Below are 72,089 nucleotides of genomic sequence, written 5' to 3'. Positions count from 1 at the left end.
TGTTCTAATTACCTGTGAGAAGAGACCAACACCAGCTAAGACAAGCCAGGATGCCATTGGCTTTCTTGGGCACCTGGGCACACTGCTTGCTCATATTCATCTGCTTGTCAATTAGAACCCCTCAGGACCCTTTCTGCTAGACAGCTTTCCAGCCACACTGCCCCAAGCCTGTAGTGTTGCTTGGGGTTGTTGTGACCCAAGTGCAGGACCTGGTATTTGGTCTTGTTGAGTTCTCCCCATCTAGATGGACATAAGATTACCTATGCTGTTTTCCCCTTAGAGTGTGCACTATATATATCTGTAATGCATTTAACTACCTTTGTGAGTGTGGGTATGGTATGCTAAAATGAAGTATCACAGTATATCAGAGGCTGGGAGGGACCTCAAGAGATGATCGGGTCCAATCCCCCTGCCAAAGCAGGATCACTTAGGGTAGTCACACAGGAATGCATCCAGGTGGGTTTTGAAAGTCTCCAGAGAAGGGGACAATCTAAAGTTAGGAGATGCGGTTACTCTTTTTTTCTTCTTTTTTTTTCCCCTATACATAAAGAATTTTAATAAAGCAGCAAGCTTTTTTATTTGAGCTAAGTACAGTCATACTAGAATAAATTTTACTTAACATCACAAATTTTGAAGAATGTGCTGAGCTATCTCTTTGACAGCAGAAAGTGCTTCTAAGCAAGTTGGTTTAATTTCTTGAGGAGGAAGCAAAAATCCGTAAGTTCCTGTGTCCCGAAGCTCAATGGTGAAAGAATATTTAATGCCAAGATCATAAGCCCAGTCGTCTGAACCTCCAGGAGCTAAATCTGTGTGAGGAAGAAAAAGAAGCTGTCTTCTGATGGTAGCAAAGTTATGTTGTCATGACTGTTGTAGGAAAGTCATACTTACAGATTGTTTGTGCACCAGCACCAGGTCTGTAAATTTTCTTCGTTGTCCTCTTTATAGCTATAGCTGCTTTCTTTGCCAAACTTTCCTGAAATTAAACGAAACATTACTAACTTTATAGCCTGGTGATAATAACTAATGTATATTCAGTTAGAATTTACTTAATACTGGTCTCACATTAGTTAAATACTTTTAAAAGGCCCTAGAAAACCCAGAAAATGAGGTTAAAATTTTCAGCATATGCTCATGCTACAGATTACAGATCTGTACAATCTGTACAAATCATGCTACAGATTTTGATCAAGGGCATTCTACTCTTGAAACATGAATTAAATTCCCAGAATTAGTGCATGTGTTTCTGTTTTACAGGAAAGTAGTGAAACAAATTATTGTGGTCCATTCACAACTGCATTTTTCTTTTTTTAATTAGAGTATAGAAAACAGAGTATAGAAAACAGAGAAATAAAGAGTAATGAAGACAACATTGAAATATATGTTATTTGGAGCTACTTTATTCTGTATTTACATTACTGGATTTTTTTTTTTTCATTTATTCTTGTGAATCACTGGTGTTAGTTACCAGTGGAAATGATATATTGGTCTGTCCAACACAGTTTTGGTTTTGTCTAACAAAGAAGGATACTTCCAATACGTTAATTGTGTACTTTTTACAGTCATCTTACCTATACAATATTTGTTTTTTTAAAATAAAATTATTTTTAAAATATTGTTTAAGGAAAAAAAAAAGTGATGTGGGAGAATGCATGGGATTGAAAAGCAGTAAGAATGACAGCAGTGTGTGTAAATGTCAGTCCTGTATCTGTATAAACTCTTTTGCTGACTGTCCTTATGTCATACTGTGTATCAAATGACCTGGCCATGCACTATCTTCTTCTATGGCAAATCCCAAAGCCTGCAAACCTACTTCCTGGCACATGATTTGTGCTCCTTTCTTACTGCTAGGCAGGAGCCCTTGCTGCAAGTCAAAGAATTTATTACCTCAGCTCTTAGAGCTTAGCAAACACCAAAAATGGCTTTTCTCCCCCAACACGGTAGTGTTGTTGCTGCTTCCACCCCACCCACCACCCCTGCCCTACCTGCTTTGATGTCTTCTGTCTGCTTCTTGAGCTACACACTGCTAGACAAGCCCAGACTTCCTTTAAGTGTTTAAGAACATCAAGACAAATCCCATTTCTTAATTCTTGATCTTCAGAGCCCTAGACTGCTCTGTGACTCTCTCATTACAAGCCTAACCAAGCAGGGTAAATATGAAACTTCAGGAGATGGGAAGACTTACCAGCTCATCATGGTCTTTGCTTTTGTCCATAGTGTAAGAATATGGAAACAATACCATCTGGGAGTAAGAGTGCATGGTTATGTAGGCTTTAATGATGTCTTTGTGATCTCTGATAAAGCGAGCCACTGCTTTTACTTCAGGCTCAGATTCTGGGTATGGTCCACAGTATGTCTGGTGACATTCATTGGGAGATGCTCCTTTCCCTGTAACAAAAAAGCACATAGTGTTACTCTTCAACCTCTTCCCTTCTATATTTCTGTTCCCCTGATGGAAGAGCAGAGTATGATGCTAAATCACAAGAAATTGTGGACTCTACCATGGTATGGAAAGAACTCTTATGATTGTGAAAATCACTGCGAACTTACTAGGATTCCTCACATACTATAATCTTGAAAAAGATTGCAGAACGTGAAGGGGAAAAAAAGTTAAAAAGACTGAATAATAAGTCTTAAAAGGAGAGGAGAATGAATATGGTCCATTTAGATTCATCATGAACAAAATCATGAGATCCCTTCTTAAAATCTAGAAATAAAGGCAGTTTTAAGTGGTTATTTCATCCTAGGGGAAAACAAACTGCCAATTAGAAGTGGAAGAAACAAACCAAATTGGAGGTTTTTAAGAATGGAAAACTAGGCACTGGAGCAAGTTACCAAGAAGACAACTAGGATTCACCTTTGTTGCTGTCTTTAGAATAGGACCAAATAACTTTCTGGAGGCAGCCAAGATCTTTAGTATTAAATGTCTTCTCTTCATGTTTTTAATAATGTTTGTAAATTTTATCTTTTGCTACTATGTGTTGTTTAAATTGACATTTTCTCCTTAAATCTTGTGCATGAATAAAGCTCACTGAATACTTTTTAGCACCCACAAGAAACATCCCAGGGCACTGGGATGCTAACAGATGTTCTTCTTCTAGGAATCAATAATGCCAGTTACATCTGCAGAGTAGCAGCCCTATGGAAACAGCAGAAGCTCCTATCATGTGATACAGGAGAAAAGAAAATATCTTCTGGTGCCAGTGATAGTTAGGGAAAATCTATAGCATGCCACAAAATAGTGGGGAGTTTACCTGGACCCCAGAAACATTTTAATTTTTATATATATATGTTTTAATTAAATATTGTAAGACTGTACAGGTGTATTTGGGTGAAATGTATTTATGATAGACAGAAAGACTAGGTGATATGGTAGTACCTATCTATCAATGTTAAGAATAAATCTGGTTTTTCATTCGTTTAGCTGTTCCACAGATGCTATGAGCCTCTATCAGCAGCTGAAAATAACTCCTCAGAAGACCTACACCCTTGTATGACACAGCAGAAGCAGCAAAAATAATGTAAAGAAAAGCTCAGGCTGTGGGGGGAAATGTGTCACTGAGTCTGAGAGATGCAGGATGAGAGGTCAGAAACAAGAACTCTGTGGCAGAGAGGTGGTACATTTATGTTCTAGGTTCAGTGTATAAGCCATAATGTTTTTGAATTGAGGGGGCTTTCACAAACAGTCCATGAAAATGCATGCCCATAAAAATACAAAGACTTCCTAGCATCTGTGCAAAAACCATGCAAAAGTGGCAAAATGAGATTGTACATTTTACACTGTTCTGTTTTGCACAGAAGTGAGTACTGTCCAAGAAGAACTGTCCAAGGAAAAAGGCAATGAAGAATATGTTGGCTGGCAATCTTGGATAAATGTTCTGTTTGCTTTCCTATTTTCTTTGTCATACTGAGAACAGCCAGCTAAGAAACCAATACAGAAAATGTGGAGAAAAATTTAAGTCTCAATTACAGTCAAATGTAGTTTCACAGAGCAGATTCCAAATTAGTACATTTTTCTTAGTGGAGTAATTTTGCTTTTTATTGTTGAAAAGCATAAAGCATCAGTGCATTTAGTATTTTTTGCTCTTCATAAAAACCATGAGGGCCTTGTTCATAATGTTGTTATCTGAGCAGCTGAAGAGGAAGGGCAGATAAACACGACAGTACATTTCTAATTAAATGCATAGATCTTCCTCTCTGGAGATATTCAAGAATCGCCTGGATGCATTCCAGTGTTATCTGGTAGAGGCGATCCTGCTCTGGCAGGGGAGTTGGCCTAGATGTTCTTTCAAGGTCCCTTCCAAGCCCTAACATTCTGTGAATCTGTGATTTAAAACCTGTAATTTTGCTGTGGTACACAGTGTGTTCAGAAGCAAATCTGAAGCCAGTGGCAGTCTCAGCATTTGGCATCCCTGATTAGAACTCCTCTCTGTTTAAAAGTATGTGAGTAAAGATTAAATTGCAAGTTCCCATGAATTTTCAGTCATTTCCCATGAATACAATTGTGTTACTGTATTCAACTGACACAGCTAATAATAATTACAACAATACTATAAACTGGTAGAACTCCAGCTTGATTCTTCCGAGAATCCTCTTGAACTCCTGGTGTTTCACACAGCTGCAGCAATAATGGAGATTCTACACTTAAATACATTCTGTATGAAATCTGTTCAACCACTGTTATCAGTTGCTAATGCATCTGAATCAATATAAATAATATTTTAGGCTAATTAAACAAAAAACAACACAATTTTGTTTTTCAGAATTTTACTATATGTAACTATTTAAGAATTAGAGAGATTCCTATAATTATCTGTTTACGTTTTTTTTTTTCTCTCCAGTGACCCTGCAAGGAGCTAAGGCTTCTCTCTTCTGTATTTTTAACCATGTCTAAGAGAGAAGCATAGCATGGTTGAAAACAGTATGAATACTTCCCTAACTACTGAAGTGAGGTTCTCAGGTTTTGCCCTGTAAGAGGTGTACGTTTTGTACTTAGACAGGAAGAACTTTCTAACCTACCTGTATTCTTTTGCTCCTTGTAAAGTAGAATAATCTCTTTGCTTCAAAATTTATTCACTGCCAAAAGTGCTTGACAAGTTGAATGCACTACATTACATAACCTTTCCCTGAAACTAGTATCTGTATCACATAGTTTTTTTCCTATTTTTCTTTCAGACTTCTGCAAGTTCTGCTCTTATGAGTTATATTTATACTGAATATTGCTTTAAAATCTATGCATTTGGTTCTCTTATTCATAATTTCTTGCCTGGAAAAATACATGATTTTCTCCATATAATAGCCACAGATGGTAAATAAACATCTTTATTCCCAGTTTAGCAGTGGACTAAAATGACTGAATGTCATACAGGATATTAGTGTCAGTACTGAGTGAAGCCAGATCTGATCTGTAGAGTAATTTTGTAAGATAGGTTTTCTGCAGTCTATTAAAAATTGCCAAGTATTAAAGTGCCTGCAGATAAGTAAACACGATAAAGCCTTGACAACAAACACCAAGAGCCAACAAATCTTGGTCAGCTAGGTATTGCTGAAGGATGGCTGAGGTGATCAGTTCACACAGAATCAACCAGGTTGGAAGAGACCTCCAAGATCCTCAAGTCCAACCGTAACTAATCAACTAGACCGTGGCACTAAGTGCCTTATCCAGTCTTTTCTTAAACACCTTTAGGGACGCTGACCCCACCACCTCCCTGGGCAGCCCATTCCAATGGGCAATCACTCTTTCTTTGAAGAACATCCTTTTATGATCAAGCCTAAACTTCCCTCTGCACAGCTTGAGACTGTGGCCTCTTGTTCTATTGCTGGTTGCATGGGAGAAGAGACCAACCTCCCTTCAGGTAGTTGTAGACAGCAATGAGGTCTCCCCTGAGACATCCTCTTCTCCAGGCTAAACAACCCCACTCCTCATAGGGCTTGTGCTCTAGACATCTTGACAGCTTTGTTGCCCTTCTCTGGACACGTTTCAGCAACTCAACCTCTTTCTTGAATTGAGGGGCCCAGAACTGGACACAGTACTCAAGATGCAAGTTCATACAACAAGGCTGAGCATCTACTCAACAGGCCTTGGATAACACGGCAAGGGCCACCTTTTACCCATTTCCTCCTTACTACCAGCAGCCTGCACCAGGTGTGCCAAGTTGTGATACAGGGGGCAAGATCCAGAGTCGTGGTCCCCCACTTGTCATCATACTGGAAAGAGATTAGTTCCCTGTGTGGCATCTAGGGAGGAAAATCCTGAGTCTCAACAAAAAGAAAAGTGTCTCAAGCTGGGGCAGTGTTCACCAGTTCATAACAGATATTCAGCTCCATTTGTCTTCATACCAAATTTGTGAAATGGTAAGTGAAAATGTTTTCAAAATAGAGAATTTTATAGGCAGGGGCACAATGGGAAGAAAATGATGTCGTACCACACCAACCCGCATCGAAATTCCTGTTCATGTCGGTACCGACGCAATTGCTGTTACCGTGTGATGAGCGGCTCTTTCTCCACAGTCGATTCTATGGAATGAGATGGACATAGGAAAAAGCTGAGAAAAGTGATTAGTTCGATGTGACTTCCAACTTCTTCCTCTACAGGTCATGTGCCTGTGAAGAGACAAGATACCAAGGAACATTATGAAGCCACAGTCTGATTGCCAGTGAGGCTGGATGATTAAAGGAACTCTTGGGTAGGATAGGAAATGGTCACATCTGGTTTCATTTCAATGGATTTTGACTGTGGAGGGAGGGGAGAAGGTATACTGTCTGGCCAGATATGTGAGATTAGAAGATGAAGTCCAGCCTTTCTATAGGCATTGCTGATAGAATGTGTATGGTTGGAAATCTGATGTGCAGCTTTTCAGGTGTGTATGCACAGTTATCCAACGTGAGCCAAGCTGGATTGAAGACTGAATGAGAAGAGTGGAAGAGATTTTTTTTTTTTAACTTGAGTAAAGGATCTAAACATCAAAAAAGCATCTCAATGGCTTGGAATTTCCAACCAATAAATCACAGAATCACAGAAACATTCATGCTGGAAAAGACCCTCAGGATCACCAAGTCCAACCGATAACCCTACTCTACAAGGTTCACCCCTAAACCATATCCCCAAGCACCACATCCAGACAACCTTTAAACACATCCAGGGTTGGTGATTCAACCACGTCCCTGGGCAGCCCATTCCAAAATACCACCCTTGACAGAAGATACTTCATTTATCTGAAACAAAAAGTACTCAGAGAGCATGTCTACCTTGCAGGAGGAGGGAATGAGTTACTGGCTGTGCGCTCTGAGATGTAGCGCACTATCGAGCTTGTGCTGCCTTGTGCTTGTATGTCTGACTTCACTGCTGAAAGCTGATGCAGACATTCCCTGATATCTGGAAATATTGAAATCTCAGGATGAGATTCTCTTGTTTCCAAATGCATTTCCAGCAGCTTGGAAACCTCAATGGTACTGCGTGGCAGATGCCAATTAGCTGCAGTATTTGTTGTGTTTTAAGTAAGGAAGAGATGCAGAAAGTCCAAGCACAGATTAAGAGTTTGGGACATGCAGTTCCAGGATGGAAATAATGCCCTAAGTATGCACTCTAACGGTTCCCATATACTTCACAGCCTGTCCAAATGAGCTCTACCTACAGAGGGATGGCTCCACGTGTACTCATAGCCATCCACATTTATCACAGGCATGACGTAGAAATCAAAGTGCTCCAGAAGTGCTGTCATGGTCCGATCTCTCTCACGCACATGGATTGCCTGTGAAGCACAGGGGAAATTTAGTAAACACATTTGAAATAGTGGTTTTCTTGCCTTCCTAGAAAGGCACCTGATGGTATATGCAAAATAATTGTGCAACTGTGGGAACAGTCACATCACATCACAGAAATGCTAAATACTAAAGTAGCTCTCTGGTTAGAAGTGCCAGGGAGAGGGTAAGAACCAAACTGATACAGTCAATCCAATGTATTGCAGTCCTTTAATGTTAACAAATCGTCATGAGATAGAGTTGAAGCCTATAAACAGGAAAGTTTGAACTTGTGCTGCTTGTGTTAATGATGGGTACCCAAAATACCTCCCCCACAAAATACCATGAAAGTAGCATAAAATAAAGCAAGCCCCAAAATAACATTTCAAAAGGCTGCCTTATATAACATTATCACTTCTGGTTGAATTGTGAGTTCACTGCACTTGTATGCCAAGTTAGTAGGATCTACATTGCTCATTTTGCCTCACAGTCTATTTTGAAGGCTTTAGTCATGTGTAACCTGGTTGTTGGTCCATGGCACAGGGATAAATGCTGATGTAGATAAGTGGGTTTGTTACTATTAGAATAGACTCTGTCCTTAATCATACCTTATTTATTTATTTATTTATTACTTAAACCACCTTTTTCATTTTAAATCCTTACTAGATTTCCTCAGGCAATGGATTTCACTAACTAAATGGGAAATGCCAATCTTTCTACAATCTTAATGACAAAATTAAATGATAAAGGATGGACCCATTATAAAAAATGCCTAGGATTTGCTAGAGAGAACCAGTGATTTCTCCGTGTGTGTGCAAATGTGTATTAATGTCAGGTTCTAAAATGTTACTTCGTGAAGTGATATGGAAATAAAATTTGAATTTAAAACACATAAATTAGATCAAGGAGATGAAGAACCTCAATGTTCAGCTTGTTAGTTCTGAAAAATGCTGCAGGGACATGTCACTGGCAAAGTGACAGCACAGCTGGTAATTATTTGAAGCAGCATGAAAAGGGCAAATGCATTTCTCTTCAAGGGAATCTTGAAGGCTGGGATTATCAGTAGGTCACAAGATGCATTCAGCTGTATCTGTCCCTAACTGATGCAATCTCTTTTCGAATGTTGTAGCCATTGAGGTTGTACGGTTGTGACTGAGGATAGAAATAAACAGATTGTTTTCTAATCGTTATTATTATCATATCATTATTATTTAGTTCCTTCATGACCAAACCATAAATCTTGTTTCAGGGACACGTCTATGTTGTTTCTCTGGGTACAGCACTGGTGATTGTGAAGTCTTAATCTCATTTAGCTTATTTTCAGTCTGAACTTTGCTTTTGTGAAAAAGTAACAATAAATAATAACTCTGGACATTAGCTGAGCAACCTTGTCTAGTCCAGAAAGGACTTAGGAGCCTTTTCCTGGTCCATACTAGGCACTGGGCCAAAAGCTCAGCATAATGAGTTGAGCAGAGATGCCTTAAATTGGAAAGACCAAGGCAGCATACATTAAGATCTTGGTGCAAAACAGTGATGGTTTATCTTTCGGCATACCTTTGTTCACTGTCCTGATCAGTGTAGACATTAAAGATACTGAAGATTGGATGTGACCATTGGTCTGTGGCTACACATCAAGGCTGGTTGAGCTAAGCCCTTACCACAATCTCATCCCATCAGTGATTAACTGGTTTTCATAAACTAGTACTATGCATGTGGCTGGAAGCTATTGGTTGTGCTCTGGAGGTCTGACATGAGGATGTCTCTAGCATGGGTGGTACCTTCAGCAGAAGGTGGCTCATGTGGCCTCATTCTTTGAATGAAGCACATCCAGAAAAAAAGCAAGAGCACAAATGAAAATGCAGAGGAAGGAGGCAGAGATGCAGTAGCAGCAGACACAGCAGAAGGTGACACATCAGAAGAAGTGCTAAGTAGAAATTGTTGGTGTGTGGAGCAGGCAAGTGCTTCCTCTAGGACATGATGTAAGAAACAGCCAAGGGTACAGCTTGAGCTCACTAGGTGTCCTCTGATCTACTCCAGGCAGTGCCAGCTAGAGTAATACGGGCATAAACCACCATGTGCTGCATGACCCAGAAGCTAAGATCATTCCTTGGATCCATGTAGAAACATAGCCCTAGTAGCTGGCACACCCTCCCCATCACTGACCATTCATAGTTGTAAACTCTGCTGCTTATGCTTTGAAATTTCTTTCATACTTTGGGCTCTTTTGTATTCAATCCATAGGACTTTCTGTCTCTCTCTCACCACACACTCCTCCACCTACTGACACACACATACATGCACACACTTACATGCACACACACTGCTGTGTATGCAGCTTAGACACAGTTCTCGTGTTGAGGTTTTAGAAGCAAATGGATTAAGACTTTATGGAACTTAGACTGCAGATGAATAGAGAAGGTAAATGGCATCAAGATTTTTTGCTTTGCTTTGAAAATGGTAATCAGATATGATTATCTACTCACGTGGCCTATGAACCACAGGCAAAAAGCAGGAGAAATCCATTCTCTAGCATGGATACCACAGTCAATCCATATGGCACTTTTGGGATTTTCCTGGCTTTTAGAAAGCTGCCAAAAGAGAAATTGTATTAAAATGTCACTGTTGTAAAGTATAACACATTAAAGTGAAAGTGAAAAGGGTAACTAAGATGGAAGGGAGTGCTTAGACTGATCTGGGGCCAGGATACTGCTGTCCGTAATGTTCATATACAGTCAGCCGTATTGAGGCTACTTGTAGCAAGCTTCCAACCTAGACACCAAGACTACAGCAAGACCTGAGGTGAAGTGAATAGGTCACCAATTCTTTGGGACAACAAACTAGGCTGGTTTCATAGTGAACACAGGAGGGTATCCACCATGTCAGCATTTTATGCCTTTGGATGATGGCCTACATGTGATAACTTCTTTGTGGCCCAACAAGGAACCTAATGTGGTCAAATGCCTTTGCAAAGGTAATGGACCTTGCTAGAAGAACTTAGGAAGTGTATAACCCCACAAATATACACAGATAAGCATAGATTTAAGAAAGTGTTCTGGCAAACCCCATTGCTTGCTTGCATTAGTCCTTGGAAAGTGTTTGCAGTAAGTCACAGCTATACCTTCAGAACGTAAAGTGGTCGTTTTTCATATGATGATCCAATATATATTTTCTGGAGGAGGTCAGAATGGACTTTCACTATTTCTTCCATCCAATAATATATCTGCAAGGATAAAGTCAGTAAATAAATAGATCTTTTCCCTACTGTTTTCCTTCATCCCTGCAAGTGGCCTAGACTGAAGTTCACTCTTCCTACCAAAATCTTACCTCTTGAGCTGACAGGAAAGAGAAACTAGCAATTCATCCCACTTACCATTTGCCTGACTCCACTTTCTCTTTAAAAAAACAGTCCAAGTATAGCCCTGCAATTCTTTTTTATTTGTATTTGGTTAAATTGTTATTAATGTAATGCTTTAAATATTTATCTGTCACTTTGTGACTTCATTTTCCTTCTGTATTGACTGCAGTTAAGTGGTAGTTTGAGGCAATATATGTATAAGAGAGTGCATCTGATGCTTCTCTCTTTCCCTATAAAGATATTACAGTCAACACAACTCTCAGTAGCAATGCCATGGTAATTATTTACCTGTTGGTGATTTCTTTCCCTATCTCCATTCTCAACCGTGAGTCAAATGCTACCCCTTGAATCTGCAGAGGATTGCAACAAGAATATCTTACTTCTTTCATCGAGTGGTAGTTTTCGTAATATGATGAAGATCTACGTGGATTGACTGTGTCATTGATAGTCTGCTTTTCAATAAGTGCTTGAACATCTCCCAGTGAGACTCTGAATAACAAAGAAAGCACATGTTGGGGTTTGGTCCCAGCTGGGGGCCAGATGCCCACCAAAGCCACTCTATCACTCCCCTTCTTAGATGGACAAGGGAGAGGTAAACTATAACCCAAGGCCCATGAGTCAATATAAAAGCAGTTTAATAGGATGCAAAAGCAAAGGCCATGCACAGAAGCAAGAGTAAACAAAGATATTATTCTCTGCTTCCCACCAGCAGATGATATTCAGTCCCTTCCTGCGAAGAAGGGATCCAATACACATAGCGGTTGCTCCAGAGGACAGACACCATCAAAAAATGCCATCCCACACTTCCTTCTTTCTATTAGCTTTTATATCTGAGCTGATGTCATATGGCATGGAATACCCCTTCAGTCAGTTTGGGTCAGCTGGCCCAGCCATGTGCCCTCCTAAGGTCTTGCCCATCCTTCAGCCCACTGTTGTGGGGAAATGTTGGAAAAGCACATCCTGGGTGCTTGGCTCAGCAGTAGCCAAAACACTGGTGTGTTATGAAAACCCAACTACATCACTGCAAAACACAGCACTACGAAAGATATTCTGTGGAGAATTTACTCCAGTCTGTGGAGAATTTACTCCAGTTCAGCCAAACCAAATACAGAGCACAACCTCCTGTTAAATAAATGACAACTTTACAAAACATTCATGATAACAAATGAAAAAAATACATACCTGTACTGAATGGTCAATTTCCTTAACTGAGCTTTTATGCTATTTATGCTGGATGCCCTGACATAAAAATGGACTTCTCTGTCCTTCTTGATGTTTTCAACCACAACGGGTTGCCAGAGAATGACCTGCAAAGTTTCCAAAAACTATTATTCTTTTTTTGCCCTTTTACTGCAGAAAGAAAAACCATTCTTACTAACATCTAAAAAATATTTTGAAAATGATCAAAGCATCTGTTTTCAATTTAAGATACCACTCAAAACAAGCACTGTAATGTTCCCTGTGTTGTGTTACAGCATTTAGCTACTGCTGGAAATGAAATATGTGTATTTAAGAAATGTTTGTAATGACTTCTGCAGATAAATTCATAAATCAAGAGCAAAGACAGGAACATAACCTTTCCTGAGATGGTATTTCTAGTATAATAGATACATTTAGCTGGTTATTATGTTACATGTTTTCAAGTCTGCTGAGAGTTATTTTCCCTGAGGATATTTTGAGAATTAATGAAAATCAGACCAGTCTTTGTAGTTATTGTATTCGCTGATGACTTTGATCAGGGAGAAAATATAAATGCCAGAAGGAGTTTGAATATAAGTCAAGTTGAAGTAGCAATACAGAGATTAGAAATGGGAGGAGAATAAGAAAATGAGATTCTTCTTGGCAAAGTTAAATCTTTTAGAATAATAAAACCAGAAGCCAATATATCAATAAAAGACTGAAAATTTAGAACAGGTAATATAAAAAAATACAGAGAGGTCACAGTAAGCAGAGTATTAGGCATGAATTCATAACATGAAAAAAGGTCAATATAATTTGTGGATGCATTTTTTTAAGAGATACAATGTAGAGTCACCAGGCAATAGTTTTTTTGGGGGTTTGTTTGTTTTTTCTTTCCTGATTCACCAGGAATAATATTTAACTTAGGGCACCATGATTTCAGACATGTATTTACTGTAAGCTGTTTACCTCAATCATTTCTCAGAGAGAACATGTCTGCAAAATCATGCAGAAAATTCATCCATGCATTTAACAAAGCTTTTGGAACAATAAATAGTAAAATATCTGCCCCCTGGATATATTACTGCAATGTGCTATAAAAATTACAGAATCATAGAATCACAGAATTAACTATGTTGGAAAGGACCTCTGAGATCATCAAGTCCAACCCTTTACCCAACACCATCTAATCTACTAAACCATGGCACTAAGTGCCTCATCCAGTCTTTTTTTAAACACTTCCAGGGATGGTGACTCCACCACCTCCCTGGGCAGCCCATTCCAATGGGCAATCACTCTTTCTGTGAAGAATTTCTTCCCAACATTCAGCCTAAACTTCCCCTGGCACAGCTTGAGACTGTGTCCTCTCATTCTGTCACTGGTTGCCTGGGAGAAGAGACCAACCTCCACCTGGCTGCAACCTCCCTTCAAGTAGTTGTAGACAGCAATAAGGTCTGCAGGCTAAACACCCCCAGCTCCCTCAGCCTCTCCTCACAGGGCTTGTGCTCCAGATCCCTCACCAGCCTTGTTGCCCTTCTCTGGACATGTTTGAGCATCTCAACATCTTCTTTTTTAAGAGGCCCAGAAATGGCTCAGTTAGTCTCAGTGTAGCTATCTCAGATGTTATTGGCAGGGTGACAACAGCATTGCAGGGAAACAACATTGTTTGAAAAACCCATCCAGGAAGCAAGATGGGTGGTTAGCTTGCCAGCACTGATTTCCCTGTTGCTCTGGCTAGCCTGCTGTCTGAGCTGGTGTGCACCAGTTCAGATTTAATTTCTCTTTAGTCTATGCATTCTCTGAGTTTAGAGTGAGGGCAGCTAAGGAATGCTGAATTGACACAGCTGAGGTGGCAGAGGAGCAATGAATAGGGGTACATGGGAAACTTTGGTCATGCATATGATTATTTGGCTCTTTACCAGCAGCAGCAGTGATCAATACTGCCCCAAGGGCAGCTATAAAAGACTGTTGTAGTGTTCCTGCATCTGCATCTTTGGACAGATGCTACATGCAATGTGTGTACCTGGACTCATTCCTGTGTGACCTGCTCTGGCAGGGGGTTTGGACTAGATGATCTTTTGAGGTCCCTTCCAACCCCTAACGTTCTGTGATTCTGTAAGAAAAAAATGTTTTCTTTGCTTTAACTTTTTACATTCCAATTTTTGCAGGAGTAGCACCTATAATTAGCCAGATAATTCTTCTTGTTGCTGCGTTTTTGCTGATCATACCCATTAAAATTGGTTAGGTACTGATTGTGTCAGAGACTATGAGTTAACCTGTGGTGGTAGAAAAGAGCAAGGATAGTTATCGACGTTTGTGAGAACTGAATGGAAGAATCAGAAGAGGCTAACAGGAACAGCAGAAGCCTAGTAGGATTTTTGGTGTAGACATAAAATGAATAGGAGCCAAGAAGGATGGAGAAAGAGTGGGCATAGGCACCATTACAAGCTTTCAGCCACAGAGACACATCCTCAATCATCTGGTATAATATGTTGGTCAAGGGAGCGGTTATACCTTTGTTGCAGTGTTGCCTTCACACTGAGAGAGAGTGAATGGGCAAATGCTTTTGAAGAGGAAGAGATGCCTTATTTTAATTAAATATTCTTTAAAGAAAGAATGATTAAAAAAAGAAAAAAAATATTGCTTAAGAAAATTTTGTCTTCTATCTGTTACTTTAAGAAAAATATCATAGAAATCCAGTCCTGATCTTCAAAGCTGTGCAACTCAAATAAGTCAAGACTGCATTGCTCTAAAATGCTGAGGTTTCCTATCAAGTGTGTTGCCACTTACTGTGTGTTGGTGCTTTGCCAGTTTGAAAAATGTCTTAATACATAAAATCAACTGCAGAAATCTGAACTCAGATGTAATCCAGTACTGTAACATTATGAAAGAGGAGACTCCTCATCTAAATCAGAAGGTAGCAGAGTATTGAAAACCAAGCATTTTCTGAGTTGGTGTATTAGGAAAAAATTAATGAAAATGGGATAAATGTTTCTTCAGGGAGGGTGGAGGTGTGGGGTGGTGGTGAAACAGTATTAGAACTCTTCAGTGAAAAATTTGGGCTAGAGATACAGAGGGATCCATTTACCTCAGTGGTGTTCAGTAAGTCCTGAAGGGCTTCAGCCTGTGTGTCTGTTTGTGGGAGAGCCCACAGAACTTCATCCCTGAAAAACAAAGATATTTAGGGAAAGCACTGGTACTTGGAACACAAAAGTAGAGAAGGAGGCTCAGCCTTTCTCATCTTCCCTGGCTTGGCTGTCACGAACTCAAAGATTCAATAGTGAAGGTGTTGAATCCTAGTCCAGCCTCTGCTGAAACCACAATGAAAGAGGTGTTTCATGGCTTTGTGATAGCATCTACTACTGGACTCTCAGATTGCTCCTGGGAGCTGGCACTAGGACAACAGAAACCAGCCCCAGCTAATCCAGAGTACAGCAGCACCACCAAAAAACTAGTTTAGACCAGGAAGACAGCTCTCCAGTTCCCTCTAGAATTTCTCAGTCTCAGTCACTGTTGAGACATGAGCCCTCTCAGTCTGGCAAAAAGCAAACAGGATGTTCTGTAGATGTGCAGTGGCTACAATCATCATAATTCCTACTCCAATACAACTTTTCTGATCACATTTCTGTCCCTCTGCCACATATGGTTTCAGCTGGTCTATACCACTGTTCTCCTGCTCTTTGTCCAGTAACTTAGTCTCCTTCTACTTGAAACCTATGGTCCAGACACACTGTATATGAGGTGGTGCTTCCAGCACTTCATGCTTGACCCCGCAATTGGTGCCAGAAGTGAAATTCACTGCAGTGTAAATCCAGCCCTGCTCTTCAGTGCCCTGCAAGCCGTGTATTCAAAATTGCATGGGATAGATAACTAAAATAATTTGTGTGTGCAGAAGGAGGAGACTCAGCAGAATGTCAAATGCCTTTTTTCCAAATTCTGGTCTGGGATGGCTCTTCGCCCTCTAATTGTATACAGCTGGTGGCAGTGCATAAACCAGGTACTATGGAAGTCCCTGCCAGCCCTGCCTGCAAAAACTGTTCTGAAAAGACAACAGGCAGGGCTCTCAAAAGTAGTGCTTTCAAGCTGCATAACATGGTTGTCACAAGTCATTGTTGTGACTGATTTCAAGCAGAGACCTGACAACATCTGGCAACCAGGTGATTTATCTTTTCCATTTTTAGCCAGTCTCCAAGCAATCACCCTTGCTTCTCATGCAGAACCAACAATATGCCAGCCCTTTTTTTTGCTTCCACCATCATTTGACAAGACATCAAAAAGCAATCAGGGATGGGCAGGATTGGCAGTTTGCCTATTTCTTTAGGCAAATGCACCTTCAAAATGTGTGTTTGGGGCTACTTTAAAAATTAATTGATTTTCCTGTATATAGGAAACTCCTTTCACAGAAGAGACCAGAAAATGGTAGATGCCTCTCAGTCTTACCTATGATTCCCACAGCCTGAGAGTACCATAATGAAGTTGATATGGGCAAGAAACAGGAGGAGCTGGAAGCCATTGTGCGTCAGTAAAACTGTTATATAGTGGCTATCACAGAAACGTGGTTGGCTGTTTCACACAACTGGAGTGCTGCAGTCTTTGGCTACAAACTCTTCAGAAGGGATAGGCAAGGAAGGAGACGCAGTGGGGTAGCCCTCTTTGTTAGGGAGTGTTATGAATGTCTAGAACTTGTTTGGGTTTTGGTTAGGGTTTTTGTTTGTTTGTTTATTTGTTTGTTTTCAAGTCCAGATGCAGTAAGCACCTTGCCAAGGGAAGCTTTAATACCTGAGCATTAAATCTTCCAACACTAATCCTCCAATAAAAGTGAAAAGTCAGATATATCACCTTTAAAATCTCATTAGTTTAGCCATTTTAACAACTGGGGCTGGGAGGATTCCTGCTTCCCAGTAGGAAATGTCATGTTCTTCTGTAAGGGTCAGATATTCAGTGTTTTATTTAAACAGTAAATAAATGAAACTTCAGGTAGTATAGAGCAATATTCCTGCACTGAATTGACCCAAAAAGGTGTTTAGCTGTCCCCCCTACTGTAACCCTCACACCTCCACAGCAATCCACAACAAAATATGGTTGTAACGCAAATGGAAATGAAAAATCCTCTTTGTGGGACATGAACTCCATGGTGTTCATCTGTCACAGGTCAGCCACTGCTGTGTGGTGTAGAGCCACAGAAGGGCTGTGAGACATAACTCACTGTTATTTGTGTAGGTGTTTCAGTCCTGGCAGCAGGTTGTGTTTTAATCGTGATTCCTGTAAGCTGTTCAGCTTGTTTAATATCATCACATGAGGGACTTATCCTTTTACTTCCTACCTATTAAAACATTTCAGGTTTTCAAACCAGCTGTACATGTGGAAAATAAAAGCACTTTGCCTGTCTTCTTTTCTGACATATGTTCTCATGTTTTAAGAAAGCATTTGGTTGGAGGGCATTACTGAAGTTTATCAATAGGTAACAATAAAGCTGCTTCTGAAACATTGTACAAATACCAAATGGTTATTCAAAAATGATTTATGACTGGGAAAAAACAATCATAAAAGCTCCTTTAGAAAGAAAACAGATTGTTAGCACTCTCTGAAATGGTTTCTCTTTCTACCTCAAGAAGTAATTCATTTAAGATCTTGTTTTAAGGCAAATGAAGCAAATTATTTTTTCCCATTAAGTTTCAGAATGCCCTTTATTGGCACTCAAAAGCACTGAATGAACAGAATTGATTTGCACTTAGACCGAAAAGAATAGTTTTAATGTGATTAAAAGCATAGGATTTATGGATGCAAAGAAGACTTAGAATAATTTCATTTCTTCCCCTGTCTATATGTTAAATTGAACCACATATCCAATTACAAGAGCAATATATAAATGTCAACCTTTGCCAAATGTTTTCTTATGCAAGTTGGAGTTACTGCCTCTGTACTTTCTCTGTCCCACTCACGCACTAAAAGCCCAGTAACACCAGCAGCTCTTTACCTTGGAAGAGTGAAGACATGCTTCTCTTGAATCCAGATAAATAGGGTAAAAAAGAGCAGGTAAAACTTCATCTTCACCAAATGCAATTGGAAAGCTAAGGGTTCAGGACCCACATTATTGATTTCAAAAATGTTATTTAAAGAGTGGCTAATATTTAATACTGTCTCTCACCTCAACCCCAAGCACCTAGTGGCTAAGTCAATATGAGAGAGCTCCCTACAGAGGTCCTGCTCATATCAATGTCATCTATCTGCAAAAGGATAAAGTACATGTTGGGCATTTTCATGTTGACAAGTCACTTTGTCATCAAAGCTTTTGCGTCATTGCATTTTGGGTATGAATCAAAGACATAAAAAAGAACAACAAGCACAAAGTTTTTGTGATCCTTTAATATTTACAGAGATCCAGTGGCACATTCTGCATTCATCACTCCTAAAGCACATCACAGACAAGCATGAGGCAAGGTGGAAGGGAGTGGGAGTGAAGTTATTAAGTCCAAATGGAAATGTCCTGAGCAGGAAAGATTCTTTTGCTGACATTTGCTAGCAGAAAAAAACAAGAAGCAAATGGGCATGATGTCTACATGCTGTTGAGGCTGTTCCTCTAGTTCAGGATGGCATACAACAAATGGGTCTCCATCTTCTGCAGCTACCCTCTACCTCTGTGTTTAACACCCAGTTCATCCAATTATTTCAGATTGCTCATTCTGCTCCACGTCCTCTTATCTGTGATGAACTGACATTCCATGTGTACACTTGATTAACTCTTTAAGAAAAAGTACCAGTGACTCTTCATCTCATTATTATGAATTTTTGTATTCCCCAAGATTTGCCTCCCATATTTCTATTCACAATTGTCCAGACAAGACATGCTGAAAAACTGGATGAACTTGACAAGTCCAGAACAGATGATTTCCATCTGCATTCTGTGTCTGAACAGTAAAGCCAAGAGCTTATTATCATGGTTCAAGTCCTCTTCTTGCACGCACCAACAGTAACAGTTCCAGGCATGGCAAAGATTAGAGAACACCCCAGTGGCAGCCTTTTGCAGAGGAGAACTGCTCACTTAAATCTCCAGCATCAGGTCTAGCCTAATCACAGAATCAGAGAAACATTCATGTTAGGAAAGACCTTGGGATCATCAAGTCCAACTGACAACCCTCCTCTACAAAGCTCACCCCTAAACCATATCCCCAAACACCACATCCAAACGACCTTTAAACACATCCAGGGTTGGTGACTCAATCACCTCCCTGGGCAGCACATTCCAATGCCTGACCACTCTTTCTGTAAAAAAATTGTTCCTAATGTCCAGTCTAAACCTACCCAGTTATAACTTGAGGCTGTTCCCTCTTGTTCTATGGCTAATTACCTATGAGAAGGGACCAGCAGCAGCCTCTCCACAACGTCCTTTCAGGTAGTTGTAAAGAGCAATGAGGTCTCCCTCAGCCTCCTCTTTTCCAAACTGAACAGCCTCAGCTCCTTCAGCTGCTCCTCATAAGATTTATTCTTCAGGCCCTTCCCCAGCTTCATTGCCTTCCTCTGCACTTGCTCCAACACCTCCACATCTCTCTGTGTCCAAAACTGGAGGCAATACTCACGGTGTGGCCTCACCAGAGCTGAGTACAAGGGGACAATCGCCACCCTGCTAGACACAGTATTTCTAAGACAAGCCAGGATGCCATTGGCTTTCTTGGTCACCTGGGCACACTGCTTGCTCATATTCATCTGCTTGTTGATTAGAACCCCCAGGACACTTTCTGCCAGGCAGCTTTCCAACCACACTTCCCCAAGTCTGTTAATGTTAATTCTAGGCTGAGCATGTCATATAGGTGCAGAATGTGGGACCAAATCTGCCATCTGATGGCAGGTAAAATGTTTTTCAGGTGAGTGGTTTCCAGAGATGCAAAATGGTTTTCTTCCAGAGGGAATTAATTTCAGAAGAAGACTGAGAAGTGAAACATCATATGTGCACTGGTGACACTAGGGAACCAAGACCTGGACACAAATGGGGGAACTATTTGAATTATTTCATGCTGTAGGTGCAGCTTACGGTTATAGCTCTACAACTGGGTGAAAAATTTCTGGGAGAAAGACCTGGATCTAAGGTTAGATAATGAGGACTAGACTGCATCCACCAACCTCCTCTAAAATAGCACTGGAGTGGTCCAGATCAGAGCTAGTGCTCCAGACAGGCAGGATACCAGGGCTTCAGAGCTCAAGTTCAGTCCTGGATCTTTTTTATTTAGAAGTGAAGACCTACCCTAAGAAGCCAGACAGCTAAGTTTTAGATGACTGAAGTCAAGAGAGGTGAATCACACTTCCCAGTGAGTACCTTGGGGTTAACGGTGCTGCGAAATACACCAACTCTGAAAGTGCTCACACGGGAGTTGAGCACAAACTGCACACCAAAGTGATTATGGGAAGCTAAACCACTGACACCTTATCTAGATTTTGTAGTTCCTATTTTATCTTTTCTAGATGTTATTTAAACAAGTAGGAAACTCAGGCACAGGACAGAGGCTGTTTCCAGCAAGGGCAGTGGGCAGTACTCTGCTACATGGGTTGATTTTTAAACCAGTGGTTCAGGTGCTCTTCACTCATGTAGGCAAAAGGAAGCTGCCAACAGAGAATAAAATACAAGAAGTAAAATTTGGTACTTGAGGCATACTTTCATCTGGAAATGTCTGATGCAGTGATATGAACTTAAAGAAAAATGGAGATAGGTGTAACAGAGGAGATTAAAAAGCTGATGAAATAGAGTTGCTGGTAATAAGGGAAAGAAAAGGATCATATTTCACTATGTTTTAAAGTGTTAATTAAGTGGGGAAAGGGAACACTTTCTGCTGTCTGCCTGAGAAGAATATTTGGGATAAATGGTAGGTGCCAGACATTTTTGTATGTTGATTGCTTTTCCTGTGGGTTCTCTGTCTTGTTGCAAAGCAGTGGTTCACATGCTGTTTGAAAGCTGCTCCTTTCTTACCTGCTGTTTGATTTCTGGTATGCACTGGAAATTTTCACACCAAAAATAGGAAAAAATGTGTGTGAGGAAGCTCAAGGCCCTAGTGGAAATTCTGAGAAGCACAAACCAGAGCTTTGTGGTAGTTAAGGTGCTGCATGGGTTAAAACACAGTAAAAGGAAACACGAACATAGGATGAAAGATCAAAAAATAAACAAAAATTCAGATGGAAGATGTGAGCAACCATGAGGCAAAAAGGTGCATCTCCATGCCTCTTGCTTGTCTGAAAGGCTCAGAGATCTCATGATTCAAGGTAGGATACAAACCCATTGACTCTCAAGCATGTGCTGGACAAGGCTTACTTGGATCAATGGACTTTCTGCACCTTTTTATTTTTTTCCCATTTTCATTAGTATTTAAACAATGCAGACAACATCCTCATCATCATCTTTGGTCGCCATCCTCAGGTGACTATATGCCACACTCACTACAGCCCCTACAGCTCCATCCCAGCACTGCCACCTCATCCACAGCCAAATTTTGAATCTGGCAGCCTAAAATGAGGTTCCTAGTCAATAAGTACCTACATCAAGTGGACTAATTTTCAAAAGCATGGATGTTCCCATTACAAAGATATTTGTGCTGTGACACATCATACGCAATTTCTGTCACAGTTCTGCCTCTGGGCAGGTCAGATTTCCTTTCCTGATATGATTTATTTATACTATGTTGCTGTAGTTTGCTGTAATGGGCAACCAGATACTCACTGATTACTCCCAAAGCCTTGTGAGCTGCTGAGGAGCCCTCTGACCATGCATATGCAGAACAACAGTGAGGGTGACAGAGCACTGGAACAGGCTCCCCTGGGGGGTTGTGGAGTCTCCTTCTCTGGACACTTTCAAAATCCACCTGGATGTGTTCCTGTGCAGACTAGCCTAAGTGATGCTGCTCTGGCAGGGGGGTTGGACCTGATGATCTCTTGAGGTCCCTTCCAACCTTTGATATGCTGTGATACTGTGATCTCCTCTGACAATAGCCCTTCCCCGTGCAAACCGCTGCACCCGAGTAAGCCATCTCCTGCTTCTTTCATAGGCACAGCAGAGAAGCGGGCACTTTTTCGGGACCAAGTAATCTGTGACCAGCTGTAGACATCTCAGAGGGTAATAAAACACCTGGTCCTATTCATGACCACTTGTAAGTAGGATGCTGCCTTTGTTACAGTGAATCCCATGGATCCTGCCCAAATTCCTCCCTCAGCTTGGATACTTAGAATCATAGAATCAGTCAGGGTTGGAAGGGACCACAAGGATCATCTAGTTCCAACCCCCTGCCATGGGCAGGGACACCTCACACTACATCAGGCTGGCCAGAGCCTCATCCAGCCTGGCCTTAAACACCTCCAGGGATGGGGCCTCAACCACCTCCCTGGACAACCCATTCCAGGCTCTCACCACTCTCCTGGGGAAGAACTTCTTCCTTACGTCCAGTCTGAATCTCTCCACTTCCAGCTTTATTCCATTCCCCCTAGTCCTATCACTACCTAATATCCTAAAAAGTCCCTCCCCAGCTTTCTTGTAGGCCCCCTTCAGACACTGGAAGGCCACAAGAAGGTCACCTCGGAGCCTTCTGTTCTCCAGACTGAACAGCCCCAACTCTTTCAGTCTGTGCTCATAGGAGAGGTGCTCCAGCCCTCTGATCATCCTGGTGGCCCTTCTCTGGACACCTTCCAGCATGTCCATATCCCTCTTGTAATAGGGGCTCCAGAACTGGATGCAGTACTCCAGGTGAGGTCTCACCAGAGCTGAGTAGAGGGGAAGAATCACCTCCCTTGATCAGTGGCTATACTTCAGGTCCTTGTTATGGTCAGAAACAGTAACTGCTGTTCTGTGCTACAAAAACAATAAATTAAGATAGACTTGCTCTACCTACAGCAGTAAATTGTTTATTAACCTTCAAGAATTTCTGAGAATCTGGGAAGTATATCCCAGATAAACTGGGAAGAAAAATGCAGTCTTAAAAACCACTGTGAAGGGCAGCTAAAAAACAGCTGAGTTAATCAAAGCATTTCATTTTGGTAATTTCCACCCTTGTTTGACTTTTGCTCAATTTCATGGCTTTTTTTATCATTTTATTGAAAATTAACTCACATTTCTATGCTTTTTTTATTATGGCCTGGAGGAAATAAGACTGAATTTAAGGAATTGTTGCAAGGGGAAAATTCACCCATTTGAAAGCTTCCATTCTTGAACAAATGTATTTTTCTCTAATTGGGAAGCTCATGAAAACTGATCCTTTTCAATAACCTTTTTTTGCTGCTGATGAATCAGCGTTGGCTGTTGGAAGAGCTGCTTGCTCAAAAATTCTGACTGAGTTCAAAGGTTTTGCTGTATCTGGATTAATTACTCCTGCTACAGTGGGTAGATCACGAGCTATGCTGAACCAGTGCTTGCAAGTGTTACTATACAGAAGCCTTGCAGTAATGCAGTTCGATCCGTGTCGGTTTCTGTTCACTTTGCAATGTACAAAGGTATGATCAGGTCCTCGTTTTCAGAGCAGATAATTAACAAGGCAGTATCTTGATTTCTTTGTGAAAACTACAGTTGGGAATTAGGAGTGGCAGTATACAAAGCCTCTTGGTGCCATAACTATTGTGCATTTTGAAGTATAATCACGCTTACAAGGCAATTCTAAAGAGATATATCTACTCTTTTGCTGCTGTCTCCTCCCTCCCTCTCCACATTCACGTTTAGTAACACCTGTGCCCTCTGGACACTGTACAGGTGGTGTGTCTCACGCAGATCAGGCTATGGCACAACTCTGTGTGGTGATTTAAGATGCCAGTGACCAAAATGGTGGCAGCAGAAAAGACCAGGCATCTCCATCCCAGCTAAGTTAGGGTAGCTAATACCGCTCAAGCTGCCTGCACCAGCCTGCACTGAGATGCTGGACTGTGCCTGGCCATTCTGCTGGGCTCTTGGTAGTGAAAGAGAGACAGATCCCAAAAAGTTCTGAGATAAAACAAGGCAAAGGAAGAACTTCCTGCAGTGCTGTAGCCAGATGGTCTTGAGTGGTTGGTGCAGTGCCACTGAGTAATTTCCAGTGACTCTCAGCAGCAGCAGCCTTGGCTTTAAGCAGCCAAGTGTCATGAGATTTCCTCTAAGCTCAAACAGGACCTATATGTGGCTTTCCTCTTTGATCCCACACAGTATCCATCAGCAAGATTTTAAATAACAAGCCTCATCCTACATCCATATTCTCAGATCTCAGTCTGTGTTTCAGCATGTGCCAGACCCCATGCTAACTTTGTACTGTCTGTTTGTAACAGTAAACCTTTTAATGAGCACACAGAAGGAGCAGGAGAAGGAGAGGTCAGCTGTTATCAGAAGCCACATCCCTCAGATCCTTTTCCCTGTTTGGGATTAGCATTTTCTGCTATTGTTTTGATCTTCCAGAATCCTCTTGCTTCCAGTTAATCAGCAATGAGTCCCTCCAGAGATGGGTAATCATGCCAGTGGGGCAATGTGCCTGAAGCAGGATACAAAAGCCGTGTGAGTCTGTGCTGTCCTTCTTTACCTTCAGATTCAAATGGAAAATTATTCTCCTGAAAAATATTTAGAGGCAAGTGCCCCCTTTTTTTTTCTTTCCTCAAGCCTGGTGTGGCAAAGGGAACCAGCTCCCATCCTTCCTATGTGAGCCAAAGGCTGACTAAAATCTAAAGAAACTCTGATCTCTTTGTCGCTTGCTGCGTGATGCAGCTGAGTGCCACTGCTCATGAACCACACAAAGATGCAATTAGTTTAACAGCTCTTTATTATGAATGTGGCAGAACAGAATTAAAACTCAATTTACAAGCCTCCTTTTCAAACCCATTCAGCCGTTAAGGCCGTGTCATCTTCCAGTTTTCCAAGGCGTATAATTGATAAATGATTTCTCCCTGCACACCTCAGCTCCTCATCTTTATTCATGAACCAATTAATCTCCGTAGGACACTGTGATCATTTACATACATGGCCGATGTCACCAACCCCTGTCATTTCATTCTGGAAACAATTTTGCAGCCCATGAAACCACCAGGAGGGGAAAATCTGGACTGTGTCTGAATTTCTGTGATTCTGGCATTTCTTCTTCATGTCATTCCCAAATAGAAAATTCAGATGCTACTTGTGCTAGAAAATGATGGGTTAACCTGGAAGGAAAGAGACATCTCATCCCCAGGTGAGTTCTGTATAGGCAGAGTTTTTCAGTCATGGCTGACAGAATCATAGAATCATAAAATCAGCCAGGTTGGAAGAGACCTCCAAGATCATCCAGTCCAACCTATCACCCAGCCCTAAGCGATCAACTAGACCATGGCACTAAGTGCCTCATCCAGTCTTTTCTTGGACATCTCCAAGGACGGTGACTCCACCACCTCCCTGGGCAGCACATTCCAATGGGCAATCACTCTCTTTGTGAAGAACTTCCTCCTAATGTCCAGCCTATACCTCCCCTGGCACAACTTGAGACTGTGTCTTCTTGTTCTGCTGCTGGTTGTCTGGGAGAAGAGATCAACCCCCACCTGGCTACAACCTCCCTTCAGGTAGTTGTAGAGAGCCATAAGCTCTCCCCTGAACTTCCTCTTCTCCAGGCTAAACACCCCCAGCTCCCTCAGCCACTCCTCATAGGGTTTGTGTTCCAGGCCCCTCATCAGCTTCGTTGCCCTTCTCTGGACATATTCCAGTACCTCAACATCTCTCTTGAACTGAGGGGCTCAGAACTGGACACAGTACTCAAGGTGTGGCCTGACCAGAGCTGAGTACAGGGGAAGAATAACCTCCCTTGTCCTGCTGGTCACACTATTCCTGATCCAGCCCAGGATGCCATTGGCTCTCCTGGCTGCCTGGGCACACTGCTGGCTCATGTTCAGCCTACTATCAACCAGCACCCTCAGGTCCCTCTCTGTCTGGCTGCTCTCCAGCCACTCTGTCCCCAGCCTGTAGCACTGCTTGGGGTTGTTGTGGCCAAAGTGTAGAACCCTGCACTTAGCCTTGTTAAATCTCATCCCATTGACCTCTGTCCACCCATCCAGCCTGTCCAGGTCCCTCTGCAGGGCCCTCCTACCCTCCAACAGATCAACACCTGCTCCTAACTTGGTGTCATCTGCAAACTTACTGATGAGGGACTCAATCCCCTTGTCCAGATCATCAATAAAGAGATTGAACAGGATGGGGCCCAGCACTGATCCCTGAGGGACACCACTAGTCACTGGCTGCCAACTGGATGTAGCACTGTTCACTACCACTTTCTGGGCCTGGTCCTCCAGCCAGTTCTTGAACAGTGTGAATCTGCCCAAGCCACAGGCTGCCAGCTTTGCCAGGAGCTTTTTGTGGCAGACGGTGTCAAAGGCTTTGCTGAAGTCCAGGTAGACTACATCCACAGCCTTCCCCGCATTCACCAGGCAGGTAATCTGAAAATAAAAACAGATCAGGTTGGTCAGGCAGGACCTGCCCCTCCTATATCCATGCCCTCCATAGGTACAGACAGAGGCTGAAAATATATTTCCATTCACTTTGCATTTTTTGAGTGCTCAGATATGCCAACCTACTTTATTAATTTTTTTTTGTATTCAATTCTCTTTGCTGTTTAGCCTTCCAGGTTCAGCAGAGAGAAAGATGCTGAAGTGTATGTGCTGGTTTGGGAAAGTGAGGACTTGCCTGCATTTGTTAAATACTGTCCTCATGAGCTCTGTTTCCTGAAGGTCTTTTACCAGCTCCCACCCAAACAACATGTTTTCCAAGTGACTCATTTTCCTGTTACTAGTATTGATTTATTTGGCAGTATCTTAGCAAGGAATACTTGCAAAGCAAGTTCAACTCCGTTAAACAAAGGTGTCAAAGGGAGCCACAGGAGCACTCCAGGCAGAGCTACTAAGCACTTGAGAAAGGTGTTTCAGGTACCACCTACAGAGACCACACATTGGCTAAGGTGCAAGTGAATGGGTGCAATCCTGTCGCCTTCTCTATGTGCATAGGTCTGCATGTACCTATCAGAAATGCTGTTAGCCCTGGATCACGTTCTGCCTGTTTCTGAGTTCATCAACACTAATGCTGCTCTTTGTACTGCTTGCACCTGCTTACGTTGCTTGCATGGCATCTGGCAGGGGTTAGAAGATTGGGCTCTTCTTTTAGGCTTTTGAAGGATGCTGGAACTTGTTTGGAGGGTGCTGAGACCTGTTTGAGGAAGCTGAAGAGAAGCTCCATAAAACGAAGCTCCTGCCCCTTTTCCTTCACCCCTCTTGGCTGGTTTGGTCCCCACCTCAGAGAGGCACATCTCACTCAGCCCATGCTGACCGTCAGTCTGCCCAAGCATAGAATCATAGAATCAGTTAGGGTTGGAAGGGACCACAAGGATCATCTAGTTCCCACCCCCCTGCCATGGCCAGGGACACTTCACACTAGATCAGGCTGGCAGATCCACACTGCAGAGAGACTCATCACTGCCCCAGCAGAACAGCAAAGGCATCCAAATAAGCACTTGACATTCCTTCTGTCCATCCAGGGATGGGCAAGAGGAGAGGTTAGCACACTCAGTGCTGCAGTTGCAGGCCCCCAGCAAAGCAGTGACACAATAGTATGGCTGCTCCAGCCCAACATGGTGTGACTTCTCTGGCAGCTGAAAGCATCTGTGCTGAAAGCTTCTGCAATCTGCATCCAAGGGGTGTGCTCTAAGAGCCCCATGATTCCTGTTTGGGCTGTCAATTTCAAACCTTTAGGAGGTCACTGTAGGCTAGAGAGAGATTTCTGTCACTGTTCTGGATGTCCTCCTGCCCAGAGTGTATATGAGAAGAGTGAAGGGAAATGACCTTATGAGAATTTGTTCCTCTACTAAGCTAAAAAGCCTCCAGGTACTCCTGAAAGGATGCCACCAGGTCAGCAGAGACTAAGCCTGTATTACTAGATTGTTCTCACATGTTGTAAAGCTTGGCAAGCCAAGGAGGTTTGTGACAGGGGTGCATTAAGTGTGTCCAGCAGATTGAGGGAGGTTCTCCTCCCTCTCTACCCTGGTGAGACCTCACCTGGAATATTGTGTCCAGTTTGGGGCTCTCCAGTTCAAGAGGGATAGGGATCTTGAGAGAGAGTCCAACAGAGAGCTACCAGGATGATGCCCTGTGAGGAGAAGCTGAGAGCCCTGGGGCTTTTTAGTCTGGAGAAGAGAAGACTGAAAGGGGATTTAATAAATGTTTATAAATACCTGAGGGCTGGGTGTCAAGAGGGAGGGGACAGGCTCATTTCCATTGCACCCTGTGATAGGACAAGGGGTAATGAACTACAGCACAGGAGGTTCCACCTCAACATGAGGAGGAACTTCTTCCCTGTAAGGGTCACAGAGCACTGGAACAGCCTCCCTAGAAAGGTTGTGAAGTCTCCTTCTCTGGATACTTTCAAGACCCATCTGGATGTGCTCCTGTGTGACCTGTGCTAGATTCCTAGGTCCTTCTCTGGCAGGGTGGTTGGACTTGATGATCTCCAGAGGTCCCTTCCAACCCTAACATCATGTGATCCTGTTATCCTGTGCCAGTACAGGTCCCATTAGCACAGTTCACAACCTCTAAAATTAGCAGCATCTACATTCCTAGAATGTGGGTCCAACAGTGAGTTTGGGAAGTTTCTAGAGGCATTTGACTATTCTGCAAGGCCTGATCACCACACAGGAACCGCCGCTCCACGTTGGTCTGAGAAAGATTGTGACTGAAACATTCTGAGGCACTGCAGCCACATTTCCCTCATGTGAAATACAATTTGACAGTGCAGCAAGCAGTGGAGGCAGGCATGGTGGGGAGGGCCTGCATCCCTCCCCAGAGATCACTATTATTTTTCACTGATGTGGCTGATTGATCTTTTCACTGGCACATTACTTAACCACAGGACTGTTTCAATAGCACCTAGGTAGTCACAGGTCTTGAGAAAAAGGCATGGAGAAGTCAACGTCCACCACCTCTCAGACATGCAAGGCGTTCAACTCCAGGGCTGCAAAGTCAAGGCAGGGCATATTACTGAGAGGCTGGTCAGAAGACATCTCACCCATCTCAGTAAAAAAAATAATATGTGCTCTGAGGTTTCTAGTTTGCTTAACTGCAGTGAAGAACCAGGACAAGTTCAAAGGCTGCTGGAGGTGCTTTCTGGCCTGTGTGATCAAAGCAGCACCGTGCATGTCAATCACCTCCTAGGAGATTTCCAGAGTGGATATGTGGGGGTTCCTCTCCATGCTTTGTGTGTTTACAGCTTTTCACTGCTGTATTCCTGTAGATCCTTAACACATGGAATAAATGAGTGGCTGCCTCAAGGGAGTTCAGTGCTTTTGTGCATGATCAGCTATGCAGCTTTCTGCTCTTTTCACAGATTTCAGACATATCATTACCTGTGAGCACATGGCCCACACAAATGGCAGCCCTTCCTGCCTTCAGACAATTTCTAATGGATCTCTAATAGCAATAGTAGCTTACACACTGGGAGCAAATTTGGTTTTCTGTAAGACACTGTTGCCTTTAAAAAGTTATCAGGGGACAAGAAGTAAATAAGGTGCAGTGAAAAATAGTGCTCTAAAAATATAGTCATTTTACTTAGACTCAGAGCTGCTTATTACTTTCAGAGCAGCAAAGGAAATGTTGGGAACAACACAGCTTTCCTGGTGGCAGAAGAGAACCATCACCACTGAGTGGCCTAATAAATATGAACAAAATGAGAACCCTATCAAGTGATGTTGGGCCTAATTCAGAGTTTGCTCACACTAAGCTGTATAAAGACCACGGATATCACTTTACCAGTACACAGAGCTCCTCTCCACTGTCTTGCCGAATAAACAGCTTCTTAGGTTTATGGATAAATTTTAACTGTGACATTGCTCACCACTCAGCAGGCAATGAGGCTCAAGGCACTCAGCGCTGCACACCTTGTCTGCTTGCCTGAAAAGTACTAGATCTAGTACCCGAGCAGCCTGGAGGAAAATGCTCTCCAATTCTTTACCAGTCTGCTCTCCAGATGGTGCAAGAGGCTGCCAGAAGCAGCAGAAGATGAAGAGCTGTAGAGTCAGAATAGCAGTTCCACACAGGGGTTTCCAAGATCAGAGGTACCAGATCCATTTCTCCATGAAGCTGAAAGCAGCAGTAGCTAAATACTTGCTGTAGGAATGTGCTTCTTGCAGCCATCTGCCAGGCACAGGGTCCTGTTTTACAAGTGGGAGCCAGATAGAAGCTTGTTGCTCATTTAGGCAGCAATTGACACCAGGATCTGAAATTTGTGATCAGTCTCACAACAGAATTAAGCTGCATTTGGAAGGAGGGTTGGGGTTTTGGTTCAGTTCCATCTCTTGAGGAAGTAGAAACATTATTTTATCTGTACCAAAGCACAGCAGCCAGCCATACTGCTGATTCCTAGCCAGGATAGATGATTTACAGGAAGGTGTAAAATCCTCATCATTCACCTAATTATGCTTTACTACACTGTCAGGGGATATTTCCTTCAGAGTCCATCTGGTGATCAGACTGTACCCTGAAGCATATGGATTGATTGTCCTCATGGTTTTTTTTCCTCCTAGTTAGACTAACTGCTGATGCTTTGTTTTCATTCATGTGAATGTTTGAGCCTTTCTGAAGCACTGAAAATTATGATTAATTGTGCAATGAAAATCAATAAAGTGCTTACAAAGCCAGCTTCATTTGGGAGTGAAGCCCAAAGACAGCTGCTTTCTCTAAGAAAGAGAGGGAAAGCTGGAGAAAAGCAACAGCACAAAATTCCAGATCTTGGGATTTTGTCCTATTTGTCCTGGGTTTAACCCCTTCAGCATCTGATGAGAGCTTTTTTACAGGCTCCTATTACCATTTCATGAAGGCCAAACCTCAAGTCCATCAAATAAACCAGAATACCCAGCTGAACAGAAGTGCATTGAAAAGCAAAAATGTTAAACTCCTGTACCAGACTGCAGTTATTCCCATACCTTTAGGTCCAGAACAGCTTCATTTTTCAAGGGAGATTATAAAGCTAAGGATGAAGATCTGGTAAGGCATTTGCTATAGTATCCCTGCCAACAGAACTTACTCCCCTTTGCATGCTGACAAGTGCTAGTGTTTTGCCTAGGGTTAAATATCCCAGTTTTAGTCCATTTCCCAGAGGAGAGCATTTTCGGAGCTCAGGCATACCACTCTCTAGAACTCCAGATAGAGTGACTGCCATCTTGTGGTTAGCTCTCCCTGATGCACTGGTGCCAGAACTGGTGCCAGTGCTCACTGCTGGTGCGGAGCTGCAGGCTGAGGGTCTGAAATAGTGTCCCGAAACGCAGCCTAGGGGTAGGGTACTGGCAACGGGGAGGACTGCTGTATGGCAGGGTGTCTGGCTCCAGTGTTGGGATGCTGGGGAGAAGGAAAAGCAGCCCCTTTCACAAAATATGCTCTGAATAACAGCATACATCACCTCTCTGGGGCCTGGGGTAGGGGCAGTTTTCAATCTCCAGGGCCCCTCAAGTCCTACATCTTGCCTATGGGAAATGCATGATGCGTGAAAGCCTCTTCACCCTACTCCTCACTCACACACTCCTCTAAAAATGCTGCCCCTGAACTGAGTTGCTATGGGCTGGTGAATGAGAAATACCTGAAAATTGCATCTTGTCTTTGGAATACCAAGTGCCTGCATTAGTTTGGAACCAAAGGAAAAGCCCTACGTCTCACCCTGGTGCTGCTACCATCTCCCATCCATCATCTGCTTCACCGCTCTTGTCCAGCTTTGAGTCTGCGATGAGGGCACCTCCTTGAGATGAGTAACCCAGAGTAGGATTACCTGGCCCTTACAGATCTACACTGTCTATCCAGCCAGAAGCGGCCCCTGGAGTTGCAAACATACATGCATGAGTGCAAGAGACACAAAATACACAGTCATCCCACCCGAGAGAAATGCTGTGGTCACGGTTTCTTCTTGCAGTTCCCTCTCACTGATTTACGTCTGCAGGATTCCCGCATCAAACAACTAAAGAGCACAGCAGCCACCTTTTCAATGCCTCCCCTCATGTATGGCAACAGTGTGTCCCACACTGGGAAAGAGGAGGAACAGCATAGGGACCACGCTCTGCCAGCACTGGGAAATATTTTGCCCTGACAGAATGGGTCTTAGGACGTTACACCTTTCCCAACCTGTATTAATTCCATAGGTTCATGAGAACAACAGGGTGGACAGATCTTATCAGGAACAAAACCAAATCATTAGTACAGACACAAAGTAGCATGTTTGCGCTGCAGAATGTTTGAAGAAGCAAAGTTTATGGGTATAGGAGCAAAGGAAGAGGATGGTGGCTATTGTACAGGAAAACAGTACTGAGCCAGGCTGCTGGTCCAGCCAGTACGGTGTCCCATTGTTGGCAGTGTCTCAGAGGGGCACGTTCAGAAATGACCTAGGAAATAATTCTCCCCACTTTCTGCAATAACAATATGAAAGACACATCTTTATCTAGCCCACAGTTGTGTTTGGTTTAAAAACCTGTCCTTGTTTCAGCTATTTCAGCTATAGAATACTTCACAGTATCACAGTATCTTAGAGCTTGGAAGGGACCTCAAGAGATCACCTGGTCCAATGCCCCTGCCCAAGCAGGATCACTTAGGGTAGCCATTAGCACATGCATTACTAAAAGCAAAGAGTACATTGGCTTTAGAGAACATTTTATTTGAAGACACTTCTTACATCATTGAATATTTGTTCTTTATTAAGGCAACTCTGAAGGGGCTGAAGGGGAAGGAAGGGAGAGGGAGGGAACTGAGACTGTGTCAACAGGATTGCATTAAGGCAAGATTCCCTCTTGCATTTCACCACAGTAAAATCCATGTAAAGGCCAGAACAGTAAATGACTCATACCAAGGAAAGAGATTCAGTGCAAATATATACCCTACTGACTATCCAAAGACAGGACTTGGTCCTCAGCTGAGGCAAACTTACAGCACCGTGTTAGCCACAAAGCTGTGTTGAGGATTCCACCTTGGGTTCAGGGAAGCGTTTTAGTATGTGTTTTGTATGCAAGCACAGATTTAAATGCTCTCCTAAATCAGGCACACAGCCTTTGAGTGCAAGTCTGTGAAGTTAACAGAATTTATTTTTGTAGGTAAATATGTCATTCGGTGTCCCTTTGGTTCACTTCTTACCCTATTGTTACGAACTGAGTATACCCCCTTAGTTTGTTGAACACAGTTTTAATTTTAAACATGCTTTGCCATCTGCTTATGTTTTAAGTGTATTATGACGTAAAAATGAATTATTCTTTGGAGGGCACTTCTTGCAAAGGTATTCTTGGAGGACCAAGTTATGGTTTGTTTTTTCCAGTGACTAGTAATGTACTCTGAGTAATGCCACAGACAACAGAGGCATAACTTGCAGGGAAAAGTACTCCTCAGTTCACATGCCAGCGACACACTGCAGACCCCAAACACTTCTCTTTTTTTGCCCCCCACAAGAATTTCCTAAGAGAATCCTACCATTCCAAAAATAGAGTCATTAATACTTGCATTGGCTTGGGGAAACCCATTTTGTTATCCTGGGTGCAAACTGAAGGAGTGTATGGCAGAAATGCTACCAAAAGCATGAAGAGATTTTCAGGCAGAAGCAGTATATAGCATTTCATAATCCTGAAAGTTGCCTCAGCCTCCCAAGACAAAGATCCCCAGGTGCCCTCTAACGGATAACCCTGGTGCCCATTAATAAAAGGATATGTATAATATGTATAGGTCTCACTATTGAGATCTTATTCAGGAATATGAAATGGTTGTGTCTAGCAAAGTGGAAAATAAGGCAAGAAATGAAGCACATTACTGTTCAAAACAAAACACTTGCCAGATACATGTGGATACACAAATCTTTTATGATCTGGAACTGCATATAGCATTCATGCCTTTAAAGCATGAGCACTCTGCAGATTTCCCTGATATGGAGAAGAGCATTCATTTTGAGGAAATCAAGAGGGTGAATACCAGGCATCAGTACAAGTCTTTTGTGCTTTAAACTTCCTTCATGCCTTTGCCCATAAGGCAAGCAAACACTGTCATGACCATTTTGGGTTTTACTTCAACCAGGTCTTCGGGAAGGGCGTAGACTCTTGCTCCAATTTTTCTCGCCATAGAGATGGCATATCTGCATTGTAGGGGGGGAAAAAGACACAAAGAAAGAAATTAGTGCAGCAGCATTCACTTTCCTTCTGTTAAGAAGTTGTTTTACATGATCAGTACCAGAGTGGGTTGGGAACTTTCTTACTGATTCATCGAAATTAAACTTTTCTATTGGAAAGTATGAGACAGGTCACAGAGAACTGTATTTCTAGTAAAAGACAGCGTGTGTTCCCTGATGGTTAGAGAGCACTGATTACCTGCAGCAAACTGGTATCAAACATCTAGTGTTCAACCCCCTGAAAGGGTATCCTTACAACCAGCCTTTCCAGTCTTGTCACCCCTCAATCTCTCTGACTTGGTCCTTGCACATGAACAAATTCACAAGGATAGAAAGCAGAAGGGTGATTTTAGTGGAGAACAGTGTTGGTGGAAATAAACATTCAGGGACTTCTCTTCTGCTTGAGTCACGCTCAGAATTTGCAAGCTGACCTTCCCATCTCCCTGCTTAGAGTGCACTGTTATAAAGCTACTGGCTGTTCTCCAGTGTATATATCTTCTCTCTATTTTGGTATGAAAAAATATAGAAAAGATCAGGTTTTTCCCACTTCAGAACACATACACTCCTGAAATTGTCCCCAAAATACAAAGAAAAAATATTTGGGAGGGATGGGGAGAAAGGGAGGGGAAAAGAGGCAAAAAATAAGAGGGATCACAAAATTAAGTATGAAAAGAAGCACACGCAAGATTGCAAGGGAAGAAAGAGAACTGATGGTAGGAAATGGAAAGGGAAAAGAACAGTAGGGAAAAGTCTTTATAAAAATGATGGTAACTTTGATTGTCATACAGTCATCCTTTTTTTAGTTTCACATAGCAAAAGAAAAGTTAAACTGATGACCAGACCAGGAGGTCATCTCTATAATTCTGAAAGGAAAGGGAGATGCCCTCAGGAATAGCTCTGTGCTAGGAAATGGTTTGCACTCAGGGGAAAAAAAATAAAAATCAATACCCATATCCATAAATCCAGGTTTTCAGGCATGAATTCTGTCCTCCCCCTTCTCTCTTATATATGCCCTTGTTCCGCCTCTATGTGACTAAAGAGGAATCATAACCTCTAACCACTAGTTTCCACAGCTCACTAATTGTTGGCATTTTCCCCTAATCTCCAAAACAATTTTAGATTTAATAAGAGAAAAGAGGAGCTTGTGAAGTCAAGTGATTCTGATGCCTTCAAGGGAATTACAAAGCAGGAATTACAACATTACACACTTAATTTCCACTGATGGTCTTTCTAACTGCCTAACTCATAGCCTTCACACTTTTAACTCAAGGTATTTCTCAGCTGAGGCTGTGCCAGATGAGAATGATGGCAGAACAGTTTTCAAAGACAATCAGGGAAGCCTAAGCAAGTAAACTTAATGTTAGGTGTCACTTAACATACTTAGCATTATTTAGTTTCTCCTCATCATTCAAATCCTCTGTTTTCAAGAGGTCATATTTGATTGACCCTGGTTGAATGGCATCAATGAGATCCAGGACTGGCATGCTGGTGCTGATTTTGCTGTCCTGCATAGATGAGAAATAGAGTTAGATGCAAGAACAGGATGACAGATCTCCTACAAAGCCAGAGATTAGTCTCAAGAGCAATGGGCAGCTCAGTCAAATACCATTTAGATCTTCACAAAGGGCTACTTAGCATAATTTTTCATGTAAGGCAGACTAAGAACCTTCCAAGGATTTTGAGGTATCATTAAAGCAAAAGATGGAGCACTGAGCTACTGTGAATTGCTTTCTGTAGGGAGATGACACTGACACACTTCTACTAATGGGAGGTGTGAGGGGGACCAGATGTGTAACTCTTGAGCTCATTACATGAAATCTGATGGATCCATCCTTGCCTGGTGCAAACTGCTCATTTGCATCCACTGAGCATTTCCCAGCCTGGGAATCATCACAGATGAATCAGCAACATTGGAAGCTCTCTAGAATTGGTCCATCTCTATGTTTAGTGGTGCCTTGCCAAGTAGGGCAAGGTATCAGGTATTGATCGTTTAGAGGGTAGAAGGGCTCTGCAGAGGGACCTTGACCAGCTGGACAGATGGGCAGAGTCCAGCATGATGGCATTCAACAAGTCCAAGTGCCAGGTGCTGCACTTTGGCCACAACAATCCCAGGCAGCCAGACAGAAAGGGACCTGGGGGTACTGGTTGACAGCTGAACATGAGCCAGCAGTGTGCCCAGGTGGCCAAGAAGGCCAATGGCATCCTGGCCTGCATCAAGAATAGTGTGCCCAGCAGGAGCAGGGAAGTCATTGTGCCCCTGCACTCAGCACTGGTTAGGCCACACCTTGAGTACTGTGTCCAGTTCTGGGCTCCTCAATTTAAGAAGGACATTGAGATACTTGAACATGTCCAGAGAAGGGCAACGAGGCTGGGGAGAGGCCTCAAACATAAGCACTATGAGGAGAGGCTGAGGGAGCTGGGGTTGTTTAGCCCGGAGAAGAGGAGGCTCAGGGGAGACCTCATTGCTGTCTACAACTACCTCAACTACCTGAAGGGAGGTTGTAGCCAGGAGGGGTTTGGTCTCTTCTCCCAGGCAACCAGCACCAGAACAAGAGGACACAGTCTCAAGCTGCTCCAGGGGAAGTTTAGGCTCGAGGTGAGGAGAAAGTTCTTCACGGAGAGAGTTGTTAGCCGTTGGAATGTGCTGCCCAGGGAGGCGGTGGAGTCACCATCCCTGGAGGTGTTCAAGAGGGGATCAGATGTGGCACTTGGTGCCATGGTTTAGTAGTCATGTGGTCTTGGGTGACAGGTTAGACTTTGATGATCCTTGAGGTCTTTTCTAACCTTATTGATTCTGTGATTCTGAATCCCTAAATGGCACTACCAGATTATAAATGTTATCACTGTTGTTCTTTTTAATACCATCATTTGTAATTGCTGTTGTTTCATAATCAACAGCACAGCAGTGCTTGCTTAATTCCAGTCATCATTCCTGGCTCCATACTTTGATTTGCTATGTCAAACTGACATTCAAGGTGTGTCTTATGATGTTCATATCATGTTTCTGTTACCTTTTCACATCTGTATATCCCATCATGACTTCAAAAGGGGATGAAAAATAATCCAGCTATGTAGCTTGTATCATCATGCAGTGTGTGCATGTGTATGTTTATATGCCTGCAATGCATATAACACACACCCAAACACACTGCATAAGAGGTTCCTAAGCACAGTCTTGAACAAAAAATGTACCTTGAAACTGGAGATGGTTGAATCCTTCCCAGCTGCAGTAAGTGTTTTGTTGACCCAGCTGACAATGATTTCGTCATTGACCTTCTCTCCACCACCAATGTCTTCAAGGATATTCAAGGTATACCTTCAGAGGGAAACATTAATAACTGCATTTTCTTAGAGTTTACCACAGTCTCAGAACCACATGTAGAAAACTACATGTGCAGCTGACTGGGATCACCCCAACAGTGCTCTTAGACCTGATACTCCCCTGCTTCCCACATACTCAGTGTATATGATTTATATTATCATATGATAACTACTCTGATATAATTTGTCTCCAACTCTCTAATCACTGTTTTGGGAGTGTCAAAAGTTTTTGATACTCAAAATTCCAAAAAGGTCCCTCCTAGTGGATCTTGGTGTAAACGACTCATTGTCATAGTGCTTGAAAAAATAATCAAGACACTTTAAGGCCAGAAGGGGATTGTAATGCTCCTGTAAAACTGACCTTTTGCATAAACACAAGCATGGAATATTTTGTCAGCATACACCTTGGAAAGATATCACAAACTGATGTCGAGTAATCACCACATGCCTAGATTAATTATCTGCCTGATAAACCTACACCTTGCTTTATAGACTCAATGTAGTTTGTACTCAGTTCCTAACTACTGGGTCTCTTTACACCCAATTGTGGAGCTCTTAAATGGACACACACACAGAATTACGTTGAAGTGGAAAGAGCTTCTGAGTTGCTTCTGCTTCAGGTAGCAGATTACAAAACTTCTACATCAATTCCTTCTCTCTGGTACATTCTCCCCATTCCCTGATACTGAGACCTTTCAACTTCTTTTTCTCTCTTCCATGCAATGAACGTTTATTCATGCTCCACAGACAGTGATAATAATAATCTTCTGCTTGAGCTGACTGTAGTGGCCTTGCCCACAAGATAATGTGGCCCCTGATCACATCCTGATTTTCAGCAGCGTGCCTGGGTGGCCAAGAAGGCCAATGGCATCCTGGCCTGCATCAGGAATAGGGCAGCCAGCAGGTCTAGAGAGGCAATTGCCCCACTGTACTCAGCATTGGTGAGGCTGCACCTTGAGTACTGTGTTCAGTTTTGGGCACCACAGTATAGGAGAGACATCAAGGTGCTGGAGCAAGTCAAGAGAAGGGCAACAAAGCTGGTGAAGGGTCTTGAGAATAAGTCTTATGACAAGTGGCTGAGGGAGCTAGAATTATCTAGTCAGAAAAAAAGCAGGCTGATTGGAAACACTAGTGCTCTCTACAACTACCTGAAAGGAGGTTGTGGAGAAGTGGCTGTTTCTCTCATAAGTCACAACTGGCAGGACAAGAGGAAATGGCTCCAGATTACACCAGGGGCAGTTCAGGTTAGACATTAGGGAAAACTTCTATACCGAAAAGGTTATCAAAGACTGGAAGAGGCTGTCCGGGGAATTGGTAGAATCCGGATGTATTTAAGAGCTGTCTAGATATGGTGCTCAAGGATATGGTGTAGCAGCGGCCCTGATAGAGTTATATAATGGTTGGACTTGATGATCTTTAAGGTCTTTTCCAACCATAGTGATTCTTGATTCTGTGATCTTTAACTGGGATTGAGCAAAAGGTTACTCTGTCTTTGCATATAAGTGTAAACAGAGGAGTGAGAAAGCTGTACCCCATAGAGCCTTCTCACAGACAGCATCAGGAAACTGTTACAATGCAAACTGAGTATACCAAAACTGGTATACTGAGTATACTCTGAAGCTTGTGTCTGACTGCCATACCTTCTCATCAGCTGCCAGACTAAGGCCAGTGTGAGCGTACGATTTCCTTCATTCAGATCTTGCCCAGCAATGCCAACAAGGGAAAATTTGGCTTGATTCTTTCCCAGTTCCACTGCATAGTTGCAGTTTTCAAGCTGTTAATGACAGAATTATTACTGTGGTTCAAAAATAAATTAAAAAAAAAGAAAAATAAAGCCAAGATATTGTTACTTCAAATTCTTTGAATCACTTAGACTAGACCATCCTGGGCAAACAGAAGCTGTGAGCCTCTGTGATAATGCCACCAGCAGCCAGCTCCATCCCCAAAATACCATGGTAAACAGTTAACATAGAAGGAAATGCTATACTTCATCATCAGGGCCCAAAAAACCAATTACCTTGTAAAATACAAATCTATGGCTCATGGGTACCTCCATCATCATGGCACTGCACTGAGATAAAGGATTAGTGTCCCAGTCAATATTTTAGGTCAGGTAATCATTCTGGCCTAACTGGATGGAATTACTCGTCCTGATAGCTGGGAGAAAGCTTTATATTTAGCAGCAAATCTGTGATCGCTTCTTGAGGCATCTGGTCAAGACTGCTTATCATCACTGTCTTCATTTGATGCAGAGGGCAGTGATCCAGACAGCTGCAATTAAGCTTGTGCCATATGACTCACAGTGAAGACGCATTAAAATTAGTGACTAAGACAGTAGCAGTAGAAGTGATCTGCAAATACAGTTTTTAAATATTGACAGAAAAAGTGTCAAGTCTTTTTACTTTACAAATATTGTTCACCTGTAAATGAAGCCAGAGAGTTAAATGTATGTTTCCTTTCCAAGATGAAAAAGTATTCACTGACTAGGCAAAAAATCATTTAATATGCTATACTTGGGACTTGAGAGCAACACAAGTACCCACATTGCTGCTTGAAATTACATAGACACCCACTGAGGATAAGGAATCACTACTGAAGCTACCCTCCAGCTTTTCCTACCTTCTTCATATTGCCACCCAGTTTAGGATATGGTGGTTTGTTCACTCTGTTCCAGTCTACTGGCACTTTGATCTTTTCATAGAGCTGGAAGATAACCAAGGCATCTGATAGGTCACTGAAAACAATAAAAAGGATATATCATTGATCAAAGAACAGAGGAAAACGAAACTATTAGTAGAGGTAAACTTAGTTTCCTAAAAAAAAACAACAAAAAAAGAAATTTATATTCTTATAGGGTCAAAAAGTGTTTGTGTTTCTGTAAGCAATTTATCATCTGAATGAACAATAATACCTCCTCTTACCTATATAAGTGGTTTACACGTGGATTAACACCTAGGGAGTTCATCCAGTTCCTGAATGTCCTCTCTTCCCTTGTCTCACCTAAAGCAACAGATACATCAAACAACAGACCTATAAAACTCTACACTCCAGCGAAATGTCTTGTGATGAAACCATAACTCTGCATTTACAGTGCACTGAACCATAAACAGCAGGAGACACTGGCTAACGTGAAATAAGTGAGCACAGTGCAGCAGGTAGTATTTCTTCATGCCTTATACATTACACTATTTTGGCAGACTGGCTTTGAGATGTCTTCAAGGATTCAACAACGGCCCGTGCCTTAGCACAGTTTCACTGTGAAACTGAGAAAGGAGGACCTGAAGCTCAGCAAATGATGGTCCTGACAGCAAATGGTGGTCAGCAAATGGTGGTCCTGACCCTAACCCAGAGCAAGAAGGCAGCAGGTTTATGCAAGCCCTAATTTTAAAATGATATTCTAAACTAAGGGAATGCCAGATCAACTCTGATTTCAACTAACAAGCACACTCAGTAGTCCATACTGGTTCAGACATCCCACAAACATTTTTGTTTTTTTAACATGCTGTGCACAGAACAGGCCCCCAAAATACCAGAAGCTACATGGAGGTAAAAAGCAGCCTCACTTTGCTGAGGCTGCCTGAGCTAATGGTGCAGTGAATATAGAATCATAGAATCATAGAATCAGTCAGGGTTGGAAGGGACCACAAGGATCATCTAGTTCCAACGCCCTGCCATGGGCAGGGACACCTCACACTACATCAGGCTGGCCAGAGCCTCATCCAGCCTGGCCTTAAACACCTCCAGGGATGGGGCCTCAACTACCTCCCTGGACAACCCATTCCAGGCTCTCACCACTCTCATGGTGAAGAATTTCTTCCTCACAACCAGCCTGAATCTCCCCACTTCCAGCTTTATTCCATTCCCCCTAGTCCTATCACTACCTGATAGCCTAAAAAGTCCCTCCCCAGCTTTCTTGTAGGCCCCCTTCAGATACTGGAAGGCCATATATATCCGAGGGACATAAAGTGAGGTTAATGCATCACCATCTCGGAGCTGGGGATACTGTGGCACAAGTAACCACATACATTCTGCATTTTCCTTACCTTCAATAGAGCTCCAGTCGATGTCTTGGTTCTCTGGCTTATGCAGGGCAGGGTATTTGTTGAACAAGTTGGCGATGAAGGCCAAGTTCAGCTTTGGGTTCCCCCGGACGACGTCCGTGGCGGTGACGAACTGCCGGCAGCCCAGGCGCTCTGCCTGCTGCAGCATGCACTCTGCTCGCTGGACATCGTCCTTCTCCTGCACCGGCGGAGAACACAGCCATCAGCCTCACCCCGCTGCCTGCCACCGCCGGCGACACCCACACAGCCTGGCCGTGTGTGGAGATGGGTGTGGGGTGGTTAAAGCAGGGTTTTGTCAGATTTACAGCTCTTCCCTTTCCCACTTCGTGCTAACAGCAGCTCTGTGTTTTCAAACAGGCTTTAGCTACAACCCAGCGATCCCCCCCATGCTGCTCTTACCGTCATATTCCATACGAAAAGGTGCTGTGAAACCACCGAGCTTGCCGTGGGACTGGCAAGCGAGTTGATTTAGCATGCTTCAAAACCAAGGTCATTTACAGTCAGCAGGTGTTTGTGTTAAATGAAGATCCATGAAGCTGGCCTACCAGAGAGCTGAGGGAGGCTGTCTTATGAAGATAAGACCATCCTGTTTTGGCTAGAACTGATTCAGCAGGGCTCAAATAACAGAAACTCCCAACTTCAAAGCAGCTTTTGAGAGACAGAGTGCCCGAATGAAGACCTTTGCCTAATTAGCTGTAACTTTAATATGAAAGTTGATATCCCTAATGAGGAAAACCAATTACGTGCTAAACATGTATGACTATGTTACTCAACTTTCATCCTAAATCATGCTAAACATCATCTAGAAGGCAGGGACAACCTGGTCTAGGGTACAAAATCAATCAGAGGGACATTGTGGCTCATGCTCCCTCTGGCAGAAGGAAGCATGCATGCTGCTGACACTCATATCAGGGTCAGCATGGGGGGTTGCAGTGGGCATGTGGGCCAACACCAGCCACTAGCTGCAGCAGCAGGTGAGAGTGGGGAAGAAGACAGAGATGAGTATGGTCAGCAGGCTGTGCCCCCTTTCTGACTCCCAGGACAGTGACACCCTTCTTTGTGAGAACTGGCTTTCAATATACAGCTTAACTTTTGCTGCATTCCTATTAGAACTACAGCAAAGGTTAGCACCTCTGTGTTGGACATTACCCAAGATTTATTAATCCTGAGACCATCTTTGCTAATGTTTCTACTGTATTACAAATACAGAAAAGGTTTGCATTTCCAGCTTTGTTGGATGTTACCCAGGATTTATTAGTCCTGAGTTAAACATCTTTATCAATGACATTGATGAGGGAACAGAGCGTCTGCTCAGCAAGTTTGCTGATAATACCAAACTGGGAGGCTTGGCTGATACAGCTGAAGGCTGTGCAGCTATTCAGCAAGACTTGAACAGACTGGAGAGCTGGGCAGAGAGGAACCTAAGGAGGTTCAACAACGAGAAGTGCAGAGTCCTTCATCTGGGAAGGAATAATAAACTACACCACTACAGATTAGGAGATGATCTGCTGGAGAGCAGCCCCATGGAGAAGGACCTGGGAGTCCTGGTGCACAACAAGTTATCCATGGGTCAGCAATGTGTCCTTGTGGCCAAGAAGGCCAATGGTATCCCGGGGTGCATTAAGAAGAGTGTGTCCAGCAGATCAAGGGAGGTTCTCCTCCCCCTCTATTCTGCCCTGGTGAGACCTCACCTGGAATATTGCATCCTGTTCTGGGCTCCCCAGTTCGAGAGGGACAGGGATCTACTCGAGAGAATCCAATGGAGGGCTACAAGGATGATTAAGAGACTGGAGCACTGTCTTGTGAGGAGAGGCTGAGAGACCTGGGGCTGCTTAGTCTGGAGAAGAGAAAACTAAGAGGGGATCTAATAAATGTGTATAAATATATTAGGGCTGGGTGTCAAGTAGGAAAGCACAGCCTCTTCTCACTTGTGCCCTGTGATAGAACAAGGGGCAATGGATGTAAACTACATCAACATGAGGAAGAATTTCTTTACTGTAAGGGTCACAGAGCACTCAAGCAGTTCTTCCCAGAGAAGTTGTGGAGTCTCTTTCTCTGGAGACTTTCAAGACCTGTCTGGATGCATTCCTGTGCAACCTGCACTTGATTCTACGGTCCTGCTCTGACAGGGGGGTTAGACTTGATGATCTCCAGAGGTCCCTTCCAATCCCTAACATCCTGTGATCCTGTGACCTTGAAGTCAGTGCATTTATCACCAGCAAACCTGAATCTGTTGCCTTGAACAATTAAACCATTTGATTGTTTAACTTTCTGAGCTGTGTCAGAGCAAGTCCTTATTGAGGCACTGAAAAGTGGAGGCAAATGTTAATTTTGTCAAATAGTTCCAGTAAGAATCCTGGGCTCTGAGACAGGCAAACATTGGGGTCTTTTATCTCAATGTGACAAATGGGATAGTTTGATGAGATTGCCAAATAAACATATTTAAATATACTTGTTACTTATTAGTAGTTTATCAGTGTGGTTTAACAGTAATTTTCAGTGATAATATCCAATGAGAGGCAAAACATATCATTTAGTTCTTTGGAGGCTTTGATTTCTGAAATACAAGATTATGTTGCAATGCTAAAAAGAGTTTGCTTGTTCTGACATCCCAGTGCAACTCTGCTGGCCAGCAGTGCAAGTTGCAGACAGAAAACACCAGCATCACCTCGAAACTTATCTCATCTTACCCTTAATCCTGACATGTCAATAGTAATAGCTGGAATGCCTTCTTCATCTCCCTTAGGGGCAACTTGGTTCAGCAAATGGTAATAAGCTCTTGAGTCCTGTGACAGACAGAAAAATTAAAGGGAGGAAAAATTACATCTAAAGCTCAGGCTGTGCATGCTAGCAGTCCCCTGAACAATGGGCCTGCATGCTTTGTTTTTATTACATTGATCACTGGGTACATAATTAAATTAATTAAGATGGAAGCACTTAGTGATTCCTACTTTATGCTGCATTTGCCAGATCTATTTCTTCCCTAAGCCAGTTTCTATCTATCTATCTATCTATCTATCTATCTATCTATCTATCTATCTATCTATCTATCTATCTGCTGCAGAGTGCTCAACATGTGACAAAATGCTGTGTGTCACATACACAAAAAGGACAGCAACAATAAAGAGATGTTAGAATTAACTTAATCTGAAGATTAAATTAGAGGTACAGAAATGCATACCTTTATAATGCTGTAGAAGTCAGGCTTCTGAGCATTTAATAAAGAAAATGTAGAAGGAGAAAACAGATGTTTAAAGCGGATTTCAAAGCAACGCTGGAACAGTTATGGAAGAGAAAGCACAGTTTTCAAGGACAAAAGTTAAAACAAACAACAGTATCAGCATCAGGCAAAAGGGTAGGAACAAGACAAGGATTTAACACGTTGTGTCTTTCGTCTTTTACAAAATGTAGTGTGGCTTCCATGTGTGGAAAATATTAATCTCACTTCAGAAATAACTCAAAGAAATGAAAATAAAGCTACATGTTAGTGTCTAGAGACCTTACTATTACTCTTCAAGAAATAAAGTAGATTACCTGGATTATTTTTAATCTTATATATGTACATTACTTCTCACTGTATCCAAAAAGTGGTTATTTATAGCAGAAGAGAGTGGGGAGACACTTAATTAGAGAATTGCTGTAAAGGATGAAGTCTTGACCTCTAAGAAAGTAAATATGGACCTTGTTTTCCAGCTGTATGTATGATAACAGTGATTTATTTTGCAGATGGGATTTAGGCATTACAGTCCTCTCTGCCAGGCTACAGAAAGATGGGAAAGACTCCATTCTTGTCCCTTTACATGGATATTCTCCAGTCACCCTCTGCCCAGTGAACCAAAAATCTGGACAATAAAAATTTTATTGGTGAAGGGGATTCTCAGACTCTCCTGTTGCCTTCTGCTGTGACCCCTTGGTAGTTAGTTCTGTGTATCAAGTAAGTCATGGTAAATGACTTCTCATACTTCAGTCTCTGATGAATTTTACAACCTGGCATCTCTGGAGTGGGGCTTTTCCCATCCTATGTAGGGAGTGAACAGATCAAGTTGTGGCTGGTGAGGTTGTGGTGTTGCCCAGCCTTTGGCTTTCCTGGAAGCCAGTTCAGACACCCTCCCTGATACAGCCACTATAGCCACCATGAAGTCCCCAGTACATAAAATATGCTGCATGGGCTAGAAAGCCATCCTTACAAGGGCCTCCCCAACTAGCTATATTATTTTAATAGTCCCACTAAATTAAAACTTGCAGGTAAGTGCATGAAGGGTTGTAGCAAAGCTGGGACAAAGGAGCACATAACCCAGGTGCTGTAGTGAAGGAAAGATCATGCTCTTCTCCTACACCTAGTTATATGTCTGAGTAAGGTACAGCCTTTTCAAAACCAAAGCCAAGTCAAGAGGCATTTAAGGACGTTTAGGAAGGAGGAGAGCAATAGAGGCAGAGAACTGAAAATGCAGTGGTAGAGTTTGTATGTCCTGTCCAGAGACAGCAGCCATTCACTTCCCAGGCATTTGGTGTGCTGGGGCTGGCAGTGATGACTGAGGTTAGGAGAAGGAGAAATACCACTGTGTTGAAAGGTAAACCTCACTAAAATGATTTTATGTACTCAGCTCCATGTGTTTGGCTGAGCAGTCTCAGTTGCTTGGATTGTTTTGATGCACAGTCTGTGTTTGGAGGACAGCTGTTTTATTATTCTTGGTCAGTGTTTCTCATACCTTGATATCTGTGCTGAAGTTGCCAACTTTATTGCATCCTGCATTCTCCAGGTGGTAGTTTGCCCACCTCAGCAGCAGTTCCTCTGGAGACAGCTTCATCAGATCCTCCAGACTCTCTCCTTCTCTCAGAAGAGCAATCAAGGCTAAGCAGGGTAAAAAGGAAAAATTAATGATATTGTGAATATGGACAATGTGTAACTATTTTCTCTCTTACACAGTTTGATACCCTAGTGTCTAAAAGTGAGAGACCAAAGTGTTGCCAAAATTCAAACTGGGCAATGTGTTCCGTGTTTCACCACCCTCACTGTAAAAAATGTATTCCTTATATCTAGTCTAAGTCTCTCTCTTACAGTTTAAAGCCATTATCCCTTGTCCTATCACACCAGGCCCTGCTAAAAGCTTCGGCTCCATCTTTCTTATAGGCCTCCTTTAAGTACTGAATAGCCACAATAACGTCTCCCTGAAGCTTTCTCTTCTTTAGGCTTAACAATCCCAACTCTCTCAGCCTTTCTTCATAGGAGAGGTGCTCCAGCCCTTTGATCATTGCAGCCCTCCTCTAGACCAAATCCAACAGATCCATGTCTTCCCTGTGTGGAGGATTCCCAAGCTGGATACAGTGATGTTGAGCATGGGGGTGAGATGGGAGTGAAAAAAATGAACACAGACTTTCTGAAGGTCAGATGAAATAAATCTCAGTGACCTTCACACTAAAACTGGATCCACACAGGTATTCTAAAAAATTTGCATATAACTCCATGGGCTCATGGGCCAGTAGGGTTAACTCATCTGTCAGTTGGAGAAGACACCCTATTGATATAGAAAAATTAACATAGTTTTTATATTCATAAAAGAAGAAAGCGGCAGGAGGGCAGGACTGACCCTTGCAACTGCAGGATATTCATCTGATTTCTGGAGCATGAACGGCTTTAGAAGAAGTTTTGAAAAGAACAACTAATAATGTGGACGCTAATTGGTAATGTGATGCAAGGGAGAGTGTGTCACACTCCTCCGATCTTCTTCTAATACCTTTAATTGTTCCTTGGAAGAAATACGGATTTGCTACATATAGTAAATAGTGGGGACCTTCTATACCTGGAGTTCCATAGATGATTTGATATAGGGTTCTTTAGGGTTAAACTGAACCTGAAGGGGATAATAGAAGCATTTGAAAGTAGGCAGTGGATTTTATGAATAGAACAATCTTAACACTGGAAGGAGTAGGATGGAAGAATGATTCTTGTGGAGATGATCATGAATTGATTTTTGGACTAATGTTTTCTTTTTTCTTTTTTTTTTTTTTTTGCATCAATTATCTTGTCACAAATACCAGCAATGTGCCAAAAAAAAATGATGATGATATTCACTAGGTGGCATAGTCAATACAGAGAATGATCAGGAGTTCAGACAGAAAGAACTAGATAGATAACAGCAATAAAAATGGAAGGTAATTGAATGGAGCCATGTTCAAAGGCATTCACTAGGGAATTAATATGAGTAACTGCTATTAGCTAAAAGCCTATATGAACAGAGGATGAGAGTAACTTGAGTGTGTCAGATGTCTTCTTAGCTACTCTGAGCCACCATGTGCTATGACCAGAGAAAAATCAAACATGGTATTAGAGCACCCCAGGTATTTCCCATATATGTTGGGATGTATTACTGCCTTGATTCCATGTGCTCAAGCTCTCACTGGAAATACAGCATCCCAGCCCACAAAAGGTGAATTTCACCTGAATTTCAGCTGCAGGAGAGGACTCTCAGGAAAAGAGAAAGAATCTGAAAAGATACTAAAATTATCTTGGCTTGTCTACCCTGACAAACTGAAGTCTGAGATGAGAAGTGAAGGAGAAAATAGGAGAAAGGGGAAAATAGATATTAAACAGGGTAAGGCTACCTACAAAGGAATGGCAGCTGGGAACTCCAGAAACAGGTGGCCCAGGCTATCAAAGGGATAGAAATGTGCAAAAGGGGACACAAGGAAGATAACTCCATCATGATAATTGGAGGAAAAAAGTGTCACATTGTTGGTTGAGTGGACTATCCAGAGTTGCAGGGAACAAAGCGGCAAGATGAGATGCTATGTGGACTGCATACACACAACCACAACATCACACTGAAGCTATTTCATGGAAGAATTTGGTATTGGTGAGACATGTGGAGCACTGTGTGTGTCTGGGGCTCCCCAGTAGACGAGAGGCATTGCAGCAGGTTCAGTGGAGGTTGAGATGGAATATATGAGAAGTGAGAACAGGGTGAGAAAACTCGATTTGTTTAGCCTGGAAATAGGTCTGAGAGGGGAACAAGTATTGTCTTCAATAACTATGGAGAGGCCAGAGGTGTATTTTCCTAGTATGCACAGCAAAAGGATGAAAAGTTACAGTCACAACGTGAAGGAAGGGAAATTCCAGCTAAACATATATATATAAAAAAAAAAAAATAAAATTCACAGCAAGAGTGGTTGAGCTCTGGAACAGTCTGCCCCAAAAGCACTGGAAAAGGCCCTGACCAGCCTCATCTAACTTAGAGAGGTTCCTCTGGAGGAAGAGGAGAGGATCCTCTGGAGGATCCTTCCATTTTTTGTGATTCTGTAAGTCTGATTTGACAAAGAAATGTTTGGCAATCAAGAATAATCAAGAGCAAGAAAAGAGCTTCCTGAATGTAGTGCAGCATTTTCTTATCCCAATACACTTGGCTGTAGACCATGAGTCAATAAGCATGAAATTAACTTTGCATAGTCCATACAAGCCTACATACAGCCTTGGATTTTGGAATGCTGGAACTTGTGAAGGGCAAGGGAAATTAGAGAAGTTGATCACAGGCACCTAATACTTTAAAAAAAAAAAAAAATTTTTTAAAGACCTTTATCCTAAAGATTGTTCAGTGATAACAGTAGAGCACAGAAATGAAGAACCACACATACCTTCATTCCTGCTGATCTCTATGTCAGCAAAGAGTCCAATTTTGATGACTTGCCATAAAAGACCCAGAACCAGGTAAGGTTTCCCTTCTTTCAAGTCTTCAGCTCCAATGTTAACAACATGGCACCCAATGGCTGAAGCAGAGTTCAGAGCCAGGTTCAGATTTTCCTAGGGGAAGAAGAGAATTTCCGAATGGTGCAGTAACTGAAGAGCTGAGTATACAGGAACCAAAAGTAGTGACATCTATGAGGGGCTTCATGGTAAATGTATTAATGTACATGGAATCATAGAATAGTTTGGGTTGTAAGGGACCTTTAAATGTCATCTAGTCCAACCCCCTGCAGCAAGCAGGGATATCTTCAGGAGACATCAAGTTACTCAGAGCCTCATCCAAAGTGATCTTGAATGTTTCCCTGGATGAAGCATCTGCCATCTCTATGGGCAAGCTATTCCAGTGTTTTACCATCCTCACTGTAAAATATTTATTCCTTATATCTAATATTAACTGACCCTCTTTCAGTTTAAAACCATTACCCCTTTTCATATTGCAACTCCATCTTTCTTATAGGCCCACTTTAAGTACTGAAAGGCTGCAAAAACTCTCAAAGCCTTTCTCCATAGGCTATGTGTTCTACCCCTCTGACCACTTTCATGTCTCTTTTCTGGACCTACTCCAACAGGTCTATGGCTTTCCTGTGCTGAAGACTCCAGAGCTGGATGCAGTACTCTAGGTGAGGTCTCACAAGAGCAGAGAAAGGCAGGGAATCACCTCCCTCAACCTGCTGGCCACACTTCTTTTGATGAAGCCTAGGATACATGTCTGACTCAGAGAGCAGGAGAATGCAGAATTTCCTGGGATTACAGGGAAGCTCTGGGTCCCAGCACAAAGATGGAAAAGACCTCTTTGGCAAAGGTGAAAGACACAATGTCACAGGGCAGAGGAGCTCAGAACATATGTCTGCATTTGCAGTGGTGGCCTGGCTCAATCCTGGTTATCAAAGCCAGGCTCTTCTTATAGTTAATACAAAAGCACAAGTGTGGAATAAGCTTCAGCATGGGGCAAGCTCTCTCCCAATTAGTCTCAAACACATGGAGGAATGAGGGAGCTACAACTGGCAGGTATTCCAGGCTCAGCTTTCCTAAGTACAATGCAAAAGTAACTTTGCAACACCCAAAATACAAATAAGGTGCCAGCTAGCAGTATATACAAAAAGTACATGGTTATAGGAACCGGTATGAACAAACCTGATGAGTTTTTAATTTGGCAGTTCAGCCAAGGTCAGAACTGGTAAAGCCTCAATATTTTTATTTTGAGCTTTGGAGTATGGATTCCTCTTTTGAGAGCATTCAGTGGAAGCAGAAGAATTCTCCAATACACAGTGAAGGGCAGAAAGAAAGTGGTATTTCAGGAATGTTATGTTCCTTCACTATTTCCTTCCTATTTAAAACAAAGGGTGTACAAAAATCTGACCCACAGCTATGCACTATTCAGAAAGGTAGCTTGATAAACAGAGGGCAAGTAAAGCAGGCACAGAAGGTTGGAAAACACACTTTATCACACAGATTGCAAATTTTTCACATTAATTTTGTCACTGCTGGCATGACAAAAAGATCTGATTAGATAGAATATACAGAGAGACACAGTGTAAATTCTCATAAGATAGAAAAATTGAAGGCTTTCAAATTAATTACCTTTTGTCCACTGGACAGCTATAAAAGAGTTAAGTTAAAGTGGAAATAATATTGATCAAATCATGTCTGTGTGTGACAAGGATTGATCTGTGCTGCATCACTAAGCTATACTGCTGACCAAAATGATCAGGACTGAAAAATGTTGTAAACAGCATAAAAATCCAATTTAATGGCTTCTGAGCTTACTTGAGCCTGGCTAATGTTCCATCAAATCAGAGTAGCTGAAGGCTAAACCAGGTTAGGTTCATATCTATTCCATACATCTATTTATGTTCTGTATCCAGACAGATAGATACTGTTCGTATAAAAATACCTCTCTACATACATCTGTGTGAGAAACCAAATAAACTTTAAATAGGTAGGCATCAGCTTTTTTGTCCAATTTTTAAATCATATACAACTTAATGTAATAGAAGTAAAGAAGAGATTCGGTATTTAAGGTGAAATAGCACAGATTGTAATAGGCAAAGCAAAGGCTCTGGTCCCATCTCAGGCATGTTGCACACCACAGTTCCTGGATCACAGTTAGTATTTCAGTGAAGATATCAGACTGCAACACAGCAGCTGTGAATTCAGGTCCATGGCCATGCTCATGTGACCTTGGATGTGAGGTTCAGCCTTCTGAGAGCCACTCCACCTGGAACTGGTCACTGTACTATCTGTTGTCCTTACACTTGTGTGGCATCTACCACAAAGGTATCTAAAGCTTGAACTAGTAAACACTGGGTTAAGTGCAAACACAAAGTTTGTTTAGTCAGATTGCTCATATGTTTACAAAAAACCAGAAAAGTGCAACTCAGACCTGAGCATCTCACTTTGCCACAAACAACTTTGCCTGGTTCTATTGGGCAGAACCATGGTATCTCCAGCCTTTGCTCTAAGTGATTACACCAAAGCACCCTACGGGGAAAACCAAAGAATCTTTTTGTATTTTAGTACCTGTATTGTGAAGGGTGTGAGTTTCTTTTTGTTGATTGTTCTCTCATCAATGGTATCTGGCACTGAAAAGTTGATCATCTTACTGGAAATAAAAGAGAAAACAACAAGAAATACACCACTAGCTTTGCGTGCACAAAATGCAGATACAGCTTTTGTCACAGTGCTGTAGGACAAGTCAAAGAGACGGAGAGTTACTGGGCCTCTGTTTTCACATGTACACACACAAGCCCTCATGCAATACTTGAGCAATTCTCTTGGGTTACATGCAGATAGTACTATAGATGTGTAGAAAATTTCCATGAAAGCACTTGCTATCTCATACTGTTTCATGTGAAGTCCTAAAAGTCCTTGGACAAAAACAAAACCAAGCAACTCCTCCGATTTCACTGACTTCATCTTATTGAAAGGGTCCAGAGGCAATTTAACATTAAAGAAGCTTTATATTTTTAAAGAAAGAAAGAAAAAATAAAGAAAAAAAAATACCCCTAACATTATCAAGACACTGAGATTGCAAAGATTAATGAGCTTAATGTAAAGTCAGCAGCTTCCATTTAAGCAGAGATGTGAGTTTCTGGAGATTCATGGTTCCCATTTGTAAGAAAGATTCTTTACCAAAGCACTATGCCATCACCGACTGCCTGGAAGAGGTCATCTGTTTCTGGATTCATTGGCACCACGTGCTTACAGTCAGGGTCCTTCTCAAGGGCTTTATTAATCCAGTTGACAAAAGCATACTTTTCTTCCTCTGTGGACATGACAGGAAATCCATCAGTTTTTTGTGCAATACCTCTCGCATTTTACTTAAAAAGGTGGAACTTCTTGAGAAGACTCTCCCACTAGTGTGACTAATCAACAAACCTCTACAAGCAGAGAAAATCCTGAAGAGATTGGCAAACGAGCTGAAGACAGACATGGGCTTGAGCAGGTTAACACTCTTTCCATACTCCTTTCCACTGACTAAAGCTCTGCCCAGTACCATGAGGGCAGGTATATTACAGAGACTCATAATGAAGTTCATGTGATTCAGTTGTGTGCTGCAGTTGCTATGCTATGCTAAACATAATTTGTACTTGTGCCATAATTTGAGTGCATTGTTGCAACATTCTGCTAAGTCAGAATTCCATGTAACTTCAAAGAAGGGACTTCTATATTGTGCATTACAGCCTCCACATGTGGAGTATCTTAAAAAGCCTGTCCAAGACTCTGACAAGGAGTATTCAGAGGGTAATGGGCAAATGTTCCTTAAAGTCCAAGAGGGCTGTAACGTGGCTGTCTTGTACCAGCAGCAGCTCACACCACTCTCAGTAGCTCGGAGAAGGTGTCTTCCATGCTCAGGTGAGTGGGAATCTTGGAAACATCCTCCTCTCCCTCTTCCCATGAGAGTGTCAGTTTCCTACCCTTGCCCCTGAAGAAGACTGCTATGGGTGGGACCTCCTCCCTGTGGAGCTGCTTCGGAGTGGGTTGTGGCCAGGAGGCAGCAGAAAAAACCATGGCTGCCTCAAACTTTCAGCTTGGAGAAACAGGCTGGGAGAAGAGCCCTAATGGGGTCATGCCCTCTTTAGATAAAGATCAGGAACCATTTAGTTACAGATGAGTTTATAGAAAGACTATCAGATCACTGGTAAAATGTACAAGGAAATGGGTTGTCAGTAGTGAGAAACCCATTCCATTCCTCACTGGTGAACAGTGACAGCAATGGGCCAGTGTTTTTGCTGCTGCAGCTATGCCAGAAGGCTATTCTCAAGCAGAGCTGCAATGCATTTAAAGTAAGGGAAGCTAAGCCAGCTGGAGCTTCCTCCTGTAGCCACAGCTCCATCCACCCCAATAAACTGTCTCACTCTGTTTCAGCAAAGATCCTGCTCCAGTGCTTTGCCACCTTCACAACTCTTTCCCTTGCACCAGCCTGGCCTGAACAGCTGCTGAAGTTCACCAAGGCCAGAGCACCTGGGTTTGCACTAAGATAAGGTGCCGATGACCTCTAAGGGCACACTTGTTCCTTGTTGCTATCAGTGTAGGGCAACTGTACCTACCTGAGTAAGAGTGTTGTGTGCCAGCACTGGACTGCTCAGATGTCCCACCAATAGCACAGATCCCCTCCTTTTTGTTGATTTGTTTTCGGAATGACTTAGCAACGTCGTCACTCTTCAGGTTTTGGAAAATCTTTCAAGCATGAGAAACAATTAAAACATTTGGTATGATTAAACCAAGGTGAATCAGTGAGCTCCTGGGCCAAAAATCACGTTCTTTCTGCATCATACATAGGAAAGCACAGCTTGTGTATTATTCATTGGGTTTCTGTGTCAAATCTGTGTATCTGCTGTGGTAGAACAGGAAGAGTCACAGCTTTTCCTTTTTCAAAGCAGTTAACAAAGATCAGCTAAAGTAGCAGAAATGTATATGGCATGAAACCGTGGAGCTAAAACGTGCAGGAAGAGGATCTTCAACAGATTTGTTCTGAAGAAAGGACAAGTAAAAATCTGGTTTTCCATCCCAAGTGGAATTCCACTACTTTAGCACTTGCTTTTGTCCCAGTTCAGACCAGAAAAAGAAGCAGCTTTTTAAATAGACAAAAAACGCCGCATAAAATTTTCGGTTTCAATCTGCTTCCATCTAGCCAAAGCATAATCATTTTGCAACTTATAACTGAAAAACTTTATCCTGCTGCATCAATCAAATTGAAAGATATTAAGTTTACTCAATATGCTGCTGCATTCGTGCAGCTTGTCCCACTTAATTGCAAGATTTCTCCTGCTTTCATCTTTTCCAGCAAAGGGACTTCTTGCATTAAATACGTAGGTGCTCATGAGGCACTTTGCTTGTGCCTCTGCTGTGCCCTGGAGACTACCTCAAGTATCGTTCCTGGCATCCTACTTACTGAAAGAAATAACTTCTTACTTACTGAAATAAATTCATCAAAACTGATCCTGCCGTTCCCTGCGGTTGTCAAATTCTGAATGAGTTCTCTGGCTTTATATCCTGGCAGAGGGAGATTGGCTGCCTTCAACACATCTGTCAGATCATTGGCATGAATGAACCCACTCCCACTGATATCTGCAAAGATTAAAGAAAAACTTTTAGATGCTACATCAGCCCAATGAAATGCTATGCACACAAAGGCTGTTGCTTTTATTTTACCTGTGGAAGAGTACATTATATATAAAGATTTGTTATTCTGATTTCCAGTGTTTCCAACCCCTGTCGGTGTGTCATTCACAACCAAGAAAAAAATTACTATTTGACAAAACCTAACAGTGATGAACTATATGTTTTAGACATACAGTAACATCTTAACAACACTGGGTTTAGATGTTTAAGGCCAGGCTGGATGAGGCCCTAGTGTGAGGTGTCCCTTCCTATGGCAGGGGGGTTGGAACTAGACGATCCTTGTGGTCCCTTCCAACCCTGACTGATTCTATGATTCTGTGATTCTATGACTCTAATTGACTTTCCAAGGTTTGCATATATATAAACCTGTGATTTATAGACTGAGTATCCTGTCTGCAGAACAGTTAAAGAAAATGGGTTTCACACAATATAGAGTTGCATCTTACATGTGCATATATTCACAGATATAACTTGTTATTTTGGCCTGTTTTTTATTGGGGTTTTGTTTGTTTGTTGGTTGGTTTTGTTGTTTTGGTTTGTTTTGGGGGTTTTTTTGTATCTACCATCATCATAACTAATGAGTTTAGAGTCTTGGAACTGCATATGGTCATCCTTAAAAGAAAAACCTGAGGTGCAATGGTGCTAACACAGATAGTCCTGCAGACCCTGTTACAAGATCTGGGATAAGATTTTATGAGATCACCAATACAAGTTAAATAGTCCTTTCTTCTTCACCAGTTTGTTAAAATCTCCACAGATAATAAAGGAAACTGAATCTATCATATGGAAGGTTTCTGCTAAAAAGCTTTGCTTATGTACACCATTACATATAGAGTTATATTTGGGGTTTATATATCTGTGTGTTTCTTGTTCTTGTTCTGCAGGCTCTTTCTACCCAGCCCAGAGGCCATGGTGATTTCAAAGAAGCATGTGCTGATTTCCTGTGTGGTTAAGTTGCAATGTTAGTCGCTTGTTGCATGCTGCAAACAGGCAATCAGCTCTTTGCATCAGTATCATAGATTATTACAGATGGAAAAGAGCATCCTATCCATATCTGAAGGAATACCACAAAAGGATCCGTACTTGGAGAGGGAAATATCTGGGAAAAGAACAAGAGCTTCCATACAGCATTTGCCTTGTTAGTGTATCAAGTGTATGGGGCACACACAGTGCCCAGATGTTTAAAATCGACATCTTGGACTGCTGTGTGCTCAGAAATCAAAAAGACATCACCTGGAATAGCAAGGACAACTGATTAACACAAAATCCAGCGAGGCTGACAGATCTTCTAATAAGAGTTAAGTGAGCTGTGAGAAACACAAGGACCTTTTCTTAGAATTTGGGTTGACACTGATGGGTCTGCCTGACTTTAAAAGAGACAAATCAGATAAGACCTTTAAAGGCTTGGAAAGGAAACACACACTTAAAAAATATATGAGGCTTGAAAGGTCACAGTAAAGAGATTACAAATTTTGTAGCCATTTGCACATTTGTCCTCCCCAGGAGGAGTATTCAGCTAATACTGATTTTTTTTTCCTTCCAAGTTTTGTCAGGAATAAACAATATTCTTAGGAAAACACTTGAGAACATATCTGACATGGTTTTCTGTACAGTTTTTGAGGTTATTTCATAAGCCATGCTGCTCCTTATTGCTCTGCCATCTCCTTCCAGTAAAAAGGCCACTGCTGATGTGGTTTCATCTAGGAGGCCTGCAGTGGCAGGAAAAGGACTTTCTGTGGTTTCTGTGACAAAGCAGATCAGTGTTGGACTAAGATCCATTTCCTCATGGCTGGTCAGCACATGATAAAAGATCTTGCTACAGCTTCACACTTCTGCAGTGTCCTTCCTGTTTGCTGTACTCACCAACTTTGCCAAAAGCCTCTTGTAGCTCTGCCATCTCCTCCTCTGAGAAGTGTGCTGCTGACGCCATTTCTTATCTCTCTGAGTGGGAGATCTGAAAGAAAAAAGCACTTGTGCTTATATGATGCCTTTTGGGTTTATAATCATGATGAAAAAGAGGAGTTTTCACTTGGATTTTTAGCCTCAAAGCAACTTCCCATAGCTTAAAACCAGACTCCTCTCTGCATTCCAAAATCAAGTCAAGGGTTAAAACAATTTGTACACGAGACACAAATTCATGTCCCTCCTGTTGCTTTGCCAGGCCTTGTTAAAAATACCAACAGTTTTATTTTTGCTAATTTCATTGGAATTAAATCCTACCTAGCTTTTGTTTCTCATGGAGAAAGCAGACAAATCTGTGCTAGTTCTTGTTATTCCCCCTTTGGAATCACCGTTCACCATGTGTTGCTTCAGCAGTGCTGGCAGAGAAGCGGCAGCCTTGTCTGCTCCTGGGGCTCTGGAGTGGAGCTGCAGCCCCAGGGGATACTTGCACCACCTACCTTTGGGTACCTAATGAAGAGGCTGGTCACCCTTACAGGGTAGATGGATGGAGAGAGGCTCTGTCACAAGGTGTTCAGAGCACCAGCTCAGGCTTCCCAGAGGGCTACTTCTCTTCTGGCTATGGGGAGAGTATAGGGACTTGCCCCTTAAAGGTAGCTAGGTTAGTGTCTGATGTTCTTTGGACCCTTAGGAATGGATGGCCAGAAGGAGTTTTCCTACTTTTCCCATCATCAAAGACAAATAGCAGGAGGAAGGATTAGACTTTCCATTTCTAGGCACTTTTCTTAATAATCAAAATGGGGAAGTTTACTTTCATTTGTCATATTTAATTCACTGCCAGAAGATGCAAATTATACCCCTCTGCTTTTCACTTCCCCACTATCCTTTGTATCTATTCATGAGGAAACTGTTCAGGAGACGGACTATTATTCTGTGTTTGTAAGAATGACTCTAGTGTCCTATGTCTCTTTAAGTATTAATTAACCAAGCAACTACTTAAATAGAATAGAAAGGAAACCTGAGCTGATCCTGGAAAGTGGTTGCTGTAGCTACAGTGTTCAAATGAGATTAAAAAAAAACCCAGAAATATCCCATTCCTAGACTAAACCCACCATTGCACCCTGGAGGTTTGGAGTCCAAACTTCATAGAAAGGCATTCAGGGATAATTTTTTAAAAATACAGATTTACTGTAGCCTTCTACAAAGACAAAGAATTGTGCACAGCCTACCTGTGCTTCAGATTTAGTGCTCTCCTGAACTTACGCATTGATTCCTTGTATCTGTGAGAACTACTATGGACATGGTTTTGACTACCCAAAGACAATCTCAGGTGATTCATCTTTTTGTCTGCTATTTCCCTGTAGCACCATGCACCCTTTATCTTCCTTATCACTGTGATTTTAGGGTGAGGACGGCTTCTAGAGAAAAACCTGTTCATTCACTTCAACCTTCATAAGAAGGGAAATGCAGCATAAGACAATGCAGTTGCTCTTGGCGTACAAGAACTCATGTGCAGTTTTCAGCACACAAGAGCTGGTGACTGCTGCTGAAAGGCTAATACAGTATTAAAAGTGGTTCCAACCACCATACTGTCAAGGATTGCTTATAAAAATCCATGTGACCCACTAGCAATGTGAGTCATGCATACTAAGATAAAATTAGATCCATAGTCTTCCTCCTTCATCCTGGTATCTTTCCTGTCTGATTCTTCACTACCAATCTTTTTCTATTCCATGCCGTGTGTTTTTGCAACATGTGGATTACCTAAGATGCTCCAGGACATATGAAAATTTTACATTATCAGCAATATGCCATATTCTACTGCAAGATCATCCCTCTCAGTCCTGGATGATCTGACCAAGCAATATAATTTGTGACACGGTTTTTAATAGCATTAAGACTGTTCTAGAGCTTAACAGATAAGAAACACCACAGGTTGTTGCCTATAACATTCTTTTTGCATAATTTATAGGCTTGAGAAAACAATTATCACCAAAGTAAAACGGACTTTTCTTGACTGCATAAGAATCTGTGGCCTCTGCTCAGTAGCTATCTGACCTGTTAAAGGCATAGAACACTAAAAACAGTACACAGGTTTATAAGCGTGGGCATTCATACCAACAACACATCATACCATGACGGGCATTGCTACAGCAAACCCTTCTGACATCTTTTTTTAGGTCAGTATTATCCACTCTGTTGCAAAGGTAGCCAAGAAATCAGAGGAATCTTGCATTAAACACAAGAACTGCTCCTTGCCTCCTCAAGGAGTAGTTGTACTCAAGCGACAGAAATACCATTACTGCTCCAACACACAACTGAGCTTCCCCATTTTAATGCCCTAAGTATCTCTTGATTTCAGTCCGTCAGCTTCAGCATCTAGCATCACCTGGTATCACTGATTAAAAACCCTTTCTCTGTTTACACAGCAGTGAGATTCAGACAGGCACCCTCTGTCAGACAGCCCTATGTTGCCATCTTTATAGCACCTTGGGCAGGTCAGGTGCATCATAACCCATCATCTCCCTGATGGGAGATGTAGAGTACATATGCCAAATTAAATCCGTGCCAGTTATAAAATCCCTTTATAGCCACCACCTCTACATGGTTTCAGGGTTAACTCTTATCCCAGTTTTGGCAAGGGTCTGCAATAAAAGCAGGGAAAGAATTGGAAGTCTTCCCTGCATGTCTTCTAGGATCACCTGCAGCCAGAAAACCTCTGTGAAATTCACGGAAATCCTCAAGTTTGCACTCAATGAATCAAACCCAGAATTTTCAGATTAAATATTTCAGAGTTATTCACAATTTAAGCTAGCTATACTTTCCTAATTGTTCAAGTAGTAAAAACAAAACAGAGAGGCTTCAGCAAAAAGGAGCAAATCCACTTTCCAAAAGCTACTTTTCAGTATATAATCTGCTTGTCTCGCTTAGATCGTTAAAAGTAAATGATGCTGTTCAGGCACATGTAAGTGTAAAATGTTTCTGGATAATGATGGGGAAGATCAGATCCAGTATTTTCCTTCCGATTTTGTCAGCCAAGAACAGAGTAATTTGCTTCTAGGGGTCAAACACTTCCAGCACTTCACCGTCATTAATGCAAACTGAAAATACCTTGGGCATCCCATGAAGAGAGCATCCAACAACCACAGGTGAATAGTCCAGTCACTGCTAATCCACAAAGCATTGCAAGCATACGGTGCACTGCTCTGCTCTGAACTGTTTGCAAAATCAGTATGACAAGATAGAGAAAAAAATGCAGAGGATGGTCTAACAGCAAAGGAGAATAGAGATGATGGGCAATATGAACAAATTGCAACAGCTTCTAAGAAGGGAATAGCTGTTCAGGAGTGAAGTGCAAAGGGGAGATCAACTGATGTGAATCAGGTGATGGCTTTTAGAATGGATGTATGGCAAGAAGCAAAGAGAAAAGCTGTGCAGCGAGGAGGCATGGCAAGAGGGAGGAGAGTTTGAGAAAGAAGGAATACAAACAGCATAGCTATCAGCACAAATGAGATTTTGAAGGGTAGCAGCAGCAGCTAGGAGGAAGGATCTTGAAGGTATGTTCAAAGATCAGTCAAAAACAAATTAAGTTCCTTAGAGCGAACAAGATGAAAGTCAGCATGTTCTTGGATATAGAGGCAGGATACTGAGGAGGGGATGACAGCTCCACAGATCAGGACAAGAAATAAATAGAAGGTAATAAAAATTCAGAAGGAAAATAAAACACTCCATGAGACAGACTGAGCTTCCGATGGCCACAAGAAAGAAATAGAAGGTAATAAAAATTCAGAAGGAAAATAAAACACTCCATGAGACAGACTGAGCTTCAGATGGCATCAGAACATCTGGATTACACATTGCCTGGAAGTGACACTTCATTCCTGTTTGCTAAACAGCATAAATCCGCTATTGCAAAACCAAAATAAAGTTGTGTAACTACACTCTTTCCTCCCCAGAAGACTGCTGAGTTACAGGTTAGTGTAAAAAAGGGGAAAATGGTTCTACCTAAGTTGCTGAGAATCACAACAAACCTTTAGCAAAAAAGCCTCTATGAAGCACTCCCTTTCCTACCATCATTTCCAAACCAACGTGTCAGTCTTGCCTTAAAGCCTTCTTTTATTTGACCTTATCCTCAGAAGAACCTACCATCACACTGCTGTTTTAAGAGATCTAATAACAAGCTATTTGCAGTCTGGAATATAAAGGAAGAACTAAAATAATCTCAAACCTGGACATTACTGCTAAATTGAAGCACAGTAATATTGATGTTCTTTCAGCTCTTTTGAAGTCATAGCCTGAGGAGCTGCCTGGTTATGTATTGCTTGGCAAAGTGTGCACCCACCATGCAATATAAATAATAAATGGCAAAGCTATTAAAACCTAAATATTTCCAAGACTTGTATTAAATGGTTATCTTGCTTCATATTTTCCTCTACTTCTCTAGTGTTTAAGCTTTATTGCAAGTGAAGCAATGAAGACCTTGAAGATGCAAAACAGCACTTTGAAGCACCTTTCCCCAGAGCAAAAAAAAACCAAATTCCATGGGGTGACATTAATTTTCACAAACACATATTTAATTCATAAGAAATTACTTAAATGAGAACTTGATGCTGAGAAAGCTTAATAAATTCCTGGTATTTCCTCACTTTCTACCATCAGGGTGTGATTTTGTTAATGCACTAGTACTTTGTTAGTAATACAATAACCCCTCTAGCTGTTGGAAAGTGATCAGATAAAGGATTGCAAGTGTGATCCCTATATAAATTTCTCTATTTCTTCTGCTATCTTCCCTTCAAACTTTTTTTTTCTGAATATGATGAAACAGGAGGCATTCACTGTTGAAACACACAGCTGTTATGAGTTTGCACAGGGCAGTGTAAGACCCTGTCCCCCTCTGCACACAAAACTGCATCTGACTTTCTTTTCTCTTTATTGTCTCATCCACAAATTCAATTTCCACATGTCCAGTTTTCCATAAGGGTTGGGGAATACTTTCCCAGCTCTTTTCTGCATTAGCCTTTTCTTCCCAGCTGATATTATAAGTACCACCAGCAATCCTCCCCCAGCACACAGCCTGCTCTAGACAATGCCATAAGTAAGCAGGAATAAGAGAATGGCCTCAGAATTGTGCAGAAACTCTTGTGGTAGATCTGAAGTGCCTCGTAGGTCAGGAAAATGTAAGAGGAAAGGGAGTATTCTGAGCAGAATCAACCTTTGTCCCATATTTCTTGAACCTTTGGGGCCCCTCTCGTTCCTGGTCATGCATCAGAAGGCTAACCCTGACAGGATATTCCTCCCCAGAAATATTTCCCTCTACCTTGTCCTCATAAGGTCCACATATAAGTACATACATATACATGTTCAAATTATGTGTCTCAGTCAATTTTCCACAGTATGGAAGGGCTGAGGAAGAGACAAGAAGAGAGGAGATTTTTGAGTTAGGACCTGATAAGTATTGTCCTTCTAGAGATAAGGTTTTGTACTTTTCATTCTCACTAAGGGGTAAGAAAAAGAGGAATTATTTAGTGGATTTCAAGTTGAAAGAAGAGTCAATGCTATAACCAAAACAGTGTGGCCTAGAAGTTCCTCAATTTTAAAGCTACATCTTGTGCATTTTGGCAAAAAACTTCAACTAAAATACAACAGCCACAGATATCTTGTTGGCAGTAAAACAAATGGTCTTCTGCATAATCCAGAACACCTTATCTCATATAAATTTCATATTCTCATTATTTCTGTCATTATGCTTCTCTCACATATTATCTGTGTTATTGCTAGAGTTCTGATCAAAATGAAATGCTTGTATCCCTGCACTAGCAGGGAGATCCATAGAGAGCTCACAGCAAAGTAGAATATTATAGCATTAACATTAAATTTCCCCAGCCTTTCTGGCAGTTTGCAGGAGTGTAATTTGCAGGGATGGCTCTAGGGTATCCAGCGTCTTAGATAAACAAACAACCCCATCCAACATCCTTTATTCTTTGGCATGTCAGCTTCTGGGCAGATTACATGGGCATTTTTTTGTGATAGTGTTTTTTTCTTCTAATGATGTAAGATAAAAACTAGAATCCACATCTCTTCCCTGCCAGTGAGTTATTCAGCTAGGCAGCTATTCTCCATGACTGACAGCATCAGAAAACACCATCAGATTTTGAACCACATGTCAGTTAGATGCATTTCTTACACAACAACTTTCAAAACCATTTAAGAAGCACAGATTGCAACATCTTTGAACACATGAGGTAGTTCATAAAAATAAGTTCATTTTTCAAGTTGAGCACTGAGTGGAATGACTATTTCCCTATTTAAATAGCTCTAGATATACATAAGAGATTTTTCTAATTTCCTCAAAGATAATGAGCTAAATTTTAAATCCTAAAATAGGCAGAAACCTACTTGGCTCTATTTGCAATGTGCAACCTGGATTACAGTGCCTTCAGTCTGTGTGGGAACTTGCTGTTTAAATCAGCATAGAAAACATGAAGAGGAATCTTTCTAAAGCTATGACAAATAGTTCCTCCTAGGTTCACAACAAAGACTCACAGCTTGGCCTGTAATAAATGATAATCTTTGCCTGAAAGGCATTTTAAAACACTGTCTTTTAAAAAGTTGCAGACTGATGTCTGCAACAGCAAAATTTCGTTGTGTATGCAGACACTGGAATTATAAAGATGTTGCACTTCACATATTTTACTTCCCCTACCATTTGAAGAAAAGACATTTATCACTGTTCAGAAAGCAACAGAGTGCTGCTGCTTTCTTAATGTTCCATTTTATAAAGGGCCTTATTCGTCAATGCGATGCCTGAGCCCTACATCAAATATGAGTCAACAGGGCTTAGGAAGGGAGAATCCACAGGGGCTGTAGAGAAATGAAGATCTCTTTCCAATACACCACTCAGTGGCAGGGAGTGCTAATCCTTCAATGAAATTAAGACACTGAAGAAGCACAGCTGTGAACCCGTAACTGCTCTCCTTATGTGTCTTTCATCTGTCAGCTACATCCTACTAGATAGACAGCACATATCAGCATATTATTTTAAAATCTGTATCTGTATAATTTCTCTTAAAAAAAAAGATTCAGAACACTACATTTGTTGTTGGGTCACTTATCTTTTCTATCTCTTTACCAACACAAGTTAGCTAGATTAAAGCTAAAACATTTTTCCACAGAAAAGAAACATTTTGATTCTCAAATGCTTTCCAGTCATTCTCTCTCTTTTTCTTTCTCATTTTCTTTCTCTCTTTCTCTTTCCTTTTTTCTTTTTCTTTTCTCTTTTTCTTTCTTTCTCTTTCTTTCCCTTTTCTTTCTTTCTTTCTCTTTCTTTCATCTTTCTTTTTCTTTCTTTCTTTCTTTCTTTCTTTCTTTCTTTCTTTCTTTCTTTCTTTCTTTCTTTCTTTCTTTCTTTCTTTCTTTCTTTCTTTCTTTCTTTCTTTCTTTCCTTCTTTCCTTCTTTCCTTCTTTCTTTCTTTTTCCCTTTCTTTCTACAGGAACCGCTTAGGATACAAACATGAGGAGTCACCCCAGCACTGCTCCATCATGACTGATGTGGTAGATGGGACATAAAACTCTGCACACACACACACACACACACACACACACACAGAGATAAAAGCCTCTCTTCCTATTCCTATGAGGTAATCATCATTCTGCTGCCCAATGGCAGAAGGCTGGGTCGTGAAGTACTGACTCAATACAGAATGTCCTGTGAAAGCCTGGTGTCTGATACAAGAAAAGAAGAACATGTCCTATGTGTCCAGCTCATTAGCAGGAAAAGAGTTCCTCTGTGCATGGAAAATATTAAAAGCCTGTTCCAGATGTAAAAAGGAGGTGGATATGTTAGTTTTAGGTACAAACATATATTTGTATTTGACTGATTCTGTATTTGACTGATGGGGAACCAACACAGGAACTAGAGCAGGAAGAGGCAGAGTCCTCCTATGCCCTTTTCCTCTGAAGAATAATTTGGCTTTATGGCATGGTCCCTGAGCCCCCCCGACTGCTCGGCACTCCTCATGGCTTGTATGCTACTCTCCACCCCACGGGCGATGCTGCTGTGCCTGGGACACCCCACTTGTCTTGCCTGAGAGTGGCAATTTATTTACTAGTTTCAGTATCCTGAATACCATTTCAGTGTTTTTCATAAATGTTCTTCATTTTGATAAACATTTTATGTTTTGTGTCAGTGTCTCACTGGAGTCTCCTGGTTTACATGAAAGGGCTAAGAGTATGTAAATCAGCTACATTTCTTAATGAAATGTACTCTCCTGATCTACCTCAACTCTTTCCTTCCCCTGTACTCCACCTCTTTATAAAACTCTTTCATAATTTAGAAAAAAACACATGGTAAAGATGTCTACTGTAGGATGGCTTTCCAAATAACTCTGCTCCATGCTACACAGCTGTGTTTTAAGTTGCTCATTATTGAAATCAGAAGGAAACAGGAATAAAAAAAAATGGTAGCATAATACAGCATGTTGGAATTTTAGGGCATGTTCTATGAACAGCGAGAGAGAAGCAACCCCACTAGACTGGTTTAAGTACAATGAGTTTCATACAGACTCTCAAATATTTTATAACTGTAACAGTATTTAGACCAAGTCCTTACCCAACTTCAGCTGAGAAAGCAAGCTCAAAAGCAGTAACATGATATATTTTTCTGACCTGTTGTGTGAGCACTGTCTTCAGCTTCTGAGTTAAGTAAATCTGGACCTCACAGTCAAGAGTGAAGCAGAAATCCCTGCTCTTGCTACCAGCACACAGGCAGGCACTTCCCAGTCCCTCCTGGCACTAGCACCCCTCCTCAATGGAGATTCCCACCACAGGGTTTCCATATCTCCTGTCCACTCAGCAGAGCTTCCCCAGCCCTGTCCCTAACCCCACCCCACCTCTGGCCCCATCTCATGCAAGCAAACCTGCTCCTGTGTGACAAGAGGTGATATGTGATGGAGTTCCTCTACATGAGAAGTTTCAGGGCATGATCTGCTTTAATCAAGACAATCAAGCAGCCATCCACTGAGCACCTATCTGCACTTCTAATGGCACAGTCTCACCTGCCATTTACTTGAGATCATCTCTACTTGATATCTGCAGCAGTGAGAGACCAACTGGCCAACATTGCCTGTAATTTGGCTGTGTTAACAAAGATTGGAGGTCCTATTTGCTTGAAAATTCCAGTTGCTCACAGGCTTAAGGGTCAGTTGTACAGACAGTGTTCAAATCAAATTCACATGCTGAGGAAACCACTATCAAGCAAAAACAGCAAACCTACTGCTCTGGTAGAGAACAAAGTTAAGCCCAAAAGCTTCTGTTCACAATACTACCACCTAACACGTCTGTAGACATTTGCAAGTCCCAGTTTATCTTCAGCCTGAACTGAAATTCCAAAGAAGATGAGGGACAAAGTCTCCTTCTCTGGAGACTTTTCAGACCCACTTGGATGCATTCCTGTATAATCTACAATAGATTCTGTGGTCCTGCTCTGACAGGGGGGTTGGACTCGATGATCCCCTGAGGTCCCTTCCAACTCTTAACATCCTGTGATCCTGTGACAAGCCTGACCAGCTTCAACAGTTAAAATCTTAAAAAGCAAATACAATGTTAAGACCACCCCATAACACTGTTTTTAAAGTAGAAGACCTTAATACCATCAGGCTCCATCACAAATCAATTTTGTTTATTCTCTGGAGAGTAAATTTACATTTATAAAAGCCTAATATAAATGTCCTAACAGTCAGCAGAGTATATTTTAAGCACTACAGGCCAAAACGCATTAACTTTATGAATCAGTAGTTTTCATCACTGGAATTATAATTACCTTCTTACAGGGATCCACTCTGTTACCTAAATAATGGCTTCTTACTTTATCACACCTTGCCACACCAATGCAAATTCAAAGACTACCATCTATTCAGTCAAGGACCACTCTGCCCAATTAAATCTTGTCAAGCATTTTCCTGAAGGTCAGTAGAAATGCCATGCACAAGAATACCGGAATAAATTTCACACTGGTACAGAACCTGTACTGTTTTTTTCATGGCAACCACAATTTCCTGTGCAGTTAAACTGCTCGTACGCTGAAAAACACAGCAGGTGCTGTGATCTTACCTCCTGGGCTCAAGCAGTGGGTCCAAACTGCTGAAGCAACAGCTCAACAGCTGCAAATCCAACAGAAAGGAGGGAACTTCTTAAAAAACTCTGAACTTTTTGGAGGTTGGGGAACTGTGAAGTAGTATGTCGAAACGGGTTGCTGCGTGACTCGGAAAATCTTCCTTTTCTGCAGAGCAGCTAGTCAAACCCAAGACTGTAAGCCCAAGACTGAGCTCAGAGAGGGAAGTGTCTGGTGACAGAACATCATAGATTTTGTCTTTATAAGGAAATTTAGCACCCTCTGGTCTCCCTCTTCACCTCGTTACTCCTACAATAGGTCCACTGGCTTGTACCACTTCCTCTCAGTCTTACCCCTCACCGGTTCCGTTCTCTCTCACTAAGCGCATGTACGTGTGCACACACACAAAACCCCTTTTCTCTCTGGTGACAAATGCAGCCATGTTTTAAACCTGCAGTCCTGTCATGTGCTCAGTGCAGAGCTGGCACTTGAAGTGGTGTCTCCTCAGCACCTCTGGGCAATCTCTGCCAACATTTATCTGTCCTCACTGTGAAAACCTTTTTTGCCACGTATGTGGTTGGAATTTACCTTGACACAACTTTGTGTCCTTTTTGTCCTCAGTACACACTTCTGACAAGAGGCTAGCTTCATCTTCTCTGTAAGCTTGAGTTAGACAGGTGTAGACACCAAGAAGATCCCTCTCAGCCCCCTATTCTCCAGACTGAACAAGTCCAGCCATCACCACCTTTTCTCAAATCTTGTGTGCTCCAGCCCATGACCATCCTGGTGGCTCTCTACAGTTTGTCAAAGCCTTTCTTGTACAGGGGAGCCTCCAACAGGACACAGTGCTCCGCATGCTGCTGCACAATTAACACCAATTACAAGGACATTTCCAAGCTATTCTGAGGGTCAAATGTAAAAGTGTCTGACGGATGCAAACATTATGTGTCTTTCAACTCTGTTGACGCAGGGTTGCAAAAGCCTTAGCAGAACTGAAAATAGAACGTCAATAGATGAATGTGAATCATCTACCCCATGGGTATTTTAAGAAATGTCCTGCCTTAACAGAAAAATTCCCACCACTTTCCACAGGCTGAAGAATCATCCTTCAGCCTTTTTTAACAACTTTTAAAAGTTCTGACTTTTAGTTCAGAAAAGACAGCTGAAAAAATAACCAAACTGAATGTCTTTAATGGAAAAGCCGTCATTCATGATTCATCAGACCAGCTGGACCAGAGACATGCTAATTTACAGAGTTTCACAAAAATCTTCTCATAAAATCTTAAGATCCATCCTTGCAGAACACATACATTCTGTGTATTCAGAATGACAATGAAATGCGTTCCAGATATTTTTGATTATTTGCTTCTATTAGAAAAAATTCGTCCCCTGTAGTATTTCATTATTTGATAGACTGTGCCATGGCACCTCTTTTTTCCTTTTCTAGGGTAATTAATACCAGCCTGCTGGTTTGCCCCAGCTTTTTTTCTTATAGACCTTTCTCAAATCCTTAATAATTTCTGTTGCTCTCCACGACATCTTGAATGCTGCAATACCTCTTCTGAGACAGGAAAGAGGGCACTGAATGAACACATACCTTAAATCTAACATCTTACATACGCAGGGAAACTAGGTGTGGATGTTACAGTATCACAGTATATCAGAGGTTGGAAGGGACCTCAAGAGATCATCAGGTCCAACCCCCCTGCCAGAGCAGCATCACTTAGGATAGTCCACACAGGAACGCATCCAGGTGGGTTTTGAAAGTCTCCAGAGAAGGAGACTCCGCAACCCCCCTGGGCAGCCTGTTCCAGTGCTCTGTCACCCTCACTGTAAAGAAGTTTCTCCTCATATTGAGGTGAAATCTTCTATGTTCTAGTTTGAACCCATTGCTCCTTGTCTTATCACTGTGAAACACCAAAAAGAGCCTGGGCCCCTCCACTTGACACCCACCCCTCAGATATTTATAGACAATGATCAGATCCCCTCTCAGTCTTCTCTCTTCAAGACTAAATAGCCTCAGGGATCTCAGTCTTTCTTCATAGGGGAGATGCTCAAGTACCCTAATCATCCTCGTGGCTCTCTGTTGGATTCTCTCCAGCAGGTCTCTGTCTCTCTTGAATGGGGGAGCCCAAAACTGGACACAGTATTTCAGGTGTGGTCTCACCGGGGCAGAGTAGAGAGGTAGAAGAACTTCCCTAGACCTGCTGGACACACCTTTCTTGATACATCCCAGGATCCCATTGTCTCTCTTGCCCACAAGAGCACATTGTTGTTCCATGGAGAACTTGCTGTCCACCAGCACTCCAAGGTCTTTCTCTGTGGAGCTGCTTTCCAGCAGGGCAGCCCCTAACCTGTACTGGTGCCTGTTGTTATTTCTCCCCAGATGTAGGATCCTGCATTTGTCTCCTTATCAGAGATGTTTGCTAATCACTCTTACCATCTTTTCTTGAGTTACTATAGTTTATGCAGAACATAGGTGAAGGACTCAGATTTTCCACCCTATGGTAGGATATTTTTATACTCATCTCACCCTCGACTGATCTCTACTGTGTCATCACAGTACTGATTCGTATCACCACATTCAATAGGCATCAGTTGTGCTGAAACAGTGCTCAAACAAGCTCAGAAATACAAGGATAAAGAGGATGAGATTTAAAGCATGATGGATTTATAAGGCAAATATAAACAAAGTGTTTTGATATATTCACCATGTGAACCATGAATCCCTTTCCTTTATTCCAAGATCTACTGGAATGTCACTGTGAATAGCTAGTAATGCTGTCTCACCAAACATCATCAGACTTAAATAGTCTATACACATAGCCCCAGCTAAAGTCCTGTCATGATAACACACTATTTAAGTTCTGCACTGTGCATCCTCAAAGCATCAAACAAACAATTATTGGACAGTGTTGAAATACATTTAACTAGTATGGTGCAATAGTCAACTCCTACCTGCACCTGCTTAACTTCTACCTGTGGGATGCTGTTGACAATATATGATTATATGACAATGATCTCTCAAATGTAATTTCTCACACAGGGCAGGATATTACAGGTATTTGTTATAGTATTAATTTCCTAGAGCTGTGTTGAATGACAACTCTTCAATATAGATAGCTTGTATTTTGCAATAACTATATTTACAGGCTCCCTGCTGTTATGAGAGGATGTACAGTGATATTGAGTTACGTGTCTGTTACTGTCCCACATTGTAAAAGTAATACACTTGGCCTGTGCCTGCAGTCTTAGGGCCAAAATCCCACTGCATATACTTCAAGATTTACTTGCAGGAAACACAGAAGCGTCAGAGAGGTATGTTCCTCCAGTTACTGGCAAAAGCATTGGGAAATAGCTAAGATGATGGCCTGCCTATTAAGTACTATCAATTAACATGCACTGTGTCTAATCACTCACAGGGGGCTAACTACAATTATAAACAGACCACACTCCTGAGGCACAGCAAACTGCCCAAAACCAATCCTTTCCCCTCTGTTGTCACCTCTAAAACAGATCAGAGGTATTGCCCCTTATCATCCCTTTACCTGAAGGACCTAGCTTTCTGCCTACCTTTTGCAATGCTGACACTCTCATCCCACTGCCCTGTCTTGGGTTTAAGGAGTGAGATAGAGCTCTTCACCCCTTCCCAAAGGAGAAAAGAAAAACACTCCACTCTGGATTGGAGAGAATTGGAAAGTTTAAATGGAAATGCTATTCATAACTACCTATTCCAGTGCAAAGCATATAAAATACACAAAAATCCATAATTCACCTTGGCCATGGTTCTCCAAGAACCTCCTTAAGCCAAACCTTCACACAACCTCCCTCCAAAACAGGCCAAAAATCCAGGCCTCAAATGCTGCCCCACCCCCACCCACACCCCATACCTGTCTACCCCTGCCATATCAAACCCAAGTGACATGGTTTAAAATTTGTCTTGCCAGGCTGCTCCAGGCCCAGCTCCCATGCAAAGATAAGGGAGCCAACCAGTATGGGAGAGAATGAGGGAGAAGAAGGGGAAGGGATAGCTTGTGCTGTTCCCTTATAAATGGGAGATGCAGACATTCTGGGAATGGAATAAGGTAATTTCCTATGTCCACCCACTGGGCTGAACTGTTCAACCCTGAAGTCTCTCTCCTTTATTCCCTTTCCCTTCCCCTTCTGGGAAGGGAGAGGGGATAATAGAGAGCATCTGTCATTCATTTGGTGGCTGGCCCAGCCTTAACACCTGACAAGGTGGAAATTATTTAATAGTGATCTAATTTAAGATAAAAAAAAAAAACCAAACTTGCTATTCTGTAAGTACAGAGGACCTGATCTAACTCCTACTATAGTTTTACAGAATCTGAATCACACCTATATTGTGTGTGACCCTGTTCTTGTTCTCACTAAAGCCCATAACACTTCCTGCAGCCACTAGTGATTTAGGTATTGAAATGCCTGCCTCATTTCTGAAAATGGACCCTGAGAACTTTAATGCTGTTGAAAGGTAAATGAGTCCCTGTGAAGTGGGAGTCATTACTCTGATGGCATGGGCTCAGGCGGGGGGAAGTAATTTGACCCATGCTGGGACTGCCTATGTTAGCAATGGATCCTGAAATACCATGTGTGATCTCTGCAGGAGAGAGAACACTAAAGACTGAGGGCTTTGCAGAATGCATGTGAAAATAATACCTTTTATGCAGTATTCTTCTTGTATTACATCTGCCAGAAAAAGCCATGAGAATGCAAAGCAGTGGTGGGTGATGCCATTGAACCTGTACCAACGTGGATATTGGGGTCTTCTGGGGGTGAAATCACAATACCATGAAATATCTGTTGGTGCAACAAAAGCATCTCACTCCTTGTCTCAATCTGTCTATGCAGGAAGGAGTGGGACAGACCTACCCTTGAGGGCTTCACATCCAGCTGGAGTCTGCCCTCCATATGCTCTCCCTCCCTGAGACATGGGGTCT

The 72,089-nt window shown here is 42.0% G+C and overlaps 2 protein-coding genes across 3 annotated transcripts; both read right to left on the bottom strand.

Annotated features, from left to right (window-relative positions):
* Positions 1-621: 621 nt before the first annotated feature.
* On the bottom strand, positions 622-18,319 carry CPB2 (carboxypeptidase B2). The gene is made up of 11 exons (XM_054383142.1): positions 18,249-18,319; positions 15,360-15,435; positions 12,275-12,399; positions 11,473-11,581; positions 10,856-10,957; positions 10,221-10,325; positions 7,632-7,748; positions 6,423-6,513; positions 2,183-2,385; positions 889-973; positions 622-806 (listed from the first exon to the last, which is right to left on the bottom strand). Exons 1-11 carry the CDS (start codon positions 18,317-18,319, stop codon positions 622-624), a joined length of 1,269 nt encoding a protein of 422 aa, XP_054239117.1.
* A 15,894-nt stretch (positions 18,320-34,213) lies between these two features.
* Positions 34,214-57,054, bottom strand: LCP1 (lymphocyte cytosolic protein 1). 2 transcript variants are annotated; one of them, XM_054381858.1, is made up of 16 exons: positions 56,988-57,054; positions 54,919-55,070; positions 54,050-54,179; positions 52,632-52,764; positions 52,020-52,101; positions 49,391-49,556; positions 46,471-46,613; positions 44,943-44,969; positions 44,452-44,547; positions 41,744-41,939; positions 40,622-40,700; positions 40,320-40,434; positions 39,341-39,474; positions 37,572-37,695; positions 35,760-35,884; positions 34,214-34,346 (listed from the first exon to the last, which is right to left on the bottom strand). In XM_054381858.1, the coding sequence occupies exons 1-16, from the start codon at positions 57,052-57,054 to the stop codon at positions 34,214-34,216; spliced, it is 1,902 nt and encodes a 633-aa protein (XP_054237833.1). The 2 variants fall into 2 exon arrangements, with proteins under 2 accessions (XP_054237833.1, XP_054237843.1); XM_054381868.1 differs by lacking the exon at positions 44,943-44,969.
* Between the last annotated feature and the right edge of the window lie 15,035 nt (positions 57,055-72,089).

This window comes from Indicator indicator, chromosome 1 (genome assembly GCF_027791375.1).
Source record: "Indicator indicator isolate 239-I01 chromosome 1, UM_Iind_1.1, whole genome shotgun sequence".
In the NCBI taxonomy this organism is placed as follows: Eukaryota; Metazoa; Chordata; class Aves; order Piciformes; family Indicatoridae; genus Indicator; species Indicator indicator.
The sequence above is the reverse complement of the archived record's forward strand: the minus strand, read 5'-3'. Positions and strand labels throughout refer to the sequence as shown.

What these genes read in the sequence shown, in the direction of transcription:
- LCP1 (XM_054381858.1), bottom strand. Translation starts at nt 57,054, where the DNA reads ATGGCGTCAGCAGCACACTTCTCAGAGGAGGAGATGGCAGAGCTACAA. An exon ending in ACTTCTACAGCATTATAAAG is followed by an intron (nt 44,548 to 44,942) that starts GTATGCATTTCT and finishes TGTCTGTCACAG; the next exon opens with GACTCAAGAGCTTATTACCA. An exon ending in CAACCATCTCCAGTTTCAAG is followed by an intron (nt 35,885 to 37,571) that starts GTACATTTTTTG and finishes TCATCTATGCAG; the next exon opens with GACAGCAAAATCAGCACCAG.
- CPB2 (XM_054383142.1), bottom strand. Translation starts at nt 18,319, where the DNA reads ATGAAGTTTTACCTGCTCTTTTTTACCCTATTTATCTGGATTCAAGAG. An exon ending in CATGTCTTCACTCTTCCAAG is followed by an intron (nt 15,436 to 18,248) that starts GTAAAGAGCTGC and finishes TTTGTTTTTCAG; the next exon opens with GGATGAAGTTCTGTGGGCTC. An exon ending in GCAAAGACCATGATGAGCTG is followed by an intron (nt 974 to 2,182) that starts GTAAGTCTTCCC and finishes GTTTAATTTCAG; the next exon opens with GAAAGTTTGGCAAAGAAAGC.